Source organism: Rhinichthys klamathensis, unplaced genomic scaffold, assembly GCF_029890125.1.
Source record: "Rhinichthys klamathensis goyatoka isolate OS25496 unplaced genomic scaffold, OSU_Roscu_1.1 h1tg000004l_1, whole genome shotgun sequence".
NCBI classification, from domain to species: Eukaryota; Metazoa; Chordata; class Actinopteri; order Cypriniformes; family Leuciscidae; genus Rhinichthys; species Rhinichthys klamathensis.
Window position 1 is genome coordinate 746556 of NW_026606557.1, and position 72089 is coordinate 818644.

A 72089-nucleotide genomic window follows, 5' to 3' on the forward strand; every position below is an offset into this window, starting at 1 on the left:
TGTTTCTCTCGCCCTCAGGGAGTCAGAATGTCACGCGCTTCCAGTCCCGCGGACCATTGGAGCAATCTGGATGCTTGGTTACGAGCCATGACAACCGGCTGTCTGCCCAAGGACTCTGGCGACCCAAAATCTCCGACCCGGCAGGAACTGGACGCCGAGGTGGACCAGATAATGGCCAACGACCCAACGCAGACCTACAGCTCAAAGGAATGGGGTCGGATCATTGGACGTCTAGCTCACAACTTAGTGGCACAGGCATGCTCTGCGGAGGAGGACAACGCCAGTCTGGCAAAGGAAATCGCAGGACTAAAGACTCAACTGGAGGAGGCCCGCAAACAAAAGGACCACACACAGGAGCGTCTGGATCAGCTACTTCTGGAGGAGAAAGACAAGGACGAAATGCCCCCAGAACTACAAGAGGAAGTGGAAAGACTGCAAAAGGCCCTGGAGGATCTGCGCACGGACACAGACAGGAGGATGCAGTCGGAGAAACACACCACGGAGGAGCTCCAGGACAGACTGCAGCGCGCCGAGGCCCTTCTAGAAAGAGCAGAGAGTAAAATACAAGACAAAGAGGCCAGAGCCAAGGCCTGTGAGAAACATTTGCACGCAGCTCGAACTGAAATTACCGAGCTTGCCCAACAGAGACATGATCTAAAGTATGAACTGGACTTGGTCCATAAAGAACTCAAACACTCTTACAAATTACAAGGCGACCTGGAGGGGGAAATACCCATCACTCCGTTTCCCCTCACCAGCGAGCCTGCACTTTTCAGCCAAAAACCCAGACCTGAAAAGGGGGGCGAAAGCCCATTGCTAAAGACATCACTAGCCAGCCGCTACGTGCCCCCACCAGCTGAAGAGGGGCGGGGTCAGGCCATCGGTCACCACACAGCCCATAAAGAACTGGACAAGCTGGCTAGAAACATCCCGACCTTCACTCCCAATCCAGCAGGAGGCCACGATGTTCACTCTTACTTACAAGACATTGACTTTCACCTACAAACTATGGCCAACGTCACTAATTGGGATAAGTTGTATCTTCTCAGGATTACTTCAAGCCGTGATGTGCGGAGCTTTCTGGACAGGCAACCTGAGATCGTCAAAACGGACTACCAGCAGCTGCGACAAGCTCTGATCCGTGAATTCTCTGACCCCGACTCTGAGAGCGGATTCGTAACCGCAATGGACCTCAAGCAGGCCCGACTAGAAACCCCACAAGCTTACTACGGCCGCCTCCGACAAGCCTACTTCGGATCTCGCAATGAGTCCGGGATGGAGGAAGACTGTAACTTCAAAACTTTGTTCCTGCGGAATCTCCATCCGACCCTATCGCACCACCTCGGGGTTTTAGCTGAGCCACGGACTATGTCAATCCAACAACTACGTGACTTGGCTCACAAAGCTTACACCAAACAAAAGACTATCTCTGAAAAGACTGTGAGAAACCCCACAATCTGCCCTGTCTCTGAGCACCGTCCGGAGCTGTCCCTAGAGGGCGCACAGCACCACAGTTACAAGCCTGCCAACAGAGAGACACGACCATTCCAACCCAGCAGAGGTCAGCGCGGTCGTGGGGGTGCCCGCCCCAGGCAGCAGAACAGCCACACTGGGGAATTCTGGGACCGGCCTCGCACCTCCCACAACCAAAGGGGAGGGGGCACCTGGGAAACCGGCCGGCAACCCAGAAGGACCCAACCTCCATCTCCCCGGACAACAAGCCCAGAGCACCAGCTGAAAGACCCCTCTCAAAATGACATTGGTAAACTGAAGTTGGAACTCAAATCCAACAGGGACAATGCCGCCGCGTCTGACGCTGCAGAACTTCTGAGCATGCTGAGGGAGTTTCTTCAAAAGAAACCTCACAAGAAAGACAAGGACAAGCCAGACACCGCATGACTAAACCTGAGGCCTGAAGCCAACTCCACTCCCAACGCTTCTCCCAATGACAGCCCCACAGACACTGTCAAACCACAGACTATGGAACTCGCTGTCACATCACCCAGTGACAGCACCACTCACTCCCTCCAACTGACAGCCCAGAACACGGCTTGTCAGTCACAGACTAGTGAACTCAATGTTGCATCACCAACTGACAACACCCCTCGTTCACTCCGGCTGCCAACTGCACTTCTTGAACAAAACACTGCACTTCCTGAACAAGACGGTAGCAGCGCTCACCTAAAGGTACCAGACAGTGCTGTCTTGGTGATCTGCACTCACAGCGAGCCACACCTAACACAACCACACTGTCTATCGATCAACACAAAAGACCCCACACCAAAACTTCTGGGAAATCTGATAGAGAGAGGTGTGGCACGCAAACTCTACCTAACCATCACTTTGGAAAAGGAGGTGAGACTCGAAGCGCTCGTGGACACGGGCTCGGATCTCACACTCATATCAGCTGAACTTTTTGAAAAACTCAAATTTGAAGCTCAAAGACAGAATCGAACTCTTAACTTCCACACCTGTGAGCTGAATGTGCAGTCGTACAGCCAAAACGACATCCAGCTGAGAAACGTGGCCCCCATTCACCTGGCAATCGGCCCGATGAGTTTAGTACATCCGGTCTATGTTTCACCAATGAACATTTATCCATTCCTAATAGGCAAAGACCTGCTGGATACCAGCCGTTACTGGACTTCAAACACCTGCAAGTGTGGGCTCAAGTGCGTGAACCCCTCCCCCTTTCGCCAAACAAATCTGCTGAGCCAGACTGTCAGGTCACAGAGTTCACGGGAATTCCCTCAGCCAGACATGGCGACCCAGCCACAACAGCTGATCAAGGGTCAAGTTCGCTACTCTGCACTTTCAAAACCAGCCAAGGCTCTGATACCTACTGCCCTCAGGTCAGGACCGACCTGCAGCTGCAGGATGTAACCACAACAGACATTGTTTTGGCCATGTGGGCGGACCAATCCGCTATAAGCTTCTCACTATTCAATGCAATCATTGACAACACACCGGGCCTGTCCTACACCAGCAAACGCACACGTTTCCCTCTCAACGCAAATCCATCCTCCATGATATCTGCCAAAGGGATCTGTGCTTTGCAATTAAAGTGGAATCACCGGTGTCTGACTCATTACTTCCTGATCCTTCCGGATCCAGCCCATGATGTCTACATTGGAGCAGACGTTCTGATTCGCCTCAAAGCTCATGTGGACATGTTAAATGAAGTGGTATGGGCCCCATTGACTATACAGCCACCTGTTCCCAGCAATCATGACAATCTACTGTCGGGACAGACCATCCCTGAAGTCTGCACCCTAATCAACGAACAAGCAACAGTAGTACCAGCCTACACCAAAGGGGTCGCTGTACGCCTCAACATACGACGGAACCAAACATTGAACCACACGCTAGGTTTCTTCCAACCTTCACCTGAATGTGGAGACCTCGGACTCACACTCGAAGCCACACCCCTCACGGAAGTGTCATCTCGGATAGTCTACATTCTGTTCAACAACTGCACAGCAAGGGACATCAGCATTCCCAGAGCCTACAGGCTAGGATGGCTAGTGAGCCATGACTTTCATGACTTTGAACTTGTATTACCGGTCATCGGCCCCCTTCCACCTGCACTGATACCTGAAGGGCACACAGACAACACAGTGCTCACGCTGCCCTTCCAACTCATTGCCATCACATCTGTCATGTCAGTGGCCAAAGACCAGGTGTGCAGAACTGAGCTTACAGAGGACCAACACCTCGCAGTGTACACAGTCTCCCACCAGCCTGTCAGTGAGACTAATGCACCTGCTATGCCTTCAAAGATCAACCCGACTGATGACACATCGACAGAGGAGCCATATCAAGGTTTTGACTCTCAAGTGCAGCAAATTATACAAGAGGCTGACGCGCTTCAGAATGACACAGACCGCCAAAGGCTAGGACAAGTCCTTTACAAGTTCAAAGAATCCTTTGCCAAAGACTCTTTAGACTGTGGCCTTACCAACCTCCACACGGTGCGCATCCCCACGCATCCCGAGGCTCCTCCCACTTTCGTCAAGCAGTACAAAATTCCCATCGCCTCGCACGAACCAGTGCAGGAAATCATCGAATCCATGCTTGAGAAAGGTGTCATCCGTCCATGTAACAGCACCTACTCTGCCCCCATCTGGCCCGTTCTCAAACCGAATGGGAAATGGCGGCCCACCATTGACTATCGAAAGCTGAATCAACAGGTGCCGTTATCACGATGGCCCATGACCCAACTCGAACAGGAAATACCCCGAATCAGAGGAGCCACCATCTTCTCTACACTCGATGTGGCCTCTGGATTCTGGACCATTCCAGTGCACCCAGAAGACCAACACAAGCTGGCATTCACATTTGGCAACCGACAGTTCACCTTCAACAGATGCCCGTTCGGGTACGCCAACTCACCAGCTGAGTTCAACATCTTCCTGAACAAAGCCTGTCCTGACGCCAGGATGAGAGGTAACCTGATTTACGTGGACGATGTTCTCATGAAGAGCACGACAGTGGCAGACCACCTGAAAGAAATAGACTATGTTTTGAACCAGTTATCCACTGCCGGCGCCAAAATAGCCCTCCACAAGGGCCAATGGTGCCGCACCAAGGTCAACTACGTGGGCCTTCTCGTCGGATCCCATGGCATCGAACCACAATCAAACCGTATCCACGCCATTCAAAACATCAAGCCTCCCACTAACGTCTCTGAACTGCGAAGCTTTCTAGGGGTATGCAACTACTCCCGACAGTTCATCGAAAACTATTCGGACATCGCCAGGCCCCTCACAGCGCTGCTGAAAAAGGACTGCCCTTTCGTCTGGTCAGACGCTCAAGAACACGCCATGGCGGCACTAAAAAGACATTTATGCTCAGCCCCTTGCCTCGCTTACCCCGATCCTCAAAAGGAATTCTACCTGGAAGCAGGATTTTCTGACCAATGTCTCAGTGCGGGCCTATACCAAATGCACGATCAAGACAAAAAGGTGGTCGCATATGCCAGCAAGACGCTTCTCCCTCCAGAATGTAAATTCTCAGACTGTGAAAAAGCTTTGCTCTGTACGGTATGGGCCATACAGCGTTTCTCCAACTACATTGGAGCACAGAAAGTTATCATTGACACTTGCCACCAGCCTGTGATGTACCTCAACAGCCAACGCATCCGAAACGGCGTGGTCACCAATGCACGCATAGCCACGTGGTTAATGGCTCTACAAGGACGAGATGTCGAGGCACGATATGCACAGGATCACAAGTCGGCATTGGGAAACGGCCTGGCTGCATGTCAGAACTGCTCCGACGACTCACCTGCTGCGATGCTAGACACACCAGAGCCCCAACAGCCACAACTGACCTGTCACAGGTACTTTGACAAGAATGCGTGCGAAGGCATGCCCACAGCTTACGTCGACGGATGCTCCTACAACCACGAGGGCATCCTAAAGGCAGGTGCAGGGGTACTGTGGGTTGACAACCACCCATGCCCACCACAACGCTTCAAACTGGGCCCCCAGTCATCCCAGTATGCAGAGGTGGCAGCCATTCTCATAACTCTGCAAATCGCACCGGCCCATAACGTCAGTGAACTTCTCATCTGCACAGACTCTAACTATGCCAGACTCAGTTTTGTGTGCCATCTCCCGATCTGGAAACAAAATGGTTTCAAAACAGCAAACAACAAGCCTGTCAAACACCAACACCTGTTCCAGGAATGTGATAACATCACAACAACACACAATGTCACCGTGTACTGGAAGAAGGTAAAGGGACATTCAAAACTGCCAGGCCTAGACAAAGACTTTAATGACCACACTGACGCCCTTGCCAAAGCGGGCGCCCTCCACGGTGAGCTGTGGTCTGCGCCAAACCCCACACCAACACCCGATGTGGCGGTACTAACCCGCAGCAAACGGCCCTTGCCTGCGACAGCACCAGCTTCACAGCCGCTATCGCTAACACCGCAAATTTCTAACAACGATATTGCGGATATGCAAGCCACAGACACTGCTATAAAGACAATTCTTGACCTCCTCTCTGACCCCTCCTGCCACCCTATCTCACCTTCAGCCTTGGCGGACGACTCATACCTCAGACAGCTACACAACTCCAGACATATGCTGCGTGTGAGGGACGACATTCTATGGTTTGACCCCGATGGCACCACACCGCCTAGGCTCGTGGTGCCACTGTGCCAAAGGGGGGTGATGCTAATGCACGCCCACAACACACCCTATGCTGGACACCACGGTACCAGAGCCACGTATGACACACTCAGACAGGTGGCATACTGGCCAGGCATGCAGCAAGATGTGGCAGAGTATGTGAGAGAATGCTTGGTCTGCTGTCAATTTCAACCAGCAAACCTAAATCACAGAGCCCCACTGCAACGCAGAGGAATCACGTTCCCATGGTTAGACCTCCAAATCGACTGGGTAGGACCCCTGCCCAGGTCAACAAGAGGCAACAAGTACTTTCTCACGGTGGTGTGCCAGTTTACCAAGTGGGTAGAGTGTCTGCCAGCACTAGGGGTGGAACGGTACATGTATTCGTATTGAACCGAAACGGTACGGGCGTCACGGTTCGGTGCACGAATTTGCACGCAGAATACACGGTACAAATAAAAAAAACCTCTTAAATAGCGATGAATTTCGCTCTATTCGCTTTTGGTGTGACTGTGAACGCAGCAATGAACAGGCTGCGATCAAGATTGCAATGCAGGAGTGTGTGTGTGTGTCTGTGTGCGCGAGAGAGAGAGAGAGAGAGAGAGGCGCGATGAACAGTGTGTGTGTGTGCGAGAGAGAGAGGCGCGATCGAACAGTGTGTGTGTGTGTGTGTGCGCGCGCGTGCGAGAGAGAGAGGCGCGGTGTGTGTGTGTGTGTGTTCGCGCGCGCGAGAGAGAGAGGCGCGGGCGCGAATCGCGCGATGAACAGTGTGTGTGTGTGTGTGTGTGTGTGTGCGCGCGCGTGCGAGAGAGAGAGAGAGGCGCGGGCGCGAATCGCGCGATGAACAGTGTGTGTGTGTGTGTGTGTGTGTGTGTGTGTGTGTGTGTGTGTGTGTGTGTGTGTGTGAGTGTGTGTGAGAGAGGCACGGGCGATCGAACAGTGGAAACGTAAAAACATACTCCGTCATTTTTTTCATACAGGACATCATTAAAACTGCAAATTGTTTACTTATATTTGTGTACACTCGCAATAAAACACAACATTGTGCTTTTGTCACACTCTAAACTCTTGTCAAACTGTAACCTACACCTGTTAACAAAAGTTTTTATGGTAGTATTATTTTATACGGAAATCAATTATTTATAATTCAGATGAGAATAAAGTTAGTTAATTAAAATGAAGGAAAACAAATATCTTGATCTGAAATAGCAAATTAATTTTAAATTCATTCAGGTACAATTACCAAACATATCTCAAGGTCTTTTCGTCTTTTTAATAATTTAATTAATAAACTAATTATATAAAACTACTGTCAGTGCACTACAAATAAACTGGTTCTATGCCTTTATTAATAAAACTTATTTAAAAAAAATACAAGGCTTAAGACATTTATAAAAATGCCTTCTGCATTTTTGCTTTGCTTTTCACTCCCTTGTACCGAAATCGTACCGAACCGTGATGTCTGAACCGAGGTATGAACCGAACCGTGACTTCTGTGTACCGTTCCACCCCTAGCCAGCACCTAACGACACTGCCCAAACAACGGCATACCTCCTGATGAACCACATCTTCTCCCGGTTCGGATTGCCACTAAGAGTCAACTCAGACAGAGGTACCCACTTCACTGCCGAGATCATGCAAAAGATCTGGAGATGTCTAGGGGTACAAGCTAGACTGCACATTTCGCACCAGCCAACCTCATCTGGCCAAGTTGAGAGATCTAACCAGTCGGTGGTCCACATGCTAAGAAAGTACGTGTCGACTAACCAGAAAGATTGGGACGTGAAACTTCCCCTTGTGCTGATGGCCCTCCGAGCCACACCGCAGGAATCAACACGGGTGTCCCCGTTTGAACTAATGACCGGGCGGCAGATGACTCTGCCATTACACCTGTTGTACCAACCAGGAGACCACAACCTCGTCACCGCCTACACCACGTTCCAGTACCTGGATGAGCTCCACAAACACCTGAAAACAACTTTCGCTTTCGCCCAGCAACACCTGAAAAGCAGCGCTGAAGGCCAGAAAGCATACTATGACCAAAAGGCATCTCACCACGAGTTCAATGTGGGCGACAAAGTCCTGTATTACATCTTCGCCCCGCCACCCCGGGGGCTGTCAAAGAAGCTCCTGCCCCACTGGACAGGACCTCACGAGATTGTGAACAAACTCTCCCCCGTTGCATACCAAATCCAGCTAAAACGGGGACAGAAAGAACCAGTTCTCAAATGGGTCCACCGCAATCAGATCAAAAGACATGTGGCCACTAGCAGGAAGAGACAGGGAGGGGCCAATGCAAGCTAAAACTCAACCGCCGTCATCGCAGCGAAAGACTGTCTCACACAACCCGGGACAAACCTCGCTGACCTGTGCCTTTCTCTCTCCCCTGCTCCTCCATACCTCTCTCTCTCTTGCCTGTAATAGGATGCTGCTGTTGATCGTCCTCATGTGCCTTCAGTCGACCAGAGGCCAGCCGCCGGCCGACGTCATCTCACCAGGACCGGCCTCGGGCATCGTGTTGAGGGACCAACCAGGACTCCTGATCACTAACTGCCGAACGCACACACAGAAAGTGTATGTGCGACTGGACCCCCGAAATGTCTACCGGGCGCACTACCCAAGCTCGGTGGCACAGTACAGTTGGGCAGGTGCGCGATGGACAGAAGCCGCCCTCAACCACGCCGAAGCCGACGTCGAGCACATGCTGAAACAACTCGAGAAGATGACCGTCACCCAAGCGGAATTGGGAGGACACAACAAACGTTCCAAACGGTTCCTGGGAACGCTGCTCGGGGCCGCTGCAGCCGTGGGCACGCTGTTCAACATTGGCATGTCCAGTGTCAACGCCGTGAACATAGCCACGGTGCGACGACACGTGGCCGAAATCCAGACCGAGCTTCCACAGTTAAAAATAACAACTCACCACACAGAGCGAATCCCTGCGAACCATTGGCAAGACACTGAGAGGAACCGTGACAATCCTCAACACTCACAGCGTCATGCTGAATCAGACTGTGAGCTCCATGAAGCAGATGTTCACAGTTTTCCAAAATGACTTTGCCCAAACACAGTTGGTCACAGCATTAATGACCGACATGCTCCGAGAAGTAAGCTCCTCCATAGACAGCTTAGCTATGGGTCGGATCCCGCCATACCTGATACCCCTAATCCTGGTACAAACCGTGCTGGCTTCCGCCATAACCACACCCATTGACCCGATCCAAACCCACCTTGCCTACTCCTTGGGCAGTGCCATTCCACTGTACGTTGACCCCGCACAGCGAGAGGTAGGCTTCCTCTTGAACTTGCCCATCATAGAATCAAGCCGAATCTACCGACTCAAAGACATTGTCAACGTGGGATTTTGGCAGAGCAATACCTACTTTAAGGTACGGACACCTGACGTGGTAGCCTACCACGACAGCGACCCTCAGCTGTACCTAGCCCCAAACCTGCACATGTGCACCCGCACCAAAGATATCCACTATCTCTGCCCTAGCAAGCCGTTCCTCAGAGACAACACTGATGGGATCTGCGGCCTGCAACATCTGGCCAGCGACGCACGTTGCCCGGCGGATGCTAAACCCCGCAGCCAAGTCACCGAGATGCAAGCCGAGATTGTGGGAAACCGATGGCTCGTTAACACCCCAGTACGGACAGCGACACTGACCTACGACCAACACGACACCGCTACGCGTGTCAACCTGCTGAACCAGACCATGTGGATCCAAGTTCCACGAGGAGCCATCCTCCACCTGGACGACCTAGCCTTGTACCACCTCCCTAGTGAAGAATACCAATCCGAACTAGAGATTCCATCCTTCTTTAAGGATCGCAACTTCACCCTCGACCCAGAGCTGGAGAAATGGATTCAGGAAGGGGGGTCACAGATCGTCGACATCGCTCCCCTGGACACCGCCCTCCAAGCCTTGTCCAGAATGCCTATCCTGAACGCCTCACCAGTCGTCCAAGCATGGACCGCCGCTGACACTGCCGTGTGCATTTCAACGATCAACGGACACGCCCTAACCTTGGGCCTTGCCTACGTCCTGTACCGACAAGTCAACGAGATGCGAGCCTCTACAGCCAGGCTCACCCAAGCCATGTCCGTGGGGTTCCGTAAGACCCCTCGGAAAGAAGACTCCCCGCTAGCGAACGCGGAGGATCTCATAGAGCTGAGCCCTCAGCCCTAACCATCATCTGCAGAGTCCGACCTCCATGATTTGCCTGCCATCTGACCAAGGCAATCGTGATGGTCCAACGAGGTCCACTCCCACGGGTCCTGTCGAACCATCAAAGGGGGAATGTAGCCATGGTCAGATCTGCCATTTTCTTAAACTGCTGGTTTTGCATTCTTTTAATTCAGAAACTATGACAAAAGGGTCATTGGAACTGCTGATTAGATTACCGAGTCACTCACAAAGCCTCTCTGTTGTAATTTGCCACACAAAGCAAATGGGGCTTGGATTTGATTGAATTACTGACTGGAATCAGAATCACGTGGAAGAACCCCTCCGAAGGTGACAAGACGAACATTGTCCATTCAGATAAGCGCACACACGTGGAATCCCCCTTTGGGGTTTTTCGCTTACACACACACAGAAGAGAATTGTGAGATTAGACAACTGGCCATTGTAGCCGTTGTTAAACTCATCAAATTCGAAGCACCCACGCTCACACGGGACTGGTCGCGAGTTCACCCCCCCCGTCACCATCGGTCAATGAACTCTGAACATACATACATACGCATGAACACACACGAAATACTCTGAACACATGGGATCAAAAATCCCCTTTTGTAAATGTATAATGTTTTGTGGTTGTGTTTTTATGATTCCCTGATGACAAAACTGGTATAACTGTAAGCTGTTATGATATGTGACCAATTTAACATCCGTTTTAATCACGAAAATCATGTATCTGCATTTCACTAAGCCCTAGGAATGCCGAATTTGGTATGGTTGTAATCAGAATAATCAAAGAAGATTGAATCATCAACCCAAAATGTAATATGATGCATGCTTTTATTAATACTAGTTTAGAAGTGTGTTTCGAACAAGTTTATCCCCTTTGCACATGATCCGTAAGGCGTGAATCACGAGGTCTGACGACCCTCGCTCCTTCAAAATAGACCGCCACCTTATCCTCTGTGCAGTTTCCTACGCCAGAGAGAGATTCCTAAACTTTCCTGCTAAACTCCAGCCGGAGTTTTCCTCCTTCGTCGTTTTTCTACTTTGTTTTAAATCTAAGTTGCTTTCTTTCGATCTACCTCAGTTGATAGTTCGGTTTCATTCAAGAACGAAACAAGTTTAAGATTAATCGCCTCTCGTACGGGCCGCAGCTGAAGCAATCGCAAACATCTGCCTCCTACAGGAAGACGCGCCAGACAACTCCAACCACGCTGCCTTTGTAACACAACTCAACACAAAGGGACCGTGTTTAAACCAAGTAACGTACAAATCTCAATTAAGTGCTGCTTAAAGTTGTCTAGATTAATATTCGAATCCTTTGGGTCTCTGTTGCACTGTTTGAACTGTCATTCTCTCTCTCTCTCTCTCTCTCTCTCTCTCTCTCTCTCTCTCTCTCTCTCTCCTCTCTCTCTCTCTCTCTCTCTCTCTCTCTCTCTCTCTCTCTCTCTCTCTCTCTCTCTCTCTCTCTCACTCTCTCTCACTCTAACTGTGTCCTTTTAAATACGTCATATTGCAATCCTGTATTAATTGTTTGTTTTGATATGCATATTATTTACTCCTGCGTGATTTTTAGTAGTCTATATAACCCTTAGTATTGTGTTATTAAAATTCCATAATCCTTTGAATCGAATCTGTCTCATTGTCCCATGATTGAAGTCTCTGTAATATGTCAAAGATCTGTAAGTTACCAAAGCTCTACCTCGGTTAACTATTGTAAACATCTGAAAGTGCCGTATACGAGCAGATACTTCCGTGTGGCCAGCGGAAAATATTCACTCGGTATACAGGCAGGTAATCTCGTGATATAAGGAAGTTTTCATCTCCGATTCGCAGGACGAACCAGGATGCATGACAAACTAATTTGGAATCACATGTAAATTGACCCTGACAATTAATCTGACTTAACCAAACCAAATATCAATAATTACTACGATCAATCGTGTTAATTATTCATATATGGTAATGTTTAGTCCATTCCCTATTTGGGATAATTTAATTTATGTATGCGATTACATATTCATTATCTAATGAATAATATTCCCCATTTGAGTTAAATAATTTCCCCAAAACAGACTCATTTTCGCTACACACGATATCGATATACAGCTTAATGAATAGATCAGATTTTTAGGATTACAAACATATCAAACATCACACGTCACAGACATAATATTGCAGAATTACCTCTTAATGCACACTTTCGGGCATTTATAAGTGTCTTACATTCATGAAAACATTCGTAGGACATGTTTGCACATTTATAGTTCTGTTAAAGGGATTTTAATACACCAACTCTGTTTTAGTACCGATTTATAGATAGAAACCTAGGGTTCATAGGTATGTGTGTGTGAACATAGGTGTGTGCGTATCTGCATTTGAACATCTGGCACCCCCCCCTCGCCGGGGAGGGGTGTTAGAGATAACGGTCTTCTTTGATCGTGCCTCGCGAATTAATCGGGCTGGCACGAGGAGATCTGGGGAGACTCGGTTACGCTGTAAAGGTGTCAGAAATCAATTTAAACTTCAGACTCATTGGCGCTAGTTGATTTAGATTGGGTGAGTCATAGGTTGTGGGCATTTAGAAACCGTTCGCAGGAATGTGTGCATGGCGTTCGGAATTAGTGAATTCATGATTCTCCATTCATACTCTACATCTGTTTTAGATCTTTGTCTTGGGATCAAACAACGTCTGCAGTTATCTTGGTCGGGCTCGAGCTGTGCCATCTCTGAACCAATCCGTCTTTTCCAAACTACCTAACATTGACAACGTTCTTCCTTTAGCTAGGCTCATCTCTTTGAAGCTTGCATGGCCATAAAGTACTTAGCTGTATACATAATACAAATCAACCCAAAACAATTCTTGACGGACTTAATCAAACATCGTTCAACTACATAATTCTATATCATGTCTACAAACAATATATGTGACTATTATGCTTTGTAGCAAATGCTTCAGAAGACTATTGGTCAATAGGCAATACTGGTTGAAACTCTTCACATCCTGATAGCAATCAATATTAGAAGTGTTCTAAATATTAAAATGTGAACATACCTTCTGTAAAGGTCTCCGGACGAAAATTCAGACTTGGATTTATGCGTTTCCATGTCAACACTATTAACGCCGAAATGAATCCGCATCAGTCAGATGGTACAACTAGAGCACCGTAAGTCGTTTACGTCTTCATAGTCACTGTAATGTTATGCGTTTTGAGACCTGAGGCAATTTAACGGTCTTTCGTCTCGTGACACTTTGCAGACTCTGCTTTGTGCGTTCATGTGTTTTGAAAGAGCCGTGGCTTTGGACGGTGGGAGCTCATGCGTTTAAAGCTAACGTATTATTACTAGCCTCACTGAAACTGTTTTGCAAGTGTTTGGGTCTTAGGGAGGGGAACTTGTACATTCCTAAAGCACGAATTCCAATGAGCCATTATGTGAGAGAACAGCCAAACTAACGCTGGCTTACCAAAAACACCAAATTTGTTTTCCAAATTAAAAAAGAAAAAAGAAAAGAGAAATAAGTCTTACAAGTGTGAGATTTATTTGGTGATAACAGGGGAAAAATACCATACATCCGATGGTTAAATCAGCACAGTTAACCATGCATAGCCACATTACTTATGGCCAGGACATTGGCCATAAGGGTTTGGATATTCAGCTGCAGGCCTCACTGGAAGCTTGGGGGGTTCGGCTGCAGGCCTCACTGGAGGCTTGGGCGGTTCGGCTGCAGGTCTCACTGGAGGCTTGGGCGGTTCGGCTGCAGGCCTCACTGGAGGCTTGGGCGGTTCGGCTGCAGGCCTCACTGGAGGCTTGGGTGGTTCGGCTGCAGGCCTCACTGGAGGCTTGGGCGGTTCGGCTGCAGGCCTCACTGGAGGCTTGGGCGGTTCGGCTGCAGGCCTCACTGGAGGCTTGGGCGGTTCGGCTGCAGGCTTCACAGGAGGCTTGGGCGGTTCGGCTGCAGGCTTCACCGGATGCTTCGGGGGTTCGGCTGCAGGCTTCACCGGAGGCTTCGGGGGTTCGGCTGCAGGCAACTCTGGCAGTTCGTCGGAAGGCTCCGGCAGTTCGGTGGAAGGCTCCGGCTCAGGCATTTCGGTAAAAGGCTCCGGCAGTTCGACCGAAGGCTCCGGCTCAGACACAGGCAGTTCGACGGAAGGCTCCGGCTCAGACACAGGCAGTTCGATGGAAGGCTCCGGTTCAGGCAGTTCAGTGGAAGGCTCAGGCAGTTCGGCTGCAGGCTTCACCGGAGGCCTCGGGGGTTCGGCTGCAGGCTTCACCGGAGGCCTCGGGGGTTCGGCTGCAGGCTTCACCGGAGGCCTCGGGGGTTCGGCTCCAGGCTTCACCGGAGGCCTCGGGGGTTCGGCTCCAGGCTTCACCGGAGGCCTCGGGGGTTCGGCTCCAGGCTTCACCGGAGGCCTCGGGGGTTCGGCTCCAGGCTTCACCGGAGGCCTCGGGGGTTCGGCTCCAGGCTTCACCGGAGGCCTTGGGGGTTCGGCTCCAGGCTTCACCGGAGGCCTTGGGGGTTCGGCTCCAGGCTTCACCGGAGGCCTCGGGGGTTCGGCTCCAGGCTTCACTGGATGGATACAGAGAGTCAAATTTAGTCAGTCCATTTAGCAGTTTTCAGTCTCAGATACAGCACAAAACCCAAATAGTAAGTCTTACTATAAGTATTAATCAGCATCTGTTAATTGTGTAAAGCCATCCTGTGCTTGAAACCATGCTATTGGCTGAATCATTTTTACATGGAGAACGATTTATTAGAAAACAAGACAAACTGAAATAACGAGGAAGCTGACCCAAACACTAATATAATAACATAACAAATACCTGCAAATGGAGCCATACACTGACGTCCACATCCATTGCTGCAGCATTTCTCATTGTTCGGACAGTCACTGTCATAGAAACACAACTCGGCACACATTCCTGCTCCAAAATTTGGGCTTGGACACTCTCCTGGCTTTGCTGTTATACCGACACATGACAGAAACCACATTACTGAATGTCTCATACAGTGTAAAAAAAAAAAAAATTGTCTAAGATGATAGGAGGATTTACCGGAATTATCAGTCTATCTACTTCATAGTTTCGCGTTTAATTCAATGTGTTGCTTGTGGTTTCTTTGCAATTATTTGTGAAACTTACTAGCAATTTCTGAGTCAAAACATTTTTTCAGTGTTTTTGGAAGACGTATAGCATCCATCATTAATTAAAACTCACTGAAAACAGGCGGCACACACACAGGCCCACAGGGAAATGGACAGCATTTGTGTCCTCCAGAGCAGTCTCTATCAGAAGTGCATCCTCGACGGGATGGCTTGACCGTCAGCGTCGCTGGACAGTGACCGGACACTACAGAAGAGGATTCAATTTATCAGCTTCAATTCAAAGTAGCTTAGAAATCTACCATTTTTCACTAAACTGCATCAATTAGTTTCAAAGACTGAGAGTGCTGTTACAACCTACCCAAATTTACTGGTGTACATCAAAAAATTATGCCATCCCCATGTCCACCCTAACTTCCTTTTAAGCATTTTAATAGGCTACTCAACAGAAAACAAAACAAATATAGAAACGCACTACGTATACACAACGCATGCTTATCGATTATAATTAGCTCCCCATGTTATATTGTAGTTGTTAAAACAAAAACTTTAGGCAAAAGTTTAAACTCCGGATTGATAACCATCTGGTAACAATTTTGTAGCCATATTATAACACTAATGTTCTTGTTTTACATTAAAGAAAAATGCCTACATTAGTGATTATATGGGTTTTACTTGTACAATGGAAAAATGCATAAACTTATGACAGTTTGCACAATTATATTTAGCTTATTATTAAAACTAAACCAACATACAAAGTTGAACTCTCACTTGACGTCTGCACTGCATTTTTGTAAGCCTATGTGCTGAGATGGGTCTAAAGTCAAAATTGGTTAGGAAGTTTATTTATGCACTTCTTCGGGCTGTGTAATGAAGCTAAAATAACTTCTCACCTACGACTCCAGCGTCTGTTGTGCTCAAACATGCAGACAGACACAATAAAACAGCACTAAACGAGCAGTACACTCGAGTGGTCATCCTCTCGACCTGCAATCTCACAATCAACTCTGCAGGAAGATGAGCTGAATTAGTGAGTCCGGAGGGGTGGACAGCAAGGAACACAACACTACAAAGAAAAACCCTGTTGCTGCATCAAAATATCAGGTCCCACAACAAACGCTGTCAAAAGAGTTTAGAGAGCTGTTCGAACGTGTTTTTAAAGTTCCAATTGGAGGTCTGGGTAACTCCAACCCTAATGAAAATCACCAGCCTGTAGCTTTCTAATGTAGCCTAATCTTGAAGACCTTGATTAGCTTGTTCAGGTGTGTTTGATTAGGGTTGGATGTCGTAATAATTACCGTAATTAGGAGATGATTGAGCGTTTTTATGGCAAAGCTATCAACGCCAAATGTGGTCAGGTGGTAAAGCGACCACGTGGTACAAGTCGGAGTTCTACCACAAGTTACAAGTTGTAATTATGACTAAACTCCTACACCTAAACTCTCCAGGAAATGGATCTCTACTGGAGAGTGGCATAAATCTACATTGAACATCAAGAGACACAGCACAGACACAGGGGCATGTCTAGAATTTGAATCTGAATTTTTCAATTGCTGATTGATTTGCGATGCAAAGTAATTATGAAGGAAAACAATGTTTCCAGCCACTATAGTGAATATACAGCCATGGTTATATCAAAGCCAATTTGATGATGGATGGTTTCATATGGATTATATAATCAGAGAATTTTTGTTCACCCAAGCTTTCTATAGACATATTTCTCATCGTGACTGAGGCAAGTAGCCTATAGAGTTTTGGTTCATTTCTTTGACACGCTCCAGTTCACGGAGACTGAGGCGGCAGAAAGCGCACACTGTTTGTTTTCTCTTTTTTTTTTTTTTTTACAAAAGCACAACATTTAATTGTTATTGTGAGTGTACTTAAATAAAAGTGTGTTCGCGTTTGTCGGATGTTAATTTAACATGCCAGAAATAAAATCCGATTTTAGAAGAATTTGTAGCGCCACTCAAATACCACTATATTGGATGTTGGCATGATATAGGGTTATGCTGTTGAACGATGTTTGATTAGACGTCCATCAAGAATTGTTTTGGGATGATTTTATGTATTTTGATATGTAAAGTCTCAGTGGTTTTGAGAGATTTCAACCCTGGGGTCGTTCAAAGGTCATTAAGGAGGTGGTGGTCTGTTTTAGATCTTTGTCTTGGGATCAAACAACGTCTGCAGTTATCTTGGTCGGGCTCGAGCTGTGCCATCTCTGAACCAATCCGTCTTTTCCAAACTACCAAACATTGACAACGTTCTTCCTTTACTCATCTCTTTGAAGCTTGCATTGCCATAAAGTACTTAGCTGTATACATAATACATAAATCACCCCAAAACAATTCTTGACGGACTTATAATCAAACATCGTTCAACTACATAATTCTATATCATGTCTACAACCAATATATGTGACTATTATGCTTTGGAGCAAATGCTTCAGAATGCAGCAGAAGACTATTGGTCAATAGGCAATACTGGTTGAAACTCTTCACATCCTGATAGCAATCAATATTAGAAGTGTTCTAAATATTAAAATATGAACATACCTTCTGTAAAGGTCTCTGGACGAAAATTCAGACTTGCCGAAATGAATCCGCATCAGTCAGATGGTACAACTAGAGCACTAAGTTGTTGGCGTGTTCATAGTCACTGAAATGTTATGCGTTTTGAGACATGAGGCAATTTAACGGTCTTTCATCTCGTGACACTTTGCAGACTCTGCTTTGTGCATTCATGTGTTTTGAAGGAGGCGTGGCTTTGGAGGGTGGGAGCTCATGTGTTCAAAGCTAACTTACTATTGCTAGCCTCTCTGAAACAGTTTTGCATGTGTTTGGGTCTTAGGGAGGGGAACTTGTACATTCCTAAAGCACGAATTTTCAATGAGCCATTATGCGAGAGAACAGCCAAACTAACGCTGGCATACCAAAAACACCAACGTTGTTTTCCCACTTAAGAAAAAAGAAAAGAGAAAGTAGTCTTACAAGTGAGATTTATTTGGTGATAACAGGGAAAATATACCATACATCCAATGGTTAAATCAGCACAGTTAACCACGCATAGCCACATTACTTATGGCCAGGACATTGGCCATAAGGGTTTGGAAATTCAGCTGCAGGCCTCACTGGAAGCTTGGGCGGTTCGGCTGCAGGTCTCACTGGAGGCTTGGGCGGTTCGGCTGCAGGCCTCACCGGAGGCTTGGGCGGTTCGGCTGCAGGCCTCACCGGAGGCTTGGGCGGTTCGGCTGCAGGCCTCACCGGAGGCTTGGGCGGTTCGGCTGCAGGCCTCACCGGAGGCTTGGGCGGTTCGGCTGCAGGCCTCACCGGAGGCTTGGGTGGTTCGGCTGCAGGCCTCACCGGAGGCTTGGGCGGTTCGGCTGCAGGCCTCACCGGAGGCTTCGGGGGTTCGGCTGCAGGCAGCTCTGGCAGTTCGTCGGAAGGCTCCGGCTCTGGCTCCGGCCCATGATCCGGCAGTTCGACAGAAGGCTCCGGCTCAGACACAGGCAGTTCGACGGAAGGCTCCGGTTCAGGCAGTTCGGTGGAAGGCTCCGGCGGTTCGGCTGCAGGCTTCACTGGAGGCTTCACTGGAGGCCTCGGGGGTTCGGCTCCAGGCTTCACTGGAGGCCTCGGGGGTTCGGCTCCAGGCTTCACCGGAGGCCTCGGGGGTTCGGCTCCAGGCTTCACCGGAGGCTTGGGTGGTTCGGCTGCAGGTCTCACTGGAGGCTTGGGCGGTTCGGCTCCAGGCTTCACCGGAGGCTTCGGGGGTTCGGCTCCAGGCTTCACCGGAGGCCTCGGGGGTTCGGCTGCAGGTCTCACCGGAGGCTTGGGCGGTTCGGCTGCAGGCCTCACCGGAGGCTTGGGCGGTTCGGCTGCAGGTCTCAATGGAGGCTTGGGCAGTTCGGCTGCAGGCCTCACCGGAGGCTTGGGTGGTTCGGCTGCAGGTCTCACTGGAGGCTTGGGCAGTTCGGCTGCAGGTCTCACCGGAGGCTTGGGCGGTTCGGCTGCAGGCCTCACTGGAGGCTTGGGCGGTTCGGCTGCAGGCCTCACCGGAGGCTTGGGCGGTTCGGCTGCAGGCCTCACCGGAGGCTTCGGGGGTTCGGCTGCAGGCAACTCTGGCAGTTCTGTGGAAGGCTCCGGCTCAGGCATTTCGGCAGAAGGCTCCGGCAGTTCGACGGAAGGCTGCGGCTCTGGCCCATGATCCGGCAGTTCGACAGAAGGCTCCGGCTCAGACACAGGCAGTTCGACGGAAGGCTCCGGTTCAGGCAGTTCAGTGGAAGGCTCCGGCGGTTCGGCTGCAGGCTTCACTGCAGGCTTCACTGGAGGCCTCGGGGGTTCGGCTCCAGGCTTCACCGGAGGCCTCGGGGGTTTGGCTTCTCCCACTCTAACTGTGTCCTTTTAAATACGTCATATTGCAATCCTGTATTAATTGTTTGTTTTGATATGCATATTATTTACTCCTGCGTGGTTTTTAGTAGTCTATATAACCCTTAGTATTGTGTTATTAAAATTCCATAATCCTTTGAATCGAATCTGTCTCATTGTCCCATGATTGAAGTCTCTGTAATATGTCAAAGATCTGTAAGTTACCAAAGCTCTACCTCGGTTAACTATTGTAAACATCTGAAAGTGCCGTATACGAGCAGATACTTCCGTGTGGCCAGCGGAAAATATTCACTCGGTATACAGGCAGGTAATCTCGTGATATAAGGAAGTTTTCATCTCCGATTCGCAGGACGAACCAGGATGCATGACAAACTAATTTGGAATCACATGTAAATTGACCCTGACAATTAATCTGACTTAACCAAACCAAATATCAATAATTACTACGATCAATCGTGTTAATTATTCATATATGGTAATGTTTAGTCCATTCCCTATTTGGGATAATTTAATTTATGTATGCGATTACATATTCATTATCTAATGAATAATATTCCCCATTTGAGTTAAATAATTTCCCCAAAACAGACTCATTTTCGCTACACACGATATCGATATACAGCTTAATGAATAGATCAGATTTTTAGGATTACAAACATATCAAACATCACACGTCACAGACATAATATTGCAGAATTACCTCTTAATGCACACTTTCGGGCATTTATAAGTGTCTTACATTCATGAAAACATTCGTAGGACATGTTTGCACATTTATAGTTCTGTTAAAGGGATTTTAATACACCAACTCTGTTTTAGTACCGATTTATAGATAGAAACCTAGGGTTCATAGGTATGTGTGTGTGAACATAGGTGTGTGCGTATCTGCATTTGAACATCTGGCACCCCCCCCTCGCCGGGGAGGGGTGTTAGAGATAACGGTCTTCTTTGATCGTGCCTCGCGAATTAATCGGGCTGGCACGAGGAGATCTGGGGAGACTCGGTTACGCTGTAAAGGTGTCAGAAATCAATTTAAACTTCAGACTCATTGGCGCTAGTTGATTTAGATTGGGTGAGTCATAGGTTGTGGGCATTTAGAAACCGTTCGCAGGAATGTGTGCATGGCGTTCGGAATTAGTGAATTCATGATTCTCCATTCATACTCTACATCTGTTTTAGATCTTTGTCTTGGGATCAAACAACGTCTGCAGTTATCTTGGTCGGGCTCGAGCTGTGCCATCTCTGAACCAATCCGTCTTTTCCAAACTACCTAACATTGACAACGTTCTTCCTTTAGCTAGGCTCATCTCTTTGAAGCTTGCATGGCCATAAAGTACTTAGCTGTATACATAATACAAATCAACCCAAAACAATTCTTGACGGACTTAATCAAACATCGTTCAACTACATAATTCTATATCATGTCTACAAACAATATATGTGACTATTATGCTTTGTAGCAAATGCTTCAGAAGACTATTGGTCAATAGGCAATACTGGTTGAAACTCTTCACATCCTGATAGCAATCAATATTAGAAGTGTTCTAAATATTAAAATGTGAACATACCTTCTGTAAAGGTCTCCGGACGAAAATTCAGACTTGGATTTATGCGTTTCCATGTCAACACTATTAACGCCGAAATGAATCCGCATCAGTCAGATGGTACAACTAGAGCACCGTAAGTCGTTTACGTCTTCATAGTCACTGTAATGTTATGCGTTTTGAGACCTGAGGCAATTTAACGGTCTTTCGTCTCGTGACACTTTGCAGACTCTGCTTTGTGCGTTCATGTGTTTTGAAAGAGCCGTGGCTTTGGACGGTGGGAGCTCATGCGTTTAAAGCTAACGTATTATTACTAGCCTCACTGAAACTGTTTTGCAAGTGTTTGGGTCTTAGGGAGGGGAACTTGTACATTCCTAAAGCACGAATTCCAATGAGCCATTATGTGAGAGAACAGCCAAACTAACGCTGGCTTACCAAAAACACCAAATTTGTTTTCCAAATTAAAAAAGAAAAAAGAAAAGAGAAATAAGTCTTACAAGTGTGAGATTTATTTGGTGATAACAGGGGAAAAATACCATACATCCGATGGTTAAATCAGCACAGTTAACCATGCATAGCCACATTACTTATGGCCAGGACATTGGCCATAAGGGTTTGGATATTCAGCTGCAGGCCTCACTGGAAGCTTGGGGGGTTCGGCTGCAGGCCTCACTGGAGGCTTGGGCGGTTCGGCTGCAGGTCTCACTGGAGGCTTGGGCGGTTCGGCTGCAGGCCTCACTGGAGGCTTGGGCGGTTCGGCTGCAGGCCTCACTGGAGGCTTGGGTGGTTCGGCTGCAGGCCTCACTGGAGGCTTGGGCGGTTCGGCTGCAGGCCTCACTGGAGGCTTGGGCGGTTCGGCTGCAGGCCTCACTGGAGGCTTGGGCGGTTCGGCTGCAGGCTTCACAGGAGGCTTGGGCGGTTCGGCTGCAGGCTTCACCGGATGCTTCGGGGGTTCGGCTGCAGGCTTCACCGGAGGCTTCGGGGGTTCGGCTGCAGGCAACTCTGGCAGTTCGTCGGAAGGCTCCGGCAGTTCGGTGGAAGGCTCCGGCTCAGGCATTTCGGTAAAAGGCTCCGGCAGTTCGACCGAAGGCTCCGGCTCAGACACAGGCAGTTCGACGGAAGGCTCCGGCTCAGACACAGGCAGTTCGATGGAAGGCTCCGGTTCAGGCAGTTCAGTGGAAGGCTCAGGCAGTTCGGCTGCAGGCTTCACCGGAGGCCTCGGGGGTTCGGCTGCAGGCTTCACCGGAGGCCTCGGGGGTTCGGCTCCAGGCTTCACCGGAGGCCTCGGGGGTTCGGCTCCAGGCTTCACCGGAGGCCTCGGGGGTTCGGCTCCAGGCTTCACCGGAGGCCTCGGGGGTTCGGCTCCAGGCTTCACCGGAGGCCTCGGGGGTTCGGCTCCAGGCTTCACCGGAGGCCTTGGGGGTTCGGCTCCAGGCTTCACCGGAGGCCTCGGGGGTTCGGCTCCAGGCTTCACTGGATGGATACAGAGAGTCAAATTTAGTCAGTCCATTTAGCAGTTTTCAGTCTCAGATACAGCACAAAACCCAAATAGTAAGTCTTACTATAAGTATTAATCAGCATCTGTTAATTGTGTAAAGCCATCCTGTGCTTGAAACCATGCTATTGGCTGAATCATTTTTACATGGAGAACGATTTATTAGAAAACAAGACAAACTGAAATAACGAGGAAGCTGACCCAAACACTAATATAATAACATAACAAATACCTGCAAATGGAGCCATACACTGACGTCCACATCCATTGCTGCAGCATTTCTCATTGTTCGGACAGTCACTGTCATAGAAACACAACTCGGCACACATTCCTGCTCCAAAATTTGGGCTTGGACACTCTCCTGGCTTTGCTGTTATACCGACACATGACAGAAACCACATTACTGAATGTCTCATACAGTGTAAAAAAAAAAAAAATTGTCTAAGATGATAGGAGGATTTACCGGAATTATCAGTCTATCTACTTCATAGTTTCGCGTTTAATTCAATGTGTTGCTTGTGGTTTCTTTGCAATTATTTGTGAAACTTACTAGCAATTTCTGAGTCAAAACATTTTTTCAGTGTTTTTGGAAGACGTATAGCATCCATCATTAATTAAAACTCACTGAAAACAGGCGGCACACACACAGGCCCACAGGGAAATGGACAGCATTTGTGTCCTCCAGAGCAGTCTCTATCAGAAGTGCATCCTCGACGGGATGGCTTGACCGTCAGCGTCGCTGGACAGTGACCGGACACTACAGAAGAGGATTCAATTTATCAGCTTCAATTCAAAGTAGCTTAGAAATCTACCATTTTTCACTAAACTGCATCAATTAGTTTCAAAGACTGAGAGTGCTGTTACAACCTACCCAAATTTACTGGTGTACATCTTCAAAAAATTATGCCATCCCCATGTCCACCCTAACTTCCTTTTAAGCATTTTAATAGGCTACTCAACAGAAAACAAAACAAATATAGAAACGCACTACGTATACACAACGCATGCTTATCGATTATAATTAGCTCCCCATGTTATATTGTAGTTGTTAAAACAAAAACTTTAGGCAAAAGTTTAAACTCCGGATTGATAACCATCTGGTAACAATTTTGTAGCCATATTATAACACTAATGTTCTTGTTTTACATTAAAGAAAAATGCCTACATTAGTGATTATATGGGTTTTACTTGTACAATGGAAAAATGCATAAACTTATGACAGTTTGCACAATTATATTTAGCTTATTATTAAAACTAAACCAACATACAAAGTTGAACTCTCACTTGACGTCTGCACTGCATTTTTGTAAGCCTATGTGCTGAGATGGGTCTAAAGTCAAAATTGGTTAGGAAGTTTATTTATGCACTTCTTCGGGCTGTGTAATGAAGCTAAAATAACTTCTCACCTACGACTCCAGCGTCTGTTGTGCTCAAACATGCAGACAGACACAATAAAACAGCACTAAACGAGCAGTACACTCGAGTGGTCATCCTCTCGACCTGCAATCTCACAATCAACTCTGCAGGAAGATGAGCTGAATTAGTGAGTCCGGAGGGGTGGACAGCAAGGAACACAACACTACAAAGAAAAACCCTGTTGCTGCATCAAAATATCAGGTCCCACAACAAACGCTGTCAAAAGAGTTTAGAGAGCTGTTCGAACGTGTTTTTAAAGTTCCAATTGGAGGTCTGGGTAACTCCAACCCTAATGAAAATCACCAGCCTGTAGCTTTCTAATGTAGCCTAATCTTGAAGACCTTGATTAGCTTGTTCAGGTGTGTTTGATTAGGGTTGGATGTCGTAATAATTACCGTAATTAGGAGATGATTGAGCGTTTTTATGGCAAAGCTATCAACGCCAAATGTGGTCAGGTGGTAAAGCGACCACGTGGTACAAGTCGGAGTTCTACCACAAGTTACAAGTTGTAATTATGACTAAACTCCTACACCTAAACTCTCCAGGAAATGGATCTCTACTGGAGAGTGGCATAAATCTACATTGAACATCAAGAGACACAGCACAGACACAGGGGCATGTCTAGAATTTGAATCTGAATTTTTCAATTGCTGATTGATTTGCGATGCAAAGTAATTATGAAGGAAAACAATGTTTCCAGCCACTATAGTGAATATACAGCCATGGTTATATCAAAGCCAATTTGATGATGGATGGTTTCATATGGATTATATAATCAGAGAATTTTTGTTCACCCAAGCTTTCTATAGACATATTTCTCATCGTGACTGAGGCAAGTAGCCTATAGAGTTTTGGTTCATTTCTTTGACACGCTCCAGTTCACGGAGACTGAGGCGGCAGAAAGCGCACACTGTTTGTTTTCTCTTTTTTTTTTTTTTTTACAAAAGCACAACATTTAATTGTTATTGTGAGTGTACTTAAATAAAAGTGTGTTCGCGTTTGTCGGATGTTAATTTAACATGCCAGAAATAAAATCCGATTTTAGAAGAATTTGTAGCGCCACTCAAATACCACTATATTGGATGTTGGCATGATATAGGGTTATGCTGTTGAACGATGTTTGATTAGACGTCCATCAAGAATTGTTTTGGGATGATTTTATGTATTTTGATATGTAAAGTCTCAGTGGTTTTGAGAGATTTCAACCCTGGGGTCGTTCAAAGGTCATTAAGGAGGTGGTGGTCTGTTTTAGATCTTTGTCTTGGGATCAAACAACGTCTGCAGTTATCTTGGTCGGGCTCGAGCTGTGCCATCTCTGAACCAATCCGTCTTTTCCAAACTACCAAACATTGACAACGTTCTTCCTTTACTCATCTCTTTGAAGCTTGCATTGCCATCAAGTACTTAGCTGTATACATAATACATAAATCACCCCAAAACAATTCTTGACGGACTTATAATCAAACATCGTTCAACTACATAATTCTATATCATGTCTACAACCAATATATGTGACTATTATGCTTTGGAGCAAATGCTTCAGAATGCAGCAGAAGACTATTGGTCAATAGGCAATACTGGTTGAAACTCTTCACATCCTGATAGCAATCAATATTAGAAGTGTTCTAAATATTAAAATATGAACATACCTTCTGTAAAGGTCTCTGGACGAAAATTCAGACTTGCCGAAATGAATCCGCATCAGTCAGATGGTACAACTAGAGCACTAAGTTGTTGGCGTGTTCATAGTCACTGAAATGTTATGCGTTTTGAGACATGAGGCAATTTAACGGTCTTTCATCTCGTGACACTTTGCAGACTCTGCTTTGTGCATTCATGTGTTTTGAAGGAGGCGTGGCTTTGGAGGGTGGGAGCTCATGTGTTCAAAGCTAACTTACTATTGCTAGCCTCTCTGAAACAGTTTTGCATGTGTTTGGGTCTTAGGGAGGGGAACTTGTACATTCCTAAAGCACGAATTTTCAATGAGCCATTATGCGAGAGAACAGCCAAACTAACGCTGGCATACCAAAAACACCAACGTTGTTTTCCCACTTAAGAAAAAAGAAAAGAGAAAGTAGTCTTACAAGTGAGATTTATTTGGTGATAACAGGGAAAATATACCATACATCCAATGGTTAAATCAGCACAGTTAACCACGCATAGCCACATTACTTATGGCCAGGACATTGGCCATAAGGGTTTGGAAATTCAGCTGCAGGCCTCACTGGAAGCTTGGGCGGTTCGGCTGCAGGTCTCACTGGAGGCTTGGGCGGTTCGGCTGCAGGCCTCACCGGAGGCTTGGGCGGTTCGGCTGCAGGCCTCACCGGAGGCTTGGGCGGTTCGGCTGCAGGCCTCACCGGAGGCTTGGGCGGTTCGGCTGCAGGCCTCACCGGAGGCTTGGGCGGTTCGGCTGCAGGCCTCACCGGAGGCTTGGGTGGTTCGGCTGCAGGCCTCACCGGAGGCTTGGGCGGTTCGGCTGCAGGCCTCACCGGAGGCTTCGGGGGTTCGGCTGCAGGCAGCTCTGGCAGTTCGTCGGAAGGCTCCGGCTCTGGCCCATGATCCGGCAGTTCGACAGAAGGCTCCGGCTCAGACACAGGCAGTTCGACGGAAGGCTCCGGTTCAGGCAGTTCGGTGGAAGGCTCCGGCGGTTCGGCTGCAGGCTTCACTGGAGGCTTCACTGGAGGCCTCGGGGGTTCGGCTCCAGGCTTCACTGGAGGCCTCGGGGGTTCGGCTCCAGGCTTCACCGGAGGCCTCGGGGGTTCGGCTCCAGGCTTCACCGGAGGCTTGGGTGGTTCGGCTGCAGGTCTCACTGGAGGCTTGGGCGGTTCGGCTCCAGGCTTCACCGGAGGCCTCGGGGGTTCGGCTGCAGGTCTCACCGGAGGCTTGGGCGGTTCGGCTGCAGGCCTCACCGGAGGCTTGGGCGGTTCGGCTGCAGGTCTCAATGGAGGCTTGGGCAGTTCGGCTGCAGGCCTCACCGGAGGCTTGGGTGGTTCGGCTGCAGGTCTCACTGGAGGCTTGGGCAGTTCGGCTGCAGGTCTCACCGGAGGCTTGGGCGGTTCGGCTGCAGGCCTCACCGGAGGCTTGGGCGGTTCGGCTGCAGGCCTCACCGGAGGCTTCGGGGGTTCGGCTGCAGGCAACTCTGGCAGTTCTGTGGAAGGCTCCGGCTCAGGCATTTCGGCAGAAGGCTCCGGCAGTTCGACGGAAGGCTCCGGCTCTGGCCCATGATCCGGCAGTTCGACAGAAGGCTCCGGCTCAGACACAGGCAGTTCGACGGAAGGCTCCGGTTCAGGCAGTTCAGTGGAAGGCTCCGGCGGTTCGGCTGCAGGCTTCACTGCAGGCCTCGGGGGTTCGGCTCCAGGCTTCACTGGAGGCCTCGGGGGTTCGGCTCCAGGCTTCACCGGAGGCCTCGGGGGTTCGGCTCCAGGCTTCACCGGAGGCCTCGGGGGTTCGGCTCCAGGCTTCACCGGAGGCCTCGGGGGTTCGGCTCCAGGCTTCACCGGAGGCCTCGGGGTTTCGGCTCCAGGCTTCACCGGAGGCCTCGGGGTTTCGGCTCCAGGCTTCACCGGAGGCCTCGGGGGTTCGGCTCCAGGCTTCACCGGAGGCCTCGGGGGTTCGGCTCCAGGCTTCACCGGAGGCCTCGGGGGTTCGGCTCCAGGCTTCACTGGATGGATACAGATGGTCAACTTTAATCAGTCCATTCAGCAGCATTCAGTCTCGGATACAGCACAAAACCCAAATAGCAAGTTTTACTATTAAGTATTAATCAGCATCTGTTAATTGTGTAAAGCCATCCTGTGCTTGAAACCATGCTATTGGCTGAATCATTTTTACATGGAGAACGATTTATTAGAAAAAAGGACAAACTGAAATAACGAGGAAGCTGACCCAAACACTAATATAATAACATAACAAATACCTGCAAATGGAGCCATACACTGACGTCCACATCCATTGCTGCAGCATTTCTCATTGTTCGGACAGTCACTGTCATAGAAACACAACTCGGCACACATTCCTGCTCCAAAATTTGGGCTTGGACACTCTCCTGGCTTTGCTGTTATACCGACACATGACAGAAACCACATCACTGAATGTCTCATACAGTGTAAAAAAAATATATTTGTCTAAGATGATAGGAGGATTTACCGGAATTATCAGTCTATCTACTTCATAGTTTCGCGTTTAATTCAATGTGTTGCTTGTGGTTTCTTTGCAATTATTTGTGAAACTTACTAGCAATTTCTGAGTCAAAACATTTTTTCAGTGTTTTTGGAAGACGTATAGCATCCATCATTAATTAAAACTCACTGAAAACAGGCGGCACACACACAGGCCCACAGGGAAATGGACAGCATTTGTGTCCTCCAGAGCAGTCTCTATCAGAAGTGCATCCTCGACGGGATGGCTTGACCGTCAGCGTCGCCGGACAGTGACCGGACACTACAGAAGAGGATTCAATTTATCAGCTTCAATTCAAAGTAGCTTAGAAATCTACCATTTTTCACTAAACTGCATCAATTAGTTTCAAAGACTGAGAGTGCTGTTACAACCTACCCACATTTACTGGTGTACATCTTCAAAAAATTATGCCATCCCCATGTCCACCCTAACTTCCTTTTAAGCATTTTAATAGGCTACTCAACAGAAAACAAAACAAATATAGAAACGCACTACGTATACACAACGCATGCTTATCGATTATAATTAGCTCCCCATGTTATATTGTAGTTGTTAAAACAAAAACTTTAGGCAAAAGTTTAAACTCCGGATTGATAACCATCTGGTAACAATTTTGTAGCCATATTATAACACTAATGTTCTTGTTTTACATTAAAGAAAAATGCCTACATTAGTGATTATATGGGTTTTACTTGTACAATGGAAAAATGCATAAACTATGACAGTTTGCACAATTATACTTTGCTTATTATTAAAACTAAACCAACATACAAAGTTGAACTCTCACTTGACGTCTGCACTGCATTTTTGTAAGCCTATGTGCTGAGATGGGTCTAAAGTCAAAATTGGTTAGGAAGTTTATTTATGCACTTCTTCGGGCTGTGTAATGAAGCTAAAATAACTTCTCACCTACGACTCCAGCGTCTGTTGTGCTCAAACATGCAGACAGACACAATAAAACAACACTAAACGAGCAGTACACTCGAGTGGTCATCCTCTCGACCTGCAATCTCACAATCAACTCTGCAGGAAGATGAGCTGAATTAGTGAGTCAGGAGGGGTGGACAGCAAGGAACACAACACTACAAAGAAAAACCCTGTTGCTGCATCAAAATATCAGTTCCCACAACAAACGCTGTCAAAAGAGTTTAGAGAGCTGTTCGAACGTGTTTTTAAAGTTCCAATTGGAGGTCTGGGTAACTCCAACCCTAATGAAAATCACCAGCCTGTAGCTTTCTAATGTAGCCTAATCTTGAAGACCTTGATTAGCTTGTTCAGGTGTGTTTGATTAGGGTTGGATGTCGTAATAATTACCGTAATTAGGAGATGATTGAGCGTTTTTATGGCAAAGCTATCAACGCCAAATGTGGTCAGGTGGTAAAGCGACCACGTGGTACAAGTCGGAGTTCTACCACAAGTTACAAGTTGTAATTATGACTAAACTCCTACACCTAAACTCTCCAGGAAATGGATCTCTACTGGAGGCTGGCATAAATCTGCATTGAACATCAAGAGACACAGCACAGACACAGGGGCATGTCTAGAATTTGAATCTGAATTTTTCAATTGCTGATTGATTTGCGATGCAAAGTAATTATCCCAGATAGCAAAAAATATCGGCACGGCTTCTTTTTGCCGCCGGCCCCAAACTGTCGGCTATAGGTGCGCCCCGCTGGCGGAGATGAAACGTTTGCCGCCGAATACGTCACTCCCATTTCTTGCGAGATGCCGCCGGCGAACAGCCGCCGGGCCGCCGACTTCATTCTCTCTGGCGGTTGCCGCCGTCTAAATGAACCGCGGCCGGCTGGCGGCAAGCCGCATTGAAATCGACCAGCCATGTCATTGGCATGAGTGGAACTGACAGCATTTTAACTTTCACATTTAAAGCGATTATAATTATTATGTGAATTATATCAAATTTTGTTATTGTTGTTGCTCCAAAGTCATTAGGGTTTATAACAGATTTGACTCAGTCTGATTCCATGATAAGGTTTAGGAAAATACATTTAAATTACGTTGAAACTCTGAAGCGATTCAGTGATAGGCCTATGTAAAATATATATAATTATTTTATTCACTTAAGGTGACAATTCTTTACATTTCTTTGATTTATGCACAATTGAGATGCACAAATAGTCCAAAAAGAATTCCTTTTGTAAAACTTACTTGGCAATAAATATCTTTCTGATTCTGATTAGGTTTTAAAATAAATATTTCATTCATGGTATGAACAATTTAGCAGAATAAATGGATGAAGTTAGACTTTTCACCAATGCCTGAAATCAGTGAACAGTGAAAGACATCTGCAACTTGGCCAAAAGCTTGGGTATGCTTTAGATTTTTTTTATTAATTTGCAACCATGGTAATATTTATAATAAACATGAAAATCCTTGTTTTGACCTGAAAGATAAAGTGAAATATTTAGAAATATTTTGTCTCTCTGTCACCCCAGGAAATTTCGTTTATGTCTTTCATTTTTTTACAAGCTCGATTTTTTTTTTTTTTTTTTACCTTTTACAGGTAAGGGATTAATTTGCAATTGCGAGTTTTGCAATCTGTACAAATGTTTAAGAAAGTATTAAAGCACAAACAGAGAAGTACCTCCACCGGCCGAGAGGGGCAGTACCTAAAAAACGGAAGCAGATTTACCAACACAACAGTGGCCACTCGTCACACGATTTCAGTATTTGGAGAGGATATCCTATCTAGTCATTGACTACGATCTTTAAAGTAAGTACATTTTTCCTTTTTGTGTAACGCAATATTATGTTCATTTTTTACATTTTTAGTTCAGCTTTTTCAAATATGTTCTTGCCTTACTAGTCAAGCTAGTAAGTTAGCCTTGTTTACAAAGTTTTCGTCATGTTTCTGACATAGCTAACGTTAGTTAGGCTAACGTTACTTAGTTTCTTCCTGGCGTTAGTTTTTTCTTTTCTTCTTTTAACTATATTTACGTATGTTTATGCAAGTGTGAGTACTACAGTATGTGGTTTAAGATAGTATTGGTCAGTCGAATAATTAACTAACTTACGTAACCAAATCCTGAAGGACAATTCTCCCGCCCACGTGGGAATGGTAACGTTAGCAAAATCTTTACAACAAGAAAGACTGATCAGTATAACTTGTGTTGTTTTCTAACTAAACATAATGATGTTTTGTTTGATTCGACAACCATGCTGCTAGTCTAGTTTAACTTACAGTGTTAGCTAACACATGTTGCTTCGCCTTTTTTACTCACTGAATTCAAGCATGTTCGACATGTTGAAATGTATCTAGCTACAGTAGATCGCCAAAGCTTTACATCTAGAAAGAAAGCTTTACATCTAGAAAGTTTAACTTTTGGTGTTTTCTTACAAAAATAACTATGTGTGTGTGTGTGTGTGTGTATATGTATATATGTGTGTATATGTATATGATTGTTTTTGTCTGAACATGGTTTTCTGTTGATCCACTTGTGAAAATGACTCGTTTTTTGAAGGGGTGAGCATTTTAATGTTATTGATTTTGCCTGGAAATTAATCAAAAAGTATACTTTATGCAAAATGTTCTTCTATTTTAGATGGTTCACCTTGTTCAGTTTATCAACGAGGAGGATCTGCCATTTGCAGTGGTTCCGCAAGAGTGGCTCAGCGAGAGCATGTGCCATTGGCCCCCATTTAACCTCAGCAAAAAGACGAAGGCAACAATTTAGCCATCCTCTGCACACCTCCACACAGCACCTGGGAGAAACATCATTTTAAGTTCATGAAGGGAGCAGGTAAATGGGTCTGACTTGTGTATTTGATTTTCCTGTATTTCATCTGTGTAATTTATTTTCTGTTTATTGTGGATAACTGACTCTTTCATTCATTATTCCCTACTCTAGAATCTTGGAAGTCTCAAGAAAAAAAACTCTAGAAAGATGCATCGATTCCAGAAAACCAGGAAAATGCTGAACTGGTATGTAAAATCTATTGCTGTTATGCTGGATTTGTGATCCTGCCACTAAAATATACCATTTGTTAGATTTTCAAATTTCTGTTTCCTCTTTCTCGCAACCAGGTTTCTCCCCAGTAATCCAGACTCCACTTCACAGAGCCAAGAGTTTGAGTACAAGTAAGTGATGTTATTTGTGAAGTTTTTTTGTTTTGGAAACTATTGGTTCTATTTGAAGTCGGCATGAACCGGAAGTTACAAACGACTTTTCTCCAGTGTTGTGACGTATTTAAAAATGAAACGGTATATTGAACGGAGGGCAGGGTTTTACTCTAGCGCTCCTCTTCTCCATCTCTGCTCATAGCACGGTTTGAGGGGAGTTGCCACGCCCTCGCGCCATAGCACATGACCGGAAGAGAAGAGAAGTCGTTTCGAGGGGGGAGGGAAGGGTAACGTATTTGATTAAAGATTATAAGGCTACATGAATTTTAAAAGAATAATGAAGTGCACAGATAAATCATTTATAATAAACACTACAATATTACATATAAAAATACGAATTGTAAATTCTTACTTCAAGAGCAGGTGAAGCAAGTTCAACAAACAATGTTGAAGACGTTTGCTTGCACTGAGCAATTAGGTACAACTTGCAAACAGCACCTGTGGCTGTCGGTTTAATTCCCACTGGGGCTACCTGTACATGTAGTAGACCTAGATATAAAGTAAAATTTAAGATTGTATACTGCATATATTACAGTCTGAATCCTTAGCCTTACACATTTTTTATTTATTTATGAGAAGCTTCAGAGAAATGTATTTTGTAACACTTTTTTGGATTTTCAGCTTGGTGTAGGGGATAAAGCATGTTTTAGAGACATGTTCCTGAAGACCATTGTTCAAAGTAAGTTGGATATTTTTTTTAGATTTAAGTAGATGTGTATGTCCTATTGTCCTCATGCAATTCAAATTAAATGACAGATCTGTATTTTCTATATTAGCCATCCGGAAGGACCCGGCAACCCAGGATGCACTGATGAGGCGGTCCAGGTTAACGTTACACGTTACCTGAAAGGAGCATCTGACCATGAAGGCAGAAAAAGGCGCCGCACAGCTGAGAGGGACCCACAGCCGACCACTTAAAACTATACTGACTACTGACACCCCAGAATCACTGACAACTGGAATCCTTTCTTTATCTTGCAGTCAGTAGAATCAAGACCCCTAAAGAAGTCAGAAGTGTCAGACTACACTCACTCACTGTGGAAATTACTTTCTTTTTTTCTTTTTCAAATAAAGCTTGTAAATCCTTGTGCCACAGGTCAGCATTGCCGTTATAATGGCCTATTCTACTCCAGAGCTTTACTATAAATTACTACCACTTATCATATTGTTAGAAATGGCTTGTAAATGTAGTTATACTTTTATTTATTTGGTATCTTGCACATTATTTGGTATCAAATATCCTCTTTACTTGTCATAATGTTTACTGGTAATTTGTTACCCGAGAGCTGTCCTTTTTATATGAACACTTATTGTAAGTGTTGTAATTTGCTTGTAAGGCTGTTTAACCAAAATTGAATTGGAAACCTGCATGTTAGTATATTGATTTATTTATTTTTCTGTTATGTTTCAGTGATCTGACATCTTGTTTAAATGACAGTTACTGTACTTTGAAATGTGGAATAAAAATACCAATTGTAAATTTGTCTGGTTTGAGCAATCATTATTCTTGATAAACTGCATGCTATAAAATATATATATATATATATAGCCAGAATAAGCGGCGGCAGAGCGCTCGAAAATAGCGTTTGCCTCCGGCGGGCCGCGGAAGGACGGCCTTCAATATAAAGCGCGGCGGAACGGCGGTTGGCCCGCGGGCCGGCCGCTTAACGAAGGCGGTAGGAAGGCGGCTGCCGCTTTTAAAAAGCGGCTGCCGCCGGCGGTGCGCCGTCCAACGTGTTTGCGATGTCGCCATTCTGACGCTTCTACTGCCGCCGGAGAACCGACGGTGGTCCGCCGACTCATTGCTATCTGGGTATGAAGGAAAACAATGTTTCCAGCCACTATAGTGAATATACAGCCATGGTTATATCAAAGCCAATTTGATGATGGATGGTTTCATATGGATTATATAATCAGAGAATTTTTGTTCACCCAAGCTTTCTATAGACATATTTCTCATCGTGACTGAGGCAAGTAGCCTATAGAGTTTTGGTTCATTTCTTTGACACGCTCCAGTTCACGGAGACTGAGGCGGCAGAAAGCGCACACTGTTTGTTTTCTCTTTTTTTTTTTTTTTTACAAAAGCACAACATTTAATTGTTATTGTGAGTGTACTTAAATAAAAGTGTGTTCGCGTTTGTCGGATGTTAATTTAACATGCGAGAAATAAAATCCGATTTTAGAAGAATTTGTAGCGCCACTCGAATACCACTATATTGGATGTTGGCATGATATAGGGTTATGCTGTTGAACGATGTTTGATTAGACGTCCATCAAGAATTGTTTTGGGATGATTTTATGTATTTTGATATGTAAAGTCTCAGTTGTTTTGAGAGATTTCAACCCTGGGGTCGTTCAAAGGTCATTAAGGAGGTGGTGGTCTGTTTTAGATCTTTGTCTTGGGATCAAACAACGTCTGCAGTTATCTTAGTCGGGCTCGAGCTGTGCCATCTCTGAACCAATCCGTCTTTTCCAAACTACCAAACATTGACAACGTTCTTCCTTTACTCATCTCTTTGAAGCTTGCATTGCCATAAAGTACTTAGCTGTATACATAATACATAAATCACCCCAAAACAATTCTTGACGGACTTATAATCAAACATCGTTCAACTACATAATTCTATATCATGTCTACAACCAATATATGTGACTATTATGCTTTGGAGCAAATGCTTCAGAATGCAGCAGAAGACTATTGGTCAATAGGCAATACTGGTTGAAACTCTTCACATCCTGATAGCAATCAATATTAGAAGTGTTCTAAATATTAAAATATGAACATACCTTCTGTAAAGGTCTCTGGACGAAAATTCAGACTTGCCGAAATGAATCCGCATCAGTCAGATGGTACAACTAGAGCACTAAGTTGTTGGCGTGTTCATGGTCACTGAAATGTTATGCGTTTTGAAACATGAGGCAATTTAACGGTCTTTCATCTCGTGACACTTTGCAGACTCTGCTTTGTGCATTCATGTGTTTTGAAGGAGGCGTGGCTTTGGAGGGTGGGAGCTCATGTGTTCAAAGCTAACTTACTATTGCTAGCCTCTCTGAAACAGTTTTGCATGTGTTTGGGTCTTAGGGAGGGGAACTTGTACATTCCTAAAGCACGAATTTTCAATGAGCCATTATGCGAGAGAACAGCCAAACTAACGCTGGCATACCAAAAACACCAACGTTGTTTTCCCACTTAAGAAAAAAGAAAAGAGAAAGTAGTCTTACAAGTGAGATTTATTTGGTGATAACAGGGAAAATACACCATACATCCAATGGTTAAATCAGCACAGTTAACCACGCATAGCCACATTACTTATGGCCAGGACATTGGCCATAAGGGTTTGGAAATTCAGCTGCAGGCCTCACTGGAAGCTTGGGCGGTTCGGCTGCAGGTCTCACTGGAGGCTTGGGCGGTTCGGCTGCAGGCCTCACCGGAGGCTTGGGTGGTTCGGCTGCAGGTCTCACCGGAGGCTTGGGCGGTTCGGCTGCAGGTCTCACCGGAGGCTTGGGCGGTTCGGCTGCAGGCCTCACCGGAGGCTTGGGCGGTTCGGCTGCAGGCCTCACCGGAGGCTTGGGCGGTTCGGCTGCAGGCCTCACCGGAGGCTTGGGCGGTTCGGCTGCAGGCCTCACCGGAGGCTTGGGTGGTTCGGCTGCAGGTCTCACCGGAGGCTTGGGCGGTTCGGCTGCAGGCCTCACCGGAGGCTTGGGCGGTTCGGCTGCAGGCCTCACCGGAGGCTTCGGGGGTTCGGCTGCAGGCCTCACCGGAGGCTTCGGGGGTTCGGCTGCAGGCAACTCTGGCAGTTCGTCGGAAGGTTCCGGCAGTTCTGTGGAAGGCTCCGGCTCAGGCATTTCGGCAGAAGGCTCCGGCAGTTCGACGGAAGGCTCCGGCTCTGGCCCATGATCCGGCAGTTCGACAGAAGGCTCTGGCTCAGACACAGGCAGTTCGACGGAAGGCTCCGGTTCAGGCAGTTCAGTGGAAGGCTCCGGCGGTTCGGCTGCAGGCTTCACTGCAGGCTTCACCGGAGGCCTCGGGGGTTCGGCTCCAGGCTTCACCGGAGGCCTCGGGGGTTCGGCTCCAGGCTTCACCGGAGGCCTCGGGGGTTCGGCTCCAGGCTTCACCGGAGGCCTCGGGGGTTCGGCTCCAGGCTTCACCGGAGGCCTCTGGGGTTCGGCTCCAGGCTTCACCGGAGGCCTCGGGGGTTCGGCTCCAGGCTTCACCGGAGGCCTCGGGGGTTCGGCTCCAGGCTTCACTGGATGGATACAGATGGTCAACTTTAATCAGTCCATTCAGCAGCATTCAGTCTCGGATACAGCACAAAACCCAAATAGCAAGTTTTACTATTAAGTATTAATCAGAATCTGTTAATTGTGTAAAGCCATCCTGTGCTTGAAACCATGCTATTGGCTGAATCATTTTTACATGGAGAACGATTTATTAGAAAAAAGGACAAACTGAAATAACGAGGAAGCTGACCCAAACACTAATATAATAACATAACAAATACCTGCAAATGGAGCCATACACTGACGTCCACATCCATTGCTGCAGCATTTCTCATTGTTCGGACAGTCACTGTCATAGAAACACAACTCGGCACACATTCCTGCTCCAAAATTTGGGCTTGGACACTCTCCTGGCTTTGCTGTTATACCGACACATGACAGAAACCACATCACTGAATGTCTCATACAGTGTAAAAAAAAAAAAAAATTGTCTAAGATGATAGGAGGATTTACCGGAATTATCAGTCTATCTACTTCATAGTTTCGCGTTTAATTCAATGTGTTGCTTGTGGTTTCTTTGCAATTATTTGTGAAACTTACTAGCAATTTCTGAGTCAAAACATTTTTTCAGTGTTTTTGGAAGACGTATAGCATCCATCATTAATTAAAACTCACTGAAAACAGGCGGCACACACACAGGCCCACAGGGAAATGGACAGCATTTGTGTCCTCCAGAGCAGTCTCTATAAGAAGTGCATCCTCGACGGGATGGCTTGACCGTCAGCGTCGCCGGACAGTGACCGGACACTACAGAAGAGGATTCAATTTATCAGCTTCAATTCAAAGTAGCTTAGAAATCTACCATTTTTCACTAAACTGCATCAATTAGTTTCAAAGACTGAGAGTGCTGTTACAACCTACCCACATTTACTGGTGTACATCTTCAAAAAATTATGCCATCCCCATGTCCACCCTAACTTCCTTTTAAGCATTTTAATAGGCTACTCAACAGAAAACAAAACAAATATAGAAACGCACTACGTATACACAACGCATGCTTATCGATTATAATTAGCTCCCCATGTTATATTGTAGTTGTTAAAACAAAAACTTTAGGCAAAAGTTTAAACTCCGGATTGATAACCATCTGGTAACAATTTTGTAGCCATATTATAACACTAATGTTCTTGTTTTACATTAAAGAAAAATGCCTACATTAGTGATTATATGGGTTTTACTTGTACAATGGAAAAATGCATAAACTTATGACAGTTTGCACAATTATATTTAGCTTATTATTAAAACTAAACCAACATACAAAGTTGAACTCTCACTTGACGTCTGCACTGCATTTTTGTAAGCCTATGTGCTGAGATGGGTCTAAAGTCAAAATTGGTTAGGAAGTTTATTTATGCACTTCTTCGGGCTGTGTAATGAAGCTAAAATAACTTCTCACCTACGACTCCAGCGTCTGTTGTGCTCAAACATGCAGACAGACACAATAAAACAGCACTAAACGAGTAGTACACTCGAGTGGTCATCCTCTCGACCTGCAATCTCACAATCAACTCTGCAGGAAGATGGGCTGAATTAGTGAGTCCGGAGGGGTGGACAGCAAGGAACACAACACTACAAAGAAAAACCCTGTTGCTGCATCAAAATATCAGTTCCCACAACAAACGCTGTCAAAAGAGTTTAGAGAGCTGTTCGAACGTGTTTTTAAAGTTCCAATTGGAGGTCTGGGTAACTCCAACCCTAATGAAAATCACCAGCCTGTAGCTTTCTAATGTAGCCTAATCTTGAAGACCTTGATTAGCTTGTTCAGGTGTGTTTGATTAGGGTTGGATGTCGTAATAATTACCGTAATTAGGAGATGATTGAGCGTTTTTATGGCAAAGCTATCAACGCCAAATGTGGTCAGGTGGTAAAGCGACCACGTGGTACAAGTCGGAGTTCTACCACAAGTTACAAGTTGTAATTATGACTAAACTCCTACACCTAAACTCTCCAGGAAATGGATCTCTACTGGAGGCTGGCATAAATCTACATTGAACATCAAGAGACACAGCACAGACACAGGGGCATGTCTAGAATTTGAATCTGAATTTTTCAATTGCTGATTGATTTGCGATGCAAAGTAATTATGAAGGAAAACAATGTTTCCAGCCACTATAGTGAATATACAGCCATGGTTATATCAAAGCCAATTTGATGATGGATGGTTTCATATGGATTATATAATCAGAGAATTTTTGTTCACCCAAGCTTTCTATAGACATATTTCTCATCGTGACTGAGGCAAGTAGCCTATAGAGTTTTGGTTCATTTCTTTGACACGCTCCAGTTCACGGAGACTGAGGCGGCAGAAAGCGCACACTGTTTGTTTTCTCTTTTTTTTTTTTTTACAAAAGCACAACATTTAATTGTTATTGTGAGTGTACTTAAATAAAAGTGTGTTCGCGTTTGTCGGATGTTAATTTAACATGCCAGAAATAAAATCCGATTTTAGAAGAATTTGTAGCGCCACTCGAATACCACTATATTGGATGTTGGCATGATATAGGGTTATGCTGTTGAACGATGTTTGATTAGACGTCCATCAAGAATTGTTTTGGGATGATTTTATGTATTTTGATATGTAAAGTCTCAGTGGTTTTGAGAGATTTCAACCCTGGGGTCGTTCAAAGGTCATTAAGGAGGTGGTGGTCTGTTTTAGATCTTTGTCTTGGGATCAAACAACGTCTGCAGTTATCTTGGTCGGGCTCGAGCTGTGCCATCTCTGAACCAATCCGTCTTTTCCAAACTACCAAACATTGACAACGTTCTTCCTTTAGCTAGGCTCATCTCTTTGAAGCTTGCATTGCCATAAAGTACTTAGCTGTATACATAATACATAAATCACCCCAAAACAATTCTTGACGGACTTATAATCAAACATCGTTCAACTACATAATTCTATATCATGTCTACAACCAATATATGTGACTATTATGCTTTGGAGCAAATGCTTCAGAATGCAGCGGAAGACTATTGGTCAATAGGCAATACTGGTTGAAACTCTTCACATCCTGATAGCAATCAATATTAGAAGTGTTCTAAATATTAAAATATGAACATACCTTCTGTAAAGGTCTCTGGACGAAAATTCAGACTTGCCGAAATGAATCCGCATCAGTCAGATGGTACAACTAGAGCACTAAGTTGTTGGCGTGTTCATAGTCACTGAAATGTTATGCGTTTTGAGACATGAGGCAATTTAACGGTCTTTCATCTCGTGACACTTTGCAGACTCTGCTTTGTGCATTCATGTGTTTTGAAGGAGGCGTGGCTTTGGAGGGTGGGAGCTCATGTGTTCAAAGCTAACTTACTATTGCTAGCCTCTCTGAAACAGTTTTGCATGTGTTTGGGTCTTAGGGAGGGGAACTTGTACATTCCTAAAGCACGAATTTTCAATGAGCCATTATGCGAGAGAACAGCCAAACTAACGCTGGCATACCAAAAACACCAACGTTGTTTTCCCACTTAAGAAAAAAGAAAAGAGAAAGTAGTCTTACAAGTGAGATTTATTTGGTGATAACAGGGAAAATATACCATACATCCAATGGTTAAATCAGCACAGTTAACCACGCATAGCCACATTACTTATGGCCAGGACATTGGCCTGTAGCGACATTGAGATGTGCCTTAATTAGCTCAAATTATGCATAGGGAATTTTAATAATTAATCATGAATATGATTAATATATTGCATATTACAGTTAAATTATCGAAATTGAAAATAGATCGATTGTATATATGAATGGTAAATCATAACGAATTATAATTCCTCATTCATATATCAATGGTCTCATTACAGATCGATTATAAGACAACGTTAAGGGAATCAATTTAGTCTATCAAACAATCGGTTTGTCCAGCAAACAGCCGTAAGGTTAACTAACCAACTTCTCAACAGGGTTGTCCCTTTTTATAAACTCCGAGAAAGCTCAATGTTCCGGCCGTGAACATTAATTTTCTCGTGTTTATAAAATTTACGTTACTGATATAGTAACAACTTGTAAAGCTTTTAGCGAGATATTCATTTCATTGACTTGTAAATGAGCACTTCAGGATCAATCAAGAATATGGTTTTAATAATTGAAACTACGGATACAGAATTCTACATTTGAACACAGGATACATGTATGTACAGTTAAACAGTAAACTAACGAGACAGACGAGTACACATAGGAGAGAGAGAGAGAGGTTGCGAGGGCGCAAGATTGGGAGTAAGAGGGAGAGAGAGAGAGAGAGAGAGAGAGAGAAGATGAGATCTTCTTGGCACTATTCATCACAGACACAGAACCTTTTGAATTAGAACAAGACTCAACAGATCTTAACCCTCTGGGGTCCAAGGTGTTTTTGGGGTCCTTGAGATGTTTTGACATACTCTGACATTTGTGCTTTTTTCAGTTGCTTATAAACATATTACTGGCAAAGGTGTAATTACACTCTATTTAGCACACACAGGGCTACCATAATGTGTTATCAAAATGTATGTACATTTTTGTATTTTTGAGAGAATATTGTTTATGCGTGGTTATTGAAAAAAATAAAACTTAAAGTTTCTGAAATAAGGCCACAAAACACATACTAAATATCTGTCCACAAGACTTTTGACTAATGGGTGTTGTGGCCTAGAGTTTTTTCTTCAAAATGATCTGAAAATCATCCTGCCTTATCATTCACATTAAACAATAGATTGGTTTAAATTTAAAAATGACACTTTTTGTTTGGAAAGGCAATATGCGCAGGGGTGTGACCTGCTGTGATTCACACCTGAGAAGACAATGGGCCCGCATAATGAGCGCATAATGGGGCTGCATACTAATGACCCTTTCATTCAGGTGTGTCACTGAGCCACAAGAATGCAATGCAATGACAATATATATATATATATATATATATATATATATATATATATATATATATATATATATATATATATATATATATATATATATGCCTATATAATACAAAATTGGTTCACAGTTCCAATTATTTATTTTTCAAATTGTGCTTGCAAATTGTATAATATCAAATGTAAAAAATTATAGTAATTGTGCAGTTAATTATCATACTGTTTTTACAGAAAGTTTGGGAATGTATCCCAAATGTGTCACTAATAAAACACAATACAAATAATTTAAAGAGGAGGCAAATATATAGAGCTTTTAAGATTTACCTAAGATTTATTTATATGTAGCCTACATATATTTTTGCTATTTCAATAAAAAGGTTACAATTACAACAACATTTAAAATTTTAACTATATTTCAAATGTAATCTTTCTTTGTATAAACTAAAGTATAGCCTACATTTTATCATACATATTTCACAGTTGCGGATTAATTAGTTTGAATATAGCCTACAATCGAACAAACACTATAATAACATCTTAGCAAACAAGCTTATTTGATGTGGCAGTATTTTACAGTAAAAACGACATCTTGTCTTTCATATGTAACATATCGTTTTTATGATTAGGACATATAAATGTTAATTTGCAGTTTAATACGTTGCTTATACAAAAATATTTTATTTAAACATATTTCAGTCGATTTTTACTCATCTCAGTATTGGAATATAGTTAGGTAAAAGCTGTTCATTCATTCACACACAAAAACGCGATTCAAACAGTCTTTTTGTTTACAGACACTATTCCATATCGCGATTAGCACAAAGCACTTGAAAATAAAGAATGTACCTATTTCCTCGGCTGGATCCGTTGCTCCTCCAAATGAAACTACCTGTAGCCTACTTCTGAGGTAATTTTTCCCAGGATTATTATTAAGATAGTACTATTATTCCTCACAGCGTCGTAAATCTGAGTCTCTTTCGGTGGGTTATCCAGCTGATGTGGGCGTGGATCGCCTCAGAGCATTTGTGTTTGAATAGAGCGCGCGCTCCGTGGGCGTGGTCAAATTAACTTTAATGAGCTGAGACGAGAACGACTATCATCTCTCTCTTTTCGTACAGATTACATAAAATGAGAAAAACATTTTTTTATATAAATTACTTTATTTAAAAGAAGATAATTCAGGCTTCATGCCTGTGTGCCTGTATACCTGTTTGACTGAGTATTTGCAGAGTTACAGATGATTTTTCGGACGCGTTTCAGAATGGACTTCACTGACAGAGAGAACGCAGAACGCGCATCATGTTTATTTTTCTTTATTAGGCGAAAAGCACAACACTTTGTTTTTATTATGAGGTTCCACAAAAAAAATACAAACTTAACAGGATCGAATGATGTACAACACTTATATGTAAGATCAAAATTAACAGAGTAATTTGAGTCTCTTTTGCACTGATAAGGAAAAAAGTGAGCTGGTATCGCCGGCGAGACCGCCGACCCCAGAGAGTTAAATAAGCATATTAAGACGGATACTTGCAGAGGCACCGCTCTCGGGTGTGACCGATCTGAAAACGGCGTGTGCGTGTATCTCTGTCAGGTGGATGTCGAGCGTTCGGGTTCGTCCAGCGAGCGCGGCGTGTTTGAATGTCCTTGTAGGTGAAGCTTGCCAGTCTGGTTGTGTTCATTTTCTTCGCGAGAAGACATGAACAGAGGAGACTTCAAAAAAGATAAAATAAACTTGAAGAAAACAAAGAGAGAAACGATGGATCATCACACTAAGGCGAGGTCCAGACGCACGAGGAGTCACATGATGAAGCCACGAAGAGCAGGAAGAGCCAGGGAGTTTAGGCAGAGAGTTTTTTTTAGGAAACTTTTCGAAGGGTTTCAGCAGCCAGTCAAGGGAAGCTCGGCGCGTCTCTTTAAGGACACTTAGGTTCACGCCCCTTCTGGCATGAAGGGACCAATCAGCTGGGAGAAAAGTGCCGCGGAAGATTCCTCTTTGTCTTGTCAGGATCATTTATGATGGTATAACATTTTGTCATTCCTACCCAGAAAGATTGTACAGACCGGACAATAGATTTTACAGTAATATCCTATGTATGACTGGTTCAGTCAAAACAAGACGGTCAAACAGCTACCAGACATGGCAGGTAAAAGTAGAAGAACATAGTTACATTCATATGCAGAATTACAAGCATTTTAAAGTTTCTTCACACGACTATAAAGCCATAATACCTGATACCATGACCTAGGAAATATCAAATTCATGTTTATGCATTTCTTAAGTGGTTATACTTATAGACAATATAAGATTGCAGAGTCTATTCCTCTTTCTTCATCAGAATTCAAGTGGGAGCTGTGATTTCCTTTGGAATTCCTTTTGGGAGTCATAAAGTTTTATGACCTAGCAAGAGGGAGAGTCATAGAACCTTTCTTTAGAAATAAACTTTAACCCCCTGGGGTCGGCTATCGCGCCGGCGCGATTGTCTTGCTTTTTTTCTTATCAGTGTAAAAGAGACTCAAAATACTCGGTTGGTTTTGATCTTACATATAAGTGTTGTACATCATTAGATCCTGTTAAGTTTCTATTTTTTTTATGGATACTCACAATAAAAACAAAGTGTTGTGCTTTTCACCAAATAAAGAAAAACAAACATGATGCGAGTTCTGCGTTCTCTCTGTCAGTGAAGTCCATTCTGAAACGCGTCCTAAGATTAACTGTAACTCCGCGATTACTTGTCACACAGGCACGAGAGGTTTTTCTTTATGAAGCTTAAATTCTCTTCTTTTAAATGAAGTAATTTATATAAAAAACAAATATTCTCAGTTTATGCAATCTGTATGAAAAGAGAGTGCTGTCAGTATTTTTTTTCCCAGCTCATTACACTTCATTACGCGTTAATCTGACACGCCCACGGAGGACGCGCGCTATTCAAACGCAAATGTCGGCAAGCCATGACAATGCCCACATCAGCCGTTCCACCGCGGCGGTAAAATGTGTGGTGTATTTGCTGCCTTTTACCGCTAAGAGGCGCTACAATCATAGACTCTGAAAAGTGTTCGTTTATTCCGGTTTATTCTCTCTAATGCGTAATCTGCTGCCGCACCGAAGAATTCAACAAGTGAAACGTAGTTAAAATAATTCATAATCACAATACTGAAATTAGGCTACTGAAATGTAATTGAATAAATAATGAAAACATTTCAACATAAAACATTGCAATAAAAAACATTTAGGCTACATGAATGAGGCTTTACCACTTTATCAGTGTACAGACGATAGCTCAGTGGTTAACGCATCAACACGAGCTTCGAGGAGCTTCATTAGACCCGAGATCGAATCTCAATGCAGCATACATGTTGTTAACCGATGTTGTCCTACAGCGTTTATATTTTCCCACCTTGATGCTTAAATAGGTAACTGTTTATAACTGTTTACTTATTTAAAGTCAAGAGTTTTGTTTAATTATCATTACAACATAAATTTGCTACATTCCTGTAGAACCGCAGCCGCTGCACAAACGACAAAAACTGATGAAGGAAGATTGTCAGCCGATTGCATCAGAAAATGAAAATGAAGAAGCTCGTCTTTAGTCTGCTAAATTATTGTGTAATGTAAAAGAACACTAAAATTACTTAAGTTTGAAACCAAGTTCGAACATTTCAAGGTTTACATTTTTTCATCGGGTTGCATCGGGTTTAGAGTTTATTTCTTTTGCGATGCAAAATAAGAAACACTAGGCTAATCTTATTCTTGCGACATTTTAAATGTGTATTGCCAAAGAAATTACAGCTAAATTAAACAATTAAAACAGTACAAAACGAAAATTGTCCAAAGAAACATAATTAAATTAAAAACATGCGTTTCTCTTTGCCTCTCTCGCGCTGGATCTCTTTTTAACAAGTTTATTTAGTCTCCCTCGCTACGCGCGCGGGTCTCTCTCTCGAAATTAATCATTTCAGGGTAAAAACACATCATACAGCTGATAATACTGTATATGTCGCTGCGTGTCAGCCATACAAATCACGAAAAAAATATTTAACCTTTAATTGTTGCTTCAAAGACACAGCATGCCTTGTTGAATTCACCTTACAATCACTTCAATTGAAATTTTGTGTGAAAAAAACTTAAAATAGGCTACAATAAATAAACTACAATATTTATAATTTAATAAGATATGGGGTCTACATTTGGACACAGATTTATCCTTACAATAATTTTGCCTGCTCATCAGGCTGGCTATCCGACACTCTCCATATGAAAGAGGAACATTAACACCTTTGTCCAGCAACTGTCCCTCCAACCCCCCACAGGCTATCGGAGTCTGAGGCTGACTTAACACAAAGAGAAGTCGCAATTCACACTTAAATCCCTATTCTAGACAGTGTTGATAATGAAGGAATTAAATGATTTAAGTTACATGTAGCCTAGTGATATTTCTGTCATAAAAGTTTATTACTAAATATTTCATTATTTCAATAATTGATGAAATAAAACTGGTTTGGGCCAGCTTTTTCCAAGCAAAACTATAACCTGAAAAAACGCTTGTTAATTTGTTGTCATGAACAAAATGTTCAACTCAATATTAAATTCTACAGGGATCTTTGGATCCTTACAAGGCATGCAATTTGTGAATTAAGTTTTTATTTTATTTTGTATTATTCAAATAAATATCGAAACACGGTGCTTCGTGGTAATGCTGCTAAATTAAATAACATTTATAGAATAATTATGAACTTAAATGAAACAATATCACAACATTTCGACAAATACATTATTTGATCTGTTTTTACATTTTAATTCAGGGCGATTTAGCCTACATAGAGCGAGATTTTCACCCTTGTCTTGTCATTTTCTCATTGGGAAGCGCTTACATTGCATGTTTGAGTAGATCCTCTGTACCTCTCGTTAGCCTATATGAATACAAGTTTACAGTTTTGAACGATGTAAGCCTACTCTACTCTTATCTGTATGACCAAAAAATTACGGGGGGGGGGGGGGGTTAAAATAATTCAGCAGAAGCAGGGATGTTTAGACCAGAAGGAAATCCTAGTCCCCCCTGGCAAATCACACTTTACTTAAAACCATGTTTTTAAAAAACTCTAGGTTGTACAGACCTCTCTGCCATGCACGCGCATGGTCTGCCTCGCATGCACGCTCGCTCTAGATAGATTACGGGATATTTTAACTAATTTGCGGTATAACTAGTCGATCACGAGTGGCTGAGCCACTCGTGATCTCAACAGGTAGATCTATAGATAAACTATATCTTTTAGGAATTTGACCGACCGGGTTGACACTTCAGCGTGAGAAATCGGGGGTGTGGCGTGAGAGCGTGAGATTTGGGTAAATTGCGTGAGTAGCCTATACGCTCACGCTCAATGCGTGAGAGTTGGCAGCCCTGGAAAAAAAAAAAAAATATATATATATATATATATATATAGGCTATATATAATTAATTTTTTTACAGAACTGCTTTTGAAATTACGATTGGTAGCCTATTATTATACAGATGCAAAGTCGTTCTGTTGGATAGCTACTATTTTGTTCCTTATAGTGTAAAATGGAAATGCATGATAATTGTATTTTATAAATATAAGCAAAAAAAACTGTATGGTGTAACAGAGTTTTAGAGCTAGACAAATCTAAATAAATCTAAAATATACAGCAGACCATGTTTGTGCGGGATTTGAACCCGCGTCATCTTGATGATGAACCGTAAGTTCTACCGCTCGGCTATGAATTTACTCACTGAGAAATACCCGAACGTCTGTTTCTCACATGAGCGATTTTTTCATTTAGCCTGTGAGTGTAGGCCTATACTTGAGCCTTTTACAGTTTTAAAACATTATATCTTATCTGTATGACCAACAATTATGGAGTAGGCTATAAATGTTTGTTGTAGGCTTATTTGGAAATTACCATAACTTGTAGTATTTCATCCTTATAGGCTACAGACATTAGCCCCACTTACGTTTTGCTAAATGTCCCTTTGCGCCACCTGGCGGTCGTTTCGCGAACGACTTTGAAATGCGACTGGTTTATTTTGACCGCGGTGGATGGCTAAAAATGGGATGTGGATGGCTAAAAGGTGTGACTAAAAATGTGCTTTTGGCTTTCATTTATATTTTGATTGTTTGTATATATATATACACACTACCGTTCAAAAGTTTGGGGTCGGTACGATTTTAAATACTTTTAAAAGAATTCTCTTCTGCTAACCATGGCTGCGCTTATTTGATTAAAAATACAACAAAAATCAGTTATAGTATTAAATATTATCTCCAGTGTAAATCAGCTGTTTTCTGTGTGAATATATAGTAAAGTGTAATTTATTCCTGTGATCAAAGCTGAATTTCAGCATCACCAGTGTCAGTGTCTTCAGTGTCAAATGATCCTTCACAAATCAGTACAATATGAGGATTTGATGCTCAAGAAACATTTATTATTATTATCAATGTTGAAACAGTTGTTGGTCTGTCAGTTGTACTTTTTTTTTTATTTTTTTTTTAGGATTCTTTGATGAATAGGGTTAGGGTTAGAATCTTTTGTAACATTATAAATGTCTTTACTGTCACTTTCGATCAAATGAATTATTCCTTGATAAATAAAAGTATTGATTTCTTTCCTCCAAAAAATAAAAATAAAATTCTCACTGACCCCAAACTTTTGAACGGTAGTGTGTATATATATATATGTGTGTGTGTGTGTGTGTGTGTGTGTGTGTGTGTGTGTGTGTATAAATATTTATTTATTTATATATATATATTGTCCTTGCATTCTTTCTTGTGTGACACCCCTGAATGAAAGGCTCATTAGTATGCAGTCTGCTCAGGTGAGAACTGCCTAATTATTCATGAGGGGGTTGGGCCGTTCCGCCCATCCGCATATTGCCTTTGCAAACAAAAAAATGTTTTTCACAATTTAAAACAATCTATTATTTTATGTGAATGATTAGGCAGAATGATTTTCAGATCAATTCAAAGCAAAAACTCTAGGCAACAACATCCACTAGTCAAAAGTCTTGTGGACAAATATTTAGTATGTTATTTGTGGCCTTATATTAGAAACTTTAGTTTTTAGTTTTTTCAATAACCACGCATAAACAATATTCTCTCAAAAATACAAACATGTATTAACATGTTGTTCACATATTATGGTAGCCCTGTGTGTGCTATATAGAGTGTAATTTCACCTGTGCCATTAATATGTTTATAAGCAACTGAAAAAAGCACAAATGTCAGAGCATGCCAAAACATCTCAAGGACCCCGAAAACACCTCAGACCCCAGAGGGTTAAGGTTCGAAGTTACAGAACAGTTAAAATTACATCTATAGAATAGGACAAGACTAATTAGATATGCATGCATACCGGAAGGTTGGATCCAATTTCTGTGTTATACAGTATACATTTATATACACATTATAGGACATTTGTGTGTGTGTGTGTGCAATCAATGTGTGATTGTCCTTCAGCGTTCAGGCAGCTTTGTGGACTCTTTCTGTGGGGGGGAATGCGTGTCCCGTGAGACGGAGGGGTTTGAATGGCTGACTATTTGTTGAAGACAACGCTGGCTTGTTCCAAATGTGTCATGTGCTAGCCATAGTGGCACCAATCTGGTCAACATGCCCGAAGGGGATCGTATACAGAATGCCCCTTTGTTTACTCACGAATGGAAGAGACTTTAGTAAATTAGAATCTAGTTAATTTACTCCACATACCATCTGATTATCACTACATTCCCCCTTTTGGCGGTTTGGCAGGACCTGTGTGGGCGGCCTCGTTAAACCGTCACATTGGTCAGATGGTAGGTAAGTCATGAAAGTAGGATGGCAGGTGGAACCTGATGGTAGGATAGCAGGTAAGTCATGAAGGTCGGATGGCAGGTGGTCGTTAGGACTGAGGGCTCAGCCCGATGAGGTTCGGCGTGGTCTCTGACTTGGCTCCCCCTTTTCCGGGATGCTGTCTGAGGCCTTCAGGCACGGCTTTCGTGAGTTTGGCTGAAGATGTTTGCATCTCGTTGAGTCTCCTTTGCAGAGTGGAGGCCAAACCTAGTGTCAGAGTGTGGCCGGTTACCGTAGAGATGCACCGCGCAGTGTCGGCTGCGGTCCAGGCTTGGACCACAGGTGCGGTAGTCAAGACTGGCGGTTGAGACAAGGCTTGGAGGGCTGTGTCGATAGGAGCAATGTCAATTCACTGGGACCCCCCCCCCCCCCTTTTGCAAACCACAATTCCCGTTCTGGAGTTAGGGTGACAGTGTGGTTCCGGAAGAAGGATGGGGTTTCCAGTGCTAACCTGTACTTTTTGCTTGGAAGATGGAACAATGTCAGGTCATCCAGGTGGAGGATGGTACCTTTCGGTACTTGAAACCACACGCTCTGGTTAAGCAAGGTGACACGAGTGGCAGTCTCATGTTGGTTGTAAGTGAGAGTAGCTGTTCGCACGGGAGTGTTGACGAGCCATCTGTCACCTACAGTCTCTGCTTGTATCCCGGTGACTTGCGTGCGAGGCTTGGCTTCTGCAAGGCAGCCTGATCATGGGTTGCAAACCGCAGATTCCGTCAGTGTTGTCTTTGAGGAAGGGTTTACTAGGGCAGAGATAGTGAATGTCTTTGGTCGTGGGCTGCACATGTGGGGCCAGGTGCAGCGGTGTGTCGCTGGTCATGTGGTAGGCCACCCCGTCCGGGGCTGTGACCAGCGGAGTTTGAGCAAAGTCTTTCTGGAAGACAGTAAACAGCTGTTTCATGGATTTTACTGTCTGGTTCAGCAGAACGCTGTGAATGTTGAGAATTACCACAGTTCCCATCAATGTCTTTCCGATGGTCTGCAGGGATGCACTCTGTGTTGTGAGTTGCAGTCTTAGCTGTGGGACCTCAGTCCGAATTTCAGTCACATGGTTCACTGCGTTGGCACTGGGCATACCAATGCTTAACAGAGTTCTGACAGCAGCGGCGGCTCCGAGCAAAGCTCCCAGGAACCGTTTGAAACGGTGGTTGTGTCCACCTAAGTCTGCTTGTGTGCCAGTCATTTTATCAAGTTGGTTGAGCATGTGCTCGGCCTTGGCCTTGGCGTGAGCGAGGGAGTCCTCTGTCCATCGGGCACGGGTCCAGCTGTACAGCTGGGCTGCTGTGCTGGGGTGAGGTGCTCTGTAGACGTTGCGGGGGTTGCGTCGAACCCACACTTTCTGGGTGTGGTTCCTGCAGTTGGTGATCAGGAGTTGTTGTCCTCTCCGGACGATGCCTGCTGTCGGACCTGGTGAGATGTCCGATTGCGGCTGTCCTCTGGTTGGCTGGAGGCACAGGCATCGCGAACCACAGCGTCATCCTGGTAAAAGTGAAAGGGAGAGAGAAAGAGAAAGGGAGGAAAAATTTCAGCGAGTGTCGTCCTAGGTTGGCTCGGACAGTCTTTTCGCTTTGAGGATGCCGGTATGCCACTTGCTTCGGTGTCTTGCAAGTGTCTCTGGTGCTGAGCAGCACGTGGTGCGTCCAGGGCGTACATTGGCATGACCCCCCCTTTTGCACTGTGGCATCACAAGCTTTGGCGCAGTGATGGCATCAGGTGCAGAACGCTGAATGTTGTCCTGTGCACGCAGCATGTGCTTGTTGACGTAGGGTGTCAGGGGCACTGGTTGTCGCTGGGTGCAGACGGTGTTCGTGGGTGGTTGGCGGGGTAGAGAGGTGGTTTCTCCAGTGTCCATTGTTTTGTCACAGTCTGTGGTAGCTATGAGGTTAAGGTCAGGTGAAGCAGGGGCTCTGTGACATTTGGTCATACTTGTGGTGAGAGGCTAATGCATGACCCTAAAAGTTCAGAACCACGGTTTAATGGGTTCGCTAGATATGTAGCATAAAGTTAGGTGTTTCATGTGTATCTAGCTAGTGATGTGTCTCTTTTATCTTTATCATCCTGGCTGTGGATGTTAAGACTTATGTGGTTCCGAGAGTAATTCCTGGAAAGGGCATAGCCGAGATTAAATAAATGACTTAAGATGGCTCTTACGACTTAATTATTTCTCTGGACTTAAGTAGTGGTTCACTACGGCTTGACGAAGTGAATGATGGGGAGAAAAAGGACAGCTTTCCTATTCCAATTATGCTTATTATCAATCCTTTGGACTATAGTTGTGCCCTAGTAAATTGTTGAAATTACCTGTGTTGCAGGGTCACAAAAATGAGTGCACTTGTCGAAAGTAAGCACAATCACAAATAAAGGTGTCTCTGTTTCCTTTCTGGGCCCAATGGGAAATGGAACCACATTCGAACAAGAGAGTAAATTAAATTAAATCATATAGATGACCAAATAGACCGGGGAATAGCTGACTGCTATTATTATCAAAGTGGGAAAAGTAAATAAATAAATAAATAATGAAAACAAAAATTTAAAAGAATAAATAAACATAAAGTAAGTAATTAAAACAGCGGTAATGATCTGAATGTGATAATAATCAGTAGCACTAGTGACTAACTTTGGATTTGCCCAGACCAACACTTTATAGTGGGTTGTAGCGGTTGCATGTTCAAAACCACATCGTGTGTGTCCCTCCAAAGGTTTAGTCAACATGCAGATGAAAATTCCTATGGTTATACAAATTCTTCTGTAGTTAGTTACGCAGTTTACATGTAGTTAAACTTAAGTTTAATTAACAGGGGATCTGCGAAGTTAGTCTTCAACGGTTAGCAAGGAGTATTCCTAAACCAGTGAAGGTGAACTTTAGCTAATAAGAATTGCAAACACGGAAAGTGGATAATTATAAAGCCTAACTGGTGTTGAGGAAAGTATTCTAGAATACTTTGCCCTGTGGAACACAGGCGGTGATTAAGGGTTCAAGTAAATGATGCTAGCTGCTAACTGTGGAAGTTATTTAGCTTAGCCTATGCTGTACGGGAGCTAGGTTAGGTTAGCTTAGCCTAAGTTAGCTTGATGCTAAGCTAGGTTAGCTTAGCCTAAGTTAGCTTGATGCTAGGCTAGGTTAGCTTAGCCTAAGTTAGCTGGATGCTAGGCTAGATTTAGCTTAGCCACCCAGGCTGGTTTGTTTACAAAAGTGACATTACGAGTTAACACTTCCTGTGGCAAGTTGTTGTCATGGGAACCAGAGCATGTCAGAACAATTGAACAGTACTTGAAGAATGTCTGTACATTTTACGTGAATCACACACGTTTTAACGGGTTAACAGGAGGCGCCTATACTTTGTTTTTCAAGAACTTGGCGTTACATTCAGTAAAATGCAAATGTGTTTTGGCATTTGTTACTTTTACTCATGGAACTCTTCTCTTTACTTTAAACAACTTATTCTATTTGTTTACAGAGTAAGAAAATAGATTAGCTGTACGTCAAAGCTTGTCTAAGCCTATATAGTTACATCCCTGTTATGCATAAAAGCAGACTTTTCAGCTAGTGAACAGTTTTGACCGCTAGGTATCACTCTGCTTGTAGATGCAGCAAAAATTTAGGTTTTGGGTGAGCACACACACAAAAGGTTTTGATTATCTTAGTAGATGTGCATTAAGCAGCGTCGACTGATGACTGGTTTCTTACATGTCATAACCTATTACTCAAAACAAAAACAAAAAAAATATTGCATGTTGGTTCTTTTCAGATGTTATACTTCGAGAGTAACAAAATAGAGTAAAAACAAAAATAAGAGATAGGATGAAACCGGAAATGACGAGGAAGAAAGGAGTGTTTTACCTATTTAAGTTTAGCTAGGAGACATAAGAAGACTGTTGTTCCTTATGGGTAAGCTGCTGTTTTAGACTAAACTGGCAGGGACACATCAAACATCAAGGTCAACAGAAGAAGAAACCACGGGAAGTGTTTGCAGTTCTGTCTGGGGCCTACTGTGCATTTGTGTTATCCGTACTTCATGTACTTAGCTTGGTGCTAAGGAGTGAGGAGGGGTAAAACACAAACAGGAAGTAGAATATTACTGATCTGGGTAACTCGCTAAGGAAACAACAGTCGCTAGATATCGTAATCCTATAGAGAGAAAGAAGATGAGGATAGTGACTAGTGATAGTGACTTTATCTACAATAAAGTAAAGGTAAAGTTAGGACGTCCTTATAGCTCTAGGAGACTAAAGGGAGAGCGTATCAGGCAATGTGAGTAAATTTCAAATCTAGTTAAGCTTTGTTGAGCTGAATAAGGATTCAGGCTGAAACCTGAAGTCAATAAATTGAAATAAAATCAAAATAAAAGGGTAAACATCGAGTGTTCTCATAGCTCTAGTAACTAGAATGGAAATCGACTAAGCAAATTGATTTAATTAAATCCCAAATTTAATTTAATTCAACTGAACCGAGTGGGAATGTTCAGGCTCAACAGGTGTAAACACTCACAAATAAAATAGGGGTCGCCTTAAGTCAAAATAAAATAAATAACAAATGAAAACACAAGTATCTGGGTTTCAATTTGAAAGTGAAAGTGAAAGTGAAACCAAGAGGGAGGGGGGTCAAGAGGTGGTTAAGCAAAGTCTTTATTGTGTCAGAAGCCCGCATCCGCTATTTTGGTTGTTGTAAACAGCGGAGCCAGCGGAAGTGGCTCTGAGGTAGGCAGTTTAGTTCGTAAAGGTGCCAAGCAGTGTTTATTCACCTCAACCTTGAGGGTTGAAAGTGGCCCCAGCTTGTTGTTTAAGGTGCCAGGTTTGGCAAGGGCACGTGTTTGATCATATAGCTGCAGGTCAGTAGGTGTCAAAGTCTTTAGTGAGCTGTAAGGTGCAGGGTAGCACAGTTGAACCTTGACCTGGTGTTGAGTCTGTGTCTCTTCATGGCTGGCTGTGGGAGTTCCCGTGACCTCTGTGGCCTGCCAGTCTGGCTCTGGTGACCTGTGTGACTGGCGGGGGTCAGGTTCTCGCACTTGAGCCCAAACTTGCAGTTGTTTGAAGTCTATTAAAGGCTCAAATCGATCTAGCAGATCTTTGCCAATTCGAAGTGGAAAAGTGTTCATTTGTGAGATGAGCACGGGATGGACTAGACTCGAAGGACCAATTGTCAGGTGGATGTGAGCTACCTGTTCTAGCCAGATGTTGTTCTGGCAGTACACTGTACGCTCAGCTCACACGTTTGAGATGCAAGAGTTCGATCTTGTCTCTTAGCTTTGAGTCTTTCAAAAAGTTCAGCTGATATCAAAATGAGGTCTTAGCCTGTGCCTAGCAGGGCTTTAATGCTGAAATCAAGGTCTATCGTGATGGCTAGGTAGAGCTTTCGGGCCACCCCCTTTTGGATCAGGTTTCCCAGGAGTCTTGGCGTTGGGGCTGGTGTGTTGATCGATGGGCGGTTAGGGCCGGCCTTGTGTGGGTCGCTGCGGAGGCAGGTAGCCAAAACAGCATTTCTTGGTCTTTCGGGACTTTGGTGCCCAGTTGTGTGACACTGTGCTGTCATGCTCAGGCTGTGCAGCGGTCAGCTGTGGTGGCTGGGTGATGCTGTCACTTTGTGGTGTGACGGCTGGCTCTGTGGCCTGGGGCCGACGAGCAGTGTTCAGGGTGCTTGGACACAGGATGTCGGGCTCGTACCTCTTGTTTCTCTTGTGAGATCTCCAGTGAAGAAGCTCTTTCAGCACCTTCAGGATCTGTGACGTGGCTGGGTGTTGTGGGGCGCCCTCTATGGGCAGCTCTGAGTAGTGTTCAGAGACAGAGTAGATTGTTGGGTTTTTCAAAGTCTTTTGGACACAGTCTTTTGCTTAATGTGAGCTTTGTGGGCCAAGTCTCGTAGCTGTTGGGTAGACATGCTACGGGGACAGGCCAGGACACCTAGGTGATGACTCACCGTGGGATGCAGATTTCGGGGAAACAGAGTTCTGAAGTTGAAATCTTCTTCCATACCTGGGTGATTTTGGGCTCCGAAATAGGCTTGTCGGAGTTGGTTGTTGAAGGTCTGTGGGGTTTCAAGTCGGGCCTGCTTGAGGTCCATGGCGGTGAATAACCCTTGGTCTGATTCTGGATCAGAGAATTCACGGATCAAAGCTTGTTGCAGCTGCTGGTAGTCAGTTTTGACAGTGTCTTTTTTTTGACGATTTACGAGGCTGCGCACCTCACGGCTGGACGTAATCCTTATCAGGTAAAGTCTGTCCCACGCGGTTGTGTTGGTAACAGTCTGTAAGTGAAAGTCAATGTCTTGCAGGTAGGTGTGCACGTCGTGGCCTCTTGCAGGGGTTCTTTGGAAAGGCTCTCCCCCTTTCGCTGACGGGGGTTCTTGTGGGCTGGCTGGTGGTGTTTTTTTTTTTTTTTGGAACGGTGGACTTTCACCTTTCTTTTCAGCTCTGTGTTGTTGGCTGAAAGGTGCGGATGGCTGGTCAGGGGAAACTTTGTGGTGTGACGTTTCCCCTTTCCGGTCGCTTTGTAATCTATAAGAGTGTTTCAGCTCTCTGTGAACAATGTCAATTTTGTATATGATATTGTCTTCGTGCTGAATGAGTTCATGGATTTCAGCTTGGGCCGCTTGCAAGTGTTTTTCGCAGGCCTTGGCTTTACTGTCTATTTCTTTTAGTTCAGTCTCTGCTCTTGCAAGGAGAGCTTCACCGTTTTGGAGTTTCATGTTGAGCTCCTCTCTGGTTTCTTTCTCTGACTGCTCTTTTCGGTCTGTGTGTAGACGAAGATCAGACAGGGCAGTTTGAAGTCTTTCCACTTCCTTCTGTAGCTTGGGGTCGGTGTCATCCTTTTCCTCGGTTTCGAGGAGTAGTTGATCTAGACGATTGACGATCTGGGCCTCCTCCGCTTGCATCTTTAGCGTTGCTCCTTCATGCTCCAGGGCGATGCGGCTCCTTTCGTGGAGGCGTGCTTGTGCGATGAGCTTGTGAGCGAGGTTTCCGACGTGTCGGGCCCAGTCTTTGTCGTTGTAGCTTTGGCTCGGTTTGTGAGCCCTCAGCTTGTCCAAGTCGGCGTCCAGCTGCTCTTGGCTCGGGGGCTCTGAGTCACTGGCGACTTTGGGGAGGAGTAGAGGTGTGGTGGATCTCAGCCATGTCTCCAGGTTGTCCCAGCGGGCTGCGGGACAGGAAGACCGGCACAATACTGGCTCACTGCGGGCGAGAGGAGCACAGCACACACACAAGAAAGCAAAACCACTGCAAGTTCGTTTACGAGCTAATGAATTATGCTAATACGGGCTATGCCGTCTATGAGAATTTTGGCTAACTGATGCAGACAGTTAGATTGGGACAATTTGCGTAGGTCAGCGCAAGGCCTAAATAAAGATTTTGACAGGGCGGCAGCCTAGTGGGTCACATGGTGACGCTAGCTGCTCAGTGGTCGATCTGTTATTTAGCTGTCCTTCGTGTCATAGGTTCTGTCTCTAGGTGAACTGAAAGAAACAAATCACAACAGAACGAAAAGAAAATAGTGTGATAGAAAAGATTGCAGTAAAATTAAACAGAACAAATTAATAGGTCTGTAATAAAATGGGAGATATACTAACACAAAGAGTGTTACAGGGGATAGGGAGCCTGAGCCTGCTATCCAGCTGGATTTATAGCCGGGCCCACGGGCTAGTGGGTTTACCGGTGGAAAGCCTTATTTAGTTTGCCTGGGTGAATTGAGGTCACTCTGGCTGGAGCCAGCGTCGTGGTTAATCCTTCCGTCGCCCCCCCACGCTCAACCGCCGTGTCCTCGGGCCTCTCTGTTCATCTCTACCAAGGTGCATTCCTCTCAAACAATCTGCGACTTTGGAGTGCCAGATTTCTGATGACACAGTTTTATGTGTTGCACCAATGGAAAGAGACAGGGAAGTCCGAGGCTCACTCACGGTCCGCGCCGGTAACGCCAGTCAGTCAAACCAGCTTGCCGGAAACCAGCCAGAGATGACCGTCAAATCACCACCTGGGGAATTCTACGTACAAATACAGAACAGGATTTAGCAAGCGAAACTCAAAGTGAATTAAGGTTTTCTTGTCTAACCCAATGGAGTACTTATGTATGTAGAAATAAAGGCAAAGGCTTTATTAAATAATAGTAAACAAAAAGGAAATTATGATAATGTTGGTAATTATCAAAATGACCTAACCCAAAAGAGAAAATAGAAAATAACGAAAGCCAGAGGCACAAAGGAGGAGGCAGGTAGTAGCGTGTTAGTGCCACAAGAATTAGACAAACTTAATTCAAATTTAATTCAAAGAGGGTTAAATTAAATTACACTAAGCATGTACGAGGAATTAAAAGGAAAATCAGAATAATATCAAATAATCACTAATGATAGCAGTGAAGTATCATCCATAATTATTAGATAATCGAAACGAAAGGTAGAACGAAAGAGAGCAGGCTGAACACAGGAGGAAATTTAAATTCAAAGGAGTTGAAATCAAATCTAAATAAACGTGTAAGGAAATGTAACACTCAGAATGATATCCTACAATAGTCCAGATACACTGAAGTATCAGTCCTATTTGTAAAATAATCAGGAGAGAAAGGTGATATACATGAACACTCACAGATAGTGAAAAGGGGAAAAGAGTGATACCGATTTGGTATCCACAAGGCCACACAGTGGCGCTGTTTCCTCCAAGTGGATATCAGTGGCTGACAGACCAACACAATCTAAATTTTAAGTTCAAACTGGTCTCGAACCAAATTTAAATATGCGTGTAAGGGGATTGAAAAGTCAAGATGATATCCTATAATAATTAACGATAACAGTGAAGTATCGTCAATAATTATACAATAATCAGAAGGGAAAGGTAGAAATAAAACCATTCACAACAGAATGGAAAAGAGAGAAAAGAGAGAAAACAAAATTGACATGAGATACTTAATTCAAATTTAAGTTAGGAATTTGATATCCCAAACTGAATTTGAATAAGTGTAAGATGAGTTAAAGATCAGCATAATATCTGACGATAAATCAGATGGCTGAATAGGCAACTTGATTTAAATTTAAATTTAAATTTGTTAAACTCAATTTAAATAAGCGCGTACTGAAAGTTAAAGATCAGAATTATCTCTGATAATAATCAAGATTACTGCAAGGTATCATTAATAATTATGAAATAATCCAAAGAGAGAAGTAGAAATAAAACAATTCACAACGGAATGGAAAAAAAAGAGAAAAGAGGAATTGACATGAGAAACTTAATTCAAATTTAAATTAGGAATTTGATATTCCAAACCAAATTTGAATAAGTGTAAGACGAGTTAAAGCTCAGAATAATATTTGATGATAATCACGATTACTGTAAGGTATCGGTGATGGCACCTCAAATAAAACCAACTGGAAATTGACCACTTCAAAACAGAATGAAGGCAGGAAAAGTGATAAACCGACTTAGCAGGGGATGCCACGAGGGGGCGCCCTTTGTTAAGTGGGTATCAGTGGCTGAGCTGAGAGTCTTAACTTAAATTTTAATTCAAATCTTGTTTGAATCAAATTCAAAATAATTACAATCAGTCAGGGGCAGGACAATCTAACATCCAATAATATTTAGCACAAGCAGAGCTGTTAATGCACATATATACATTGAAGTTAGACCGCAGAGTTCATTATCACAGGGAAAATGAAAAAGAGAGAAAAAAAAACAAGAGAGAATTTGAAAACAAAGTGACCTGTTTGGGAATGCCCACACGGGGGCGCAATTTAGCTCGCGCAGAATGATGTCACGGAGCGGAAGTAATCAGACTATACTGGAAGGCTGCCCTCCAGTGTTCGTCAGCGGAATTACATTCAGTGTGATTTTACGCTGAGAATTTCTTTCTCCTAACGTCCACACGATGGCGCCATTTGAAGTCATGGGGTTGAAGTAACTTGCACTATTAAGCACTAAAAAGGTGTCTTTAGTGTTTGTCAGCGGAACTGAGCACTCGGCTTCAGAGTGGTTTAACTCTGAGTGCGTTTCTATGAGTCAGTTGTCTGCAAAAATCACAATTATTTCAAAATCTCGGCGGATTTTTGGTGCTATATTTCACAAAAGTGTGTGGCAGGATTCTTCACTGCACTACACGTAAATTGTGGACAACAGGAATTATTCATCTGTTGCTTCGGCTCCCGATAACATTTATCAAGTGGCATTGATTAAAAATGTTTTCAGTTTTGGATTTTTATCGGTGCTATATTTAACACGTCAGCAGGTTTTCTTCGCTGCGTCGTGCAAAAGGAAACAGGAATTATTCATCTGTATTCGACTCCAAGCATATATCAAATAGCACTTGTGATAATATGCTTTTCGGTTTTTTACAATTGAGTAGCTAAGTCAATGTTTTTTTTTTTAAACCAGGAGTTCATCGTTACTTTAACGATTATAATATCAGGCCTTTTACTACTGAATCAAAGGACTCTCGCTTTGATCAGATTGTCTCACACTAGTAAGAGATTGCTTCGTCTTAATAGGCGGTTTTAGACATATTAAAATGTATCACCTGCAGAGAGTTGTCTTCATCTCAAAACAGGACATTCGTGATATTAATACTGCAGTGTAATCATTTAACAGTGATAAAACATGTCTATGCATATTTTAGCAGCTGTTAACATGTAACGTTACTGACTGACGTCGGGTTTTTGCCTCAGTCAGTTAGGAGTGAGTTCGCGTTGCGACTTATCTCACAATTTCAAAATTCCATATCGTGCGTGCACAAAATTATTAATAACCATATAAACAGATTGAAACTGAATTTGCTCATAAAACAAAGTTTGAAATGTGCTAAGCGTCCTCCACCAAATTATGTAGCGACATTGAGATGTGCCTTAATTAGCTCAAATTATGCATAGGGAATTTTAATAATTAATCATGAATATGATTAATATATTGCATATTACAGTTAAATTATCGAAATTGAAAATAGATCGATTGTATATATGAATGGTAAATCATAACGAATTATAATTCCTCATTCATATATCAATGGTCTCATTACAGATCGATTATAAGACAACGTTAAGGGAATCAATTTAGTCTATCAAACAATCGGTTTGTCCAGCAAACAGCCGTAAGGTTAACTAACCAACTTCTCAACAGGGTTGTCCCTTTTTATAAACTCCGAGAAAGCTCAATGTTCCGGCCGTGAACATTAATTTTCTCGTGTTTATAAAATTTACGTTACTGATATAGTAACAACTTGTAAAGCTTTTAGCGAGATATTCATTTCATTGACTTGTAAATGAGCACTTCAGGATCAATCAAGAATATGGTTTTAATAATTGAAACTACGGATACAGAATTCTACATTTGAACACAGGATACATGTATGTACAGTTAAACAGTAAACTAACGAGACAGACGAGTACACATAGGAGAGAGAGAGAGAGGTTGCGAGGGCGCAAGATTGGGAGTAAGAGGGAGAGAGAGAGAGAGAGAGAGAGAGAGAGAGAGAAGATGAGATCTTCTTGGCACTATTCATCACAGACACAGAACCTTTTGAATTAGAACAAGACTCAACAGATCTTAAATAAGCATATTAAGACGGATACTTGCGGAGGCACCGCTCTCGGGTGTGACCGATCTGAAAACGGCGTGTGCGTGTATCTCTGTCAGGTGGATGTCGAGCGTTCGGGTTCGTCCAGCGAGCGCGGCGTGTTTGAATGTCCTTGTAGGTGAAGCTTGCCAGTCTGGTTGTGTTCATTTTCTTCGCGAGAAGACATGAACAGAGGAGACTTCGAAAAAGATAAAATAAACTTGAAGAAAACAAAGAGAGAAACGATGGATCATCACACTAAGGCGAGGTCCAGACGCACGAGGAGTCACATGATGAAGCCACGAAGAGCAGGAAGAGCCAGGGAGTTTAGGCAGAGAGTTTTTTTTAGGAAACTTTTCGAAGGGTTTCAGCAGCCAGTCAAGGGAAGCTCGGCGCGTCTCTTTAAGGACACTTAGGTTCACGCCCCTTCTGGCATGAAGGGACCAATCAGCTGGGAGAAAAGTGCCGCGGAAGATTCCTCTTTGTCTTGTCAGGATCATTTATGATGGTATAACATTTTGTCATTCCTACCCAGAAAGATTGTACAGACCGGACAATAGATTTTACAGTAATATCCTATGTATGACTGGTTCAGTCAAAACAAGACGGTCAAACAGCTACCAGACATGGCAGGTAAAAGTAGAAGAACATAGTTACATTCATATGCAGAATTACAAGCATTTTAAAGTTTCTTCACACGACTATAAAGCCATAATACCTGCTACCATGACCTAGGAAATATCAAATTCATGTTTATGCATTTCTTAAGTGGTTATACTTATAGACAATATAAGATTGCAGAGTCTATTCCTCTTTCTTCATCAGAATTCAAGTGGGAGCTGTGATTTCCTTTGGAATTCCTTTTGGGAGTCATAAAGTTTTATGACCTAGCAAGAGGGAGAGTCATAGAACCTTTCTTTAGAAATAAACTTTAAGGTTCGAAGTTACAGAACAGTTAAAATTACATCTATAGAATAGGACAAGACTAATTAGATATGCATGCATACCGGAAGGTTGGATCCAATTTCTGTGTTATACAGTATACATTTATATACACATTATAGGACATTTGTGTGTGTGTGTGTGCAATCAATGTGTGATTGTCCTTCAGCGTTCAGGCAGCTTTGTGGACTCTTTCTGTGGGGGGGAATGCGTGTCCCGTGAGACGGAGGGGTTTGAATGGCTGACTATTTGTTGAAGACAACGCTGGCTTGTTCCAAATGTGTCATGTGCTAGCCATAGTGGCACCAATCTGGTCAACATGCCCGAAGGGGATCGTATACAGAATGCCCCTTTGTTTACTCACGAATGGAAGAGACTTTAGTAAATTAGAATCTAGTTAATTTACTCCACATACCATCTGATTATCACTACAGGCCATAAGGGTTTGGAAATTCAGCTGCAGGCCTCACTGGAAGCTTGGGCGGTTCGGCTGCAGGTCTCACTGGAGGCTTGGGCGGTTCGGCTGCAGGCCTCACCGGAGGCTTGGGCGGTTCAGCTGCAGGCCTCACCGGAGGCTTGGGCGGTTCGGCTGCAGGCCTCACCGGAGGCTTGGGCGGTTCGGCTGCAGGCCTCACCGGAGGCTTGGGCGGTTCGGCTGCAGGCCTCACCGGAGGCTTGGGCGGTTCGGCTGCAGGCCTCACCGGAGGCTTGGGCGGTTCGGCTGCAGGCCTCACCGGAGGCTTGGGCGGTTCGGCTGCAGGCCTCACCGGAGGCTTGGGCGGTTCGGCTGCAGGCCTCACCGGAGGCTTGGGCGGTTCGGCTGCAGGCAACTCTGGCAGTTCGTCGGAAGGCTCCGGCTCTGGCTCCGGCCCATGATCCGGCAGTTCGACAGAAGGCTCCGGCTCAGACACAGGCAGTTCGACGGAAGGCTCCGGTTCAGGCAGTTCGGTGGAAGGCTCCGGCGGTTCGGCTGCAGGCTTCACTGGAGGCTTCACTGGAGGCCTCGGGGGTTCGGCTCCAGGCTTCACTGGAGGCCTCGGGGGTTCGGCTCCAGGCTTCACCGGAGGCTTGGGTGGTTCGGCTGCAGGTCTCACTGGAGGCTTGGGCGGTTCGGCTCCAGGCTTCACCGGAGGCTTCGGGGGTTCGGCTCCAGGCTTCACCGGAGGCCTCGGGGGTTCGGCTGCAGGTCTCACCGGAGGCTTGGGCGGTTCGGCTGCAGGCCTCACCGGAGGCTTGGGCGGTTCGGCTGCAGGTCTCACTGGAGGCTTGGGCAGTTCGGCTGCAGGCCTCACCGGAGGCTTGGGTGGTTCGGCTGCAGGTCTCACTGGAGGCTTGGGCAGTTCGGCTGCAGGTCTCACCGGAGGCTTGGGCGGTTCGGCTGCAGGCCTCACTGGAGGCTTGGGCGGTTCGGCTGCAGGCCTCACCGGAGGCTTCGGGGGTTCGGCTGAAGGCAACTCTGGCAGTTCTGTGGAAGGCTCCGGCTCAGGCATTTCGGCAGAAGGCTCCGGCAGTTCGACGGAAGGCTGCGGCTCTGGCCCATGATCCGGCAGTTCGACAGAAGGCTCCAGCTCAGACACAGGCAGTTCGACGGAAGGCTCCGGTTCAGGCAGTTCAGTGGAAGGCTCCGGCGGTTCGGCTGCAGGCTTCACTGCAGGCTTCACTGGAGGCCTCGGGGGTTCGGCTCCAGGCTTCACCGGAGGCCTCGGGGGTTCGGCTCCAGGCTTCACCGGAGGCCTCGGGGGTTTGGCTCCAGGCTTCACCGGAGGCCTCGGGGGTTCGGCTCCAGGCTTCACTGGAAGGATACAGATGGTCAACTTTAATCAGTCCATTCAGCAGCATTCAGTCTCGGATACAGCACAAAACCCAAATAGCAAGTTTTACTATTAAGTATTAATCAGCATCTGTTAATTGTGTAAAGCCATCCTGTGCTTGAAACCATGCTATTGGCTGAATCATTTTTACATGGAGATCGATTTATTAGAAAAAAGGACAAACTGAAATAACGAGGAAGCTGACCCAAACACTAATATAATAACATAACAAATACCTGCAAATGGAGCCATACACTGACGTCCACATCCATTGCTGCAGCATTTCTCATTGTTCGGACAGTCACTGTCATAGAAACACAACTCGGCACACATTCCTGCTCCAAAATTTGGGCTTGGACACTCTCCTGGCTTTGCTGTTATACCGACACATGACAGAAACCACATCACTGAATGTCTCATACAGTGTAAAAAAAAAAAAATTGTCTAAGATGATAGGAGGATTTACCGGAATTATCAGTCTATCTACTTCATAGTTTCGCGTTTAATTCAATGTGTTGCTTGTGGTTTCTTTGCAATTATTTGTGAAACTTACTAGCAATTTCTGAGTCAAAACATTTTTTCAGTGTTTTTGGAAGACGTATAGCATCCATCATTAATTAAAACTCACTGAAAACAGGCGGCACACACACAGGCCCACAGGGAAATGGACAGCATTTGTGTCCTCCAGAGCAGTCTCTATCAGAAGTGCATCCTCGACGGGATGGCTTGACCGTCAGCGTCGCCGGACAGTGACCGGACACTACAGAAGAGGATTCAATTTATCAGCTTCAATTCAAAGTAGCTTAGAAATCTACCATTTTTCACTAAACTGCATCAATTAGTTTCAAAGACTGAGAGTGCTGTTACAACCTACCCACATTTACTGGTGTACATCTTCAAAAAATTATGCCATCCCCATGTCCACCCTAACTTCCTTTTAAGCATTTTAATAGGCTACTCAACAGAAAACAAAACAAATATAGAAACGCACTACGTATACACAACGCATGCTTATCGATTATAATTAGCTCCCCATGTTATATTGTAGTTGTTAAAACAAAAACTTTAGGCAAAAGTTTAAACTCCGGATTGATAACCATCTGGTAACAATTTTGTAGCCATATTATAACACTAATGTTCTTGTTTTACATTAAAGAAAAATGCCTACATTAGTGATTATATGGGTTTTACTTGTACAATGGAAAAATGCATAAACTATGACAGTTTGCACAATTATACTTTGCTTATTATTAAAACTAAACCAACATACAAAGTTGAACTCTCACTTGACGTCTGCACTGCATTTTTGTAAGCCTATGTGCTGAGATGGGTCTAAAGTCAAAATTGGTTAGGAAGTTTATTTATGCACTTCTTCGGGCTGTGTAATGAAGCTAAAATAACTTCTCACCTACGACTCCAGCGTCTGTTGTGCTCAAACATGCAGACAGACACAATAAAACAGCACTAAACGAGCAGTACACTCGAGTGGTCATCCTCTCGACCTGCAATCTCACAATCAACTCTGCAGGAAGATGAGCTGAATTAGTGAGTCAGGAGGGGTGGACAGCAAGGAACACAACACTACAAAGAAAAACCCTGTTGCTGCATCAAAATATCAGTTCCCACAACAAACGCTGTCAAAAGAGTTTAGAGAGCTGTTCGAACGTGTTTTTAAAGTTCCAATTGGAGGTCTGGGTAACTCCAACCCTAATGAAAATCACCAGCCTGTAGCTTTCTAATGTAGCCTAATCTTGAAGACCTTGATTAGCTTGTTCAGGTGTGTTTGATTAGGGTTGGATGTCGTAATAATTACCGTAATTAGGAGATGATTGAGCGTTTTTATGGCAAAGCTATCAACGCCAAATGTGGTCAGGTGGTAAAGCGACCACGTGGTACAAGTCGGAGTTCTACCACAAGTTACAAGTTGTAATTATGACTAAACTCCTACACCTAAACTCTCCAGGAAATGGATCTCTACTGGAGGCTGGCATAAATCTGCATTGAACATCAAGAGACACAGCACAGACACAGGGGCATGTCTAGAATTTGAATCTGAATTTTTCAATTGCTGATTGATTTGCGATGCAAAGTAATTATGAAGGAAAACAATGTTTCCAGCCACTATAGTGAATATACAGCCATGGTTATATCAAAGCCAATTTGATGATGGATGGTTTCATATGGATTATATAATCAGAGAATTTTTGTTCACCCAAGCTTTCTATAGACATATTTCTCATCGTGACTGAGGCAAGTAGCCTATAGAGTTTTGGTTCATTTCTTTGACACGCTCCAGTTCACGGAGACTGAGGCGGCAGAAAGCGCACACTGTTTGTTTTCTCTTTTTTTTTTTTTTTACAAAAGCACAACATTTAATTGTTATTGTGAGTGTACTTAAATAAAAGTGTGTTCGCGTTTGTCGGATGTTAATTTAACATGCCAGAAATAAAATCCGATTTTAGAAGAATTTGTAGCGCCACTCGAATACCACTATATTGGATGTTGGCATGATATAGGGTTATGCTGTTGAACGATGTTTGATTAGACGTCCATCAAGAATTGTTTTGGGATGATTTTATGTATTTTGATATGTAAAGTCTCAGTTGTTTTGAGAGATTTCAACCCTGGGGTCGTTCAAAGGTCATTAAGGAGGTGGTGGTCTGTTTTAGATCTTTGTCTTGGGATCAAACAACGTCTGCAGTTATCTTAGTCGGGCTCGAGCTGTGCCATCTCTGAACCAATCCGTCTTTTCCAAACTACCAAACATTGACAACGTTCTTCCTTTACTCATCTCTTTGAAGCTTGCATTGCCATAAAGTACTTAGCTGTATACATAATACATAAATCACCCCAAAACAATTCTTGACGGACTTATAATCAAACATCGTTCAACTACATAATTCTATATCATGTCTACAACCAATATATGTGACTATTATGCTTTGGAGCAAATGCTTCAGAATGCAGCAGAAGACTATTGGTCAATAGGCAATACTGGTTGAAACTCTTCACATCCTGATAGCAATCAATATTAGAAGTGTTCTAAATATTAAAATATGAACATACCTTCTGTAAAGGTCTCTGGACGAAAATTCAGACTTGCCGAAATGAATCCGCATCAGTCAGATGGTACAACTAGAGCACTAAGTTGTTGGCGTGTTCATGGTCACTGAAATGTTATGCGTTTTGAGACATGAGGCAATTTAACGGTCTTTCATCTCGTGACACTTTGCAGACTCTGCTTTGTGCATTCATGTGTTTTGAAGGAGGCGTGGCTTTGGAGGGTGGGAGCTCATGTGTTCAAAGCTAACTTACTATTGCTAGCCTCTCTGAAACAGTTTTGCATGTGTTTGGGTCTTAGGGAGGGGAACTTGTACATTCCTAAAGCACGAATTTTCAATGAGCCATTATGCGAGAGAACAGCCAAACTAACGCTGGCATACCAAAAACACCAACGTTGTTTTCCCACTTAAGAAAAAAGAAAAGAGAAAGTAGTCTTACAAGTGAGATTTATTTGGTGATAACAGGGAAAATATACCATACATCCAATGGTTAAATCAGCACAGTTAACCACGCATAGCCACATTACTTATGGCCAGGACATTGGCCATAAGGGTTTGGAAATTCAGCTGCAGGCCTCACTGGAAGCTTGGGCGGTTCGGCTGCAGGTCTCACTGGAGGCTTGGGCGGTTCGGCTGCAGGCCTCACCGGAGGCTTGGGTGGTTCGGCTGCAGGTCTCACCGGAGGCTTGGGCGGTTCGGCTGCAGGCCTCACCGGAGGCTTGGGTGGGTCGGCTGCAGCTCTCACCGGAGGCTTGGGCGGTTCGGCTGCAGGCCTCACCGGAGGCTTGGGTGGTTCGGCTGCAGGTCTCACCGGAGGCTTGGGCGGTTCGGCTGCAGGCCTCACCGGAGGCTTGGGCGGTTCGGCTGCAGGCCTCACCGGAGGCTTGGGCGGTTCGGCTGCAGGCCTCACCGGAGGCTTCGGGGGTTCGGCTGCAGGCAACTCTGGCAGTTCGTCGGAAGGCTCCGGCAGTTCTGTGGAAGGCTCCGGCTCAGGCATTTCGGCAGAAGGCTCCGGCAGTTCGACGGAAGGCTCCGGCTCTGACCCATGATCCGGCAGTTCGACAGAAGGCTCCGGCTCAGACACAGGCAGTTCGACGGAAGGCTCCGGTTCAGGCAGTTCGGTGGAAGGCTCCGGCGGTTCGGCTGCAGGCTTCACTGCAGGCTTCACTGGAGGCCTCGGGGGTTCGGCTCCAGGCTTCACCGGAGGCCTCGGGGGTTCGGCTCCAGGCTTCACCGGAGGCCTCGGGGGTTCGGCTCCAGGCTTCACCGGAGGCCTCGGGGGTTCGGCTCCAGGCTTCACCGGAGGCCTCGGGGGTTCGGCTCCAGGCTTCACCGGAGGCCTCGGGGGTTCGGCTCCAGGCTTCACTGGATGGATACAGATGGTCAACTTTAATCAGTCCATTCAGCAGCATTCAGTCTCGGATACAGCACAAAACCCAAATAGCAAGTTTTACTATTAAGTATTAATCAGCATCTGTTAATTGTGTAAAGCCATCCTGTGCTTGAAACCATGCTATTGGCTGAATCATTTTTACATGGAGAACGATTTATTAGAAAAAAGGACAAACTGAAATAACGAGGAAGCTGACCCAAACACTAATATAATAACATAACAAATACCTGCAAATGGAGCCATACACTGACGTCCACATCCATTGCTGCAGCATTTCTCATTGTTCGGACAGTCACTGTCATAGAAACACAACTCGGCACACATTCCTGCTCCAAAATTTGGGCTTGGACACTGTTCCTGGCTTTGCTGTTATACCGACACATGACAGAAACCACATCACTGAATGTCTCATACAGTGTAAAAAAAAAAAAATTGTCTAAGATGATAGGAGGATTTACCGGAATTATCAGTCTATCTACTTCATAGTTTCGCGTTTAATTCAATGTGTTGCTTGCGGTTTCTTTGCAATTATTTGTGAAACTTACTAGCAATTTCTGAGTCAAAACATTTTTTCAGTGTTTTTGGAAGACGTATAGCATCCATCATTAATTAAAACTCACTGAAAACAGGCGGCACACACACAGGCGGCACACACACAGGCCCACAGGGAAATGGACAGCATTTGTGTCCTCCAGAGCAGTCTCTATCAGAAGTGCATCCTCGACGGGATGGCTTGACCGTCAGCATCGCCGGACAGTGACCGGACACTACAGAAGAGGATTCAATTTATCAGCTTCAATTCAAAGTAGCTTAGAAATCTACCATTTTTCACTAAACTGCATCAATTAGTTTCAAAGACTGGGAGTGCTGTTACAACCTACCCAAATTTACTGGTGTACATCTTCAAAAAATTATGCCATCCCCATGTCCACCCTAACTTCCTTTTAAGCATTTTAATAGGCTACTCAACAGAAAACAAAACAAATATAGAAACGCACTACGTATACACAACGCATGCTTATCGATTATAATTAGCTCCCCATGTTATATTGTAGTTGTTAAAACAAAAACTTTAGGCAAAAGTTTAAACTCCGGATTGATAACCATCTGGTAACAATTTTGTAGCCATATTATAACACTAATGTTCTTGTTTTACATTAAAGAAAAATGCCTACATTAGTGATTATATGGGTTTTACTTGTACAATGGAAAAATGCATAAACTAATGACAGTTTGCACACTTATACTTTGCTTATTATTAAAACTAAACCAACATACAAAGTTGAACTCTCACTTGACGTCTGCACTGCATTTTTGTAAGCCTATGTGCTGAGATGGGTCTAAAGTCAAAATTGGTTAGGAAGTTTTTTTATACACTTCTTCGGGCTGTGTAATGAAGCTAAAATAACTTCTCACCTACGACTCCAGCGTCTGTTGTGCTCAAACATGCAGACAGACACAATACAACAGTACTAAACGAGCAGTACACTCGAGTGGTCATCCTCTCGACCTGCAATCTCACAATCAACTCTGCAGGAAGATGAGCTGAATTAGTGAGTCAGGAGGGGCGGACAGCAAGGAACACAACACTACAAAGAAAAACCCTGTTGCTGCATCAAAATATCAGTTCCCACAACAAACGCTGTCAAAAGAGTTTAGAGAGCTGTTCGAACGTGTTTTTAAAGTTCCAATTGGAGGTCTGGGTAACTCCAACCCTAATGAAAATCACCAGCCTGTAGCTTTCTAATGTAGCCTAATCTTGAAGACCTTGATTAGCTTGTTCAGGTGTGTTTGATTAGGGTTGGATGTCGTAATAATTACCGTAATTAGGAGATGATTGAGCGTTTTTATGGCAAAGCTATCAACGCCAAATGTGGTCAGGTGGTAAAGCGACCACGTGGTACAAGTCGGAGTTCTACCACAAGTTACAAGTTGTAATTATGACTAAACTCCTACACCTAAACTCTCCAGGAAATGGATCTCTACTGGAGGCTGGCATAAATCTGCATTGAACATCAAGAGACACAGCACAGACACAGGGGCATGTCTAGAATTTGAATCTGAATTTTTCAATTGCTGATTGATTTGCGATGCAAAGTAATTATGAAGGAAAACAATGTTTCCAGCCACTATAGTGAATATACAGCCATGGTTATATCAAAGCCAATTTGATGATGGATGGTTTCATATGGATTATATAATCAGAGAATTTTTGTTCACCCAAGCTTTCTATAGACATATTTCTCATCGTGACTGAGGCAAGTAGCCTATAGAGTTTTGGTTTATTTCTTTGACACGCTCCAGGTCACGGAGACTGAGGCGGCAGAAAGCGCACACTGTTTGTTTTCTCTTTTTTTTTTTTTTTTTACAAAAGCACAACATTTAATTGTTATTGTGAGTGTACTTAAATAAAAGTGTGTTCGCGTTTGTCGGATGTTAATTTAACATGCCAGAAATAAAATCCGATTTTAGAAGAATTTGTAGCGCCACTCGAATACCACTATATTGGATGTTGGCATGATATAGAGTTATGCAGTTGAACGATGTTTGATTAGACGTCCATCAAGAATTGTTTTGGGATGATTTTATGTATTTTGATATGTAAAGTCTCAGTAGTTTTTAGAGATTTCAACCCTGGGGTCGTTCAAAGGTCATTAAGGAGGTGGTGGTCTGTTTTAGATCTTTGTCTTGGGATCAAACAACGTCTGCAGTTATCTTGGTCGGGCTCGAGCTGTGCCATCTCTGAACCAATCCGTCTTTTCCAAACTACCAAACATTGACAACGTTCTTCCTTTAGCTAGGCTCATCTCTTTAGTAATTATGAAGAAAAACAATGTTTCCAGCCACTATAGTGGATATACAGCCATGGTTCACGGAGACTGAGGCGGCAGAAGGCGCAGACTGTTTGTTTTCTCTCTCTTTTTTTTTTTTTACAAAAGCACAACATTTAATTGTTATTGTGAGTGTACTTAAATAAAAGTTTGTTTGCGTTTGTCGAATGTTAATTTAACATGCCAGAAATAATATCCGATTTTAGAAGAATTCGTAGCGCCACTCGGCCAGGTGTGCCAAAATATGTATTTATAAACTTCAATATTTCATACAAAACAATCACAAAATGCTTTGTGACATTTTGAAAAGCCGTGCATGGATAAAGGCCACTGGAAATAGGAGTGGGACTTAAAACCGATCCCCCCCTGCAAATCGCACCCTGGGTGTGAGCGATGTAATGTTTAGGAGACCTACTTTTAGAAATTGTTTTTGTTCACTAATTATGAGGTTTTCTGGTTGAATCACGATCAGATTTGTTTCTAGATCCTACAGTAAATGTTTGACCTCACTAATCGAGCAATAGACACATTTTATATAATTAATTAATTCATGGGGAATCTTGAAAGAATCACTTATTACGGCCGAGCAAATATAAATATCCAAACTATAGTGAAAACATTATTTTTTTAGCAAGGTAACTTAGATCAGCAGACATTACATTTATAAGCACATAACACAACACTTCTCTTTAAAATACAAACAAGACTTTATTGTTTATTCTAACACATAAAACTAATATCTAACACAAACACACGCGCATGCACATTCATACGAGTTGCAGAAAGAAAGAGAGTGAAAGAATGAGTTTTAAGAGTGAGATGATGTAATCCCAAGTTATTAGCAATATATGCACTTATAAGACATGACCTGAACGAACCATCAATCATTAATTTAACCCTTCTGCCGTTTCTTAGGCAGGGTTATTACATTTCAATGCACCAGTCCAGCTAAGAGTCTGGAGGCTACTTGCATTTGTTGCGTTC

General features: G+C 44.1%; 1 protein-coding gene and 2 long non-coding RNA genes across 3 annotated transcripts; 2 read left to right on the top strand and 1 right to left on the bottom strand.

Annotated features, from left to right (window-relative positions):
* Positions 1–24676: 24676 nt before the first annotated feature.
* On the top strand, positions 24677–28025 carry LOC130087322 (uncharacterized PE-PGRS family protein PE_PGRS46-like). Its single transcript, XM_056253588.1, has 2 exons — positions 24677–24777; positions 27503–28025. The coding sequence occupies exons 1-2, from the start codon at positions 24677–24679 to the stop codon at positions 28023–28025; spliced, it is 624 nt and encodes a 207-aa protein (XP_056109563.1).
* Positions 28026–32040: 4015 nt separating this feature from the next.
* LOC130085110 (uncharacterized) lies at positions 32041–32545 on the top strand. Its single transcript, XR_008807109.1, has 3 exons — positions 32041–32206; positions 32315–32388; positions 32491–32545. It is a non-coding gene; the product is annotated as an uncharacterized LOC130085110 (long non-coding RNA).
* Positions 32546–36551: 4006 nt separating this feature from the next.
* On the bottom strand, positions 36552–37573 carry LOC130085102 (uncharacterized). Its single transcript, XR_008807105.1, has 3 exons — positions 37483–37573; positions 37089–37226; positions 36552–36590 (listed from the first exon to the last, which is right to left on the bottom strand). It is a non-coding gene; the product is annotated as an uncharacterized LOC130085102 (long non-coding RNA).
* Between the last annotated feature and the right edge of the window lie 34516 nt (positions 37574–72089).

What these genes read in the sequence shown, in the direction of transcription:
- LOC130087322 (XM_056253588.1), top strand. Translation starts at nt 24,677, where the DNA reads ATGATTGAGCGTTTTTATGGCAAAGCTATCAACGCCAAATGTGGTCAG. An exon ending in TCTACCACAAGTTACAAGTT is followed by an intron (nt 24,778 to 27,502) that starts GTAATTATGACT and finishes ATGATCCGGCAG; the next exon opens with TTCGACAGAAGGCTCCGGCT.